Here is a 60,438-nt window from a genome sequence, read left to right as displayed (position 1 = left end):
CATACCCCTGAGCAGGAGCCTGCTGTGGCTCCCGGTTGCGTCCGCTCTGAGACCTTCTGTGTTCTGCCATCTGCCCACCTCTCCAGCCTATTCTCCCACTTTGCTCATTCCCTTTCCTTCCATCACAAGAACTCAGTTAGATGCTTCCCGCCTTTGGCTTACTCTGTGCTTTCCACCTGCATCACCTTCTCACCACTACTATCTCCCCCCTCCCCATTCTTCAAAACCCAAACCGAAGCCTTATGCTCCTCTATAAAGCCTTCCCTGATCCCCCCCGGCAGAAAGTTCTCTCCTTCTGCACTGCCATCATTTATGGATGTGGCTTAGGTCTCCTGCCAGCTGGGCCACCATGCACGGCTTTCAAGGTGGAGCACTGCACAACTCCGGGGCGGGGGGAGGGGGCGCCGTTCATACAGACTCGCAGGGAATGGAACTCTGTTGTCACACAGCACAGGTGACTTGTTCATCAGAAAGAGCAGAGGATGGTGTAGGGCGAGTCTCGTTCAGCTTGGGACCCCCAGGGTCGCGGCATGTTGCCTATTTATGGTATGTGTTATAGGTGGTCCCTCCACTCCTGAGACCTCAGAGAAGGGGAGATCTAAAGTGGAAAAGTGAGCCATTCAGCGTCTCAGTGCTTGCTGGAGTCAGGCTGCACAGCCTAGCTCCGGGATCTCGGGGGCCTGGGAAGCCTCCATCCACTTCCTGAGCAGCAGCCACTGAGGCACGGTCTGAAAAGGGATGGGTGTGACAGAAGGATGGCGGGGGTGGAGGCAGGCTCTGTTCCATGGAGCCTTCCTGGCAGCCGCTTGAGACCGAAAGTCCAAGGAGAAGCAAATTTACAGCTCCCCTGAGCTCCCCCAGACCTCAAGGCAGCACGAAGCCCCAGCTGCCTGGAGTTGTGTTGGGGACGAAGGAGGGGGGGACTCTGGGCCTCCCTTCAGTGGCTCTCAGCTTGGCTGCAGGGTTCAGCCAGCGGCTTGCAAGACCTTCTGTGCTGGGAAGTGAGGTGGTCAGGGACTGTGGAGTGTAGGGTGGGGGGAGGGCTTCCTGGCCCTTGGAGAGTTGGGAAAAGAACAAGAAGGCTGGAGAACAGATTCCTGCTGGAGAACCAAAGAAAGTCTTGTCCAAAGGCCGATTTGGAGAAACTGAGGCAAGGGCTGCTTGCTGGGCCATAAAGTAGCCGGGAGAACCAGACATCCGGGTGTCTTCTCTCAACAAGCATTGGCTGTGCGGCCCAGCAGTGTAATGGGGGTCCTGTAAGCAAGGGAGCCCAGATTAGTGGCCTGAGCTCTGTCACTTACGAGCAGCCGGCTTGGACTGGTGACTTTACTTTTGAGCCTACGGATGGTGGATGCTAGTAATTGCTTCCCCTGGCTGTCCTGGGTTATGTAACACCCGGAGGAGGGTGATCAATAAAGCCTGGCTGTTCTTACTGCATGAGCTCTGCTTCAGCATCCCTCCTAGTTGTCCTCCCTTTGGAGGGCTAGAGACCAAACCTCCAGCATCTTCTCCGGACTTCCTCCAGCACCCTCCCCTGTTCCCTCTGTGGAGCTGGGCACAGGCTAATGGCACCGTATCTCTGCTGTTGTAGCTGCCCCTCCCCCCAGCAACTCACCGGAAGGTGTCACGAGAACTATGGGGTGTGGATGGAGGTATCCAAGGGTCCAGGCGCTGACTGCACTTTGGAGAAACTTGCCCTTGATCACCACTGGGTGAAATGGTGACTACAATCACAGTGACTATGACCGCAGTGACTACTGTGGACGTTGCTGGTGGGTTAAAAGGCAGGTATCAAGCCTATAGGCTCTTCCTACTTAGAATATAGGTCAAGATCTCCTCAAGGCAAGTTTACAGAAGCCTTAGACCTACTCCTAAGCATCCAAATTTAGTGAATATTTTCCTGAATGGTTCATGGTTTACTAAGAACCAACAGATATCAAGAACCTATTTACTTGCCCCAGAGGCATCTCCTGATCTGTATATAAGGGAGCTTTTCTGCTCTTGTCTTAGTTCATGAACCAGCAAATGAGTTTAATACTTTCAGGAAACTATGTTTTTCTGGCAGTGAACAGAATTCACAGACTCTGAACTGGAAAGGATTGAGGAGGTCCCATGAAAGCGAAGGTCCACCTTTGGCTTGCTGTGGCAAGACATTTGGTGTTTCTCGAGGAAGCAGAGGCTTGTTAGAGAGTGGTCAGTGCATCTGTCCTCGTGGTGATATTTATTAGTTATTGGATTGGGCAGTGAAATCACTTCTCCTTGGGATTATCTCATCAGTTTGATAACTAACTCCCCTGATCACCCCACCTAGAGAACAAAGAAACAAAAACTTTTAAAAAACTTAATGTTTGTTTTTTCTTTTTAAAGATTTTATTTATTTGAGAGAGAGAGATCACAAATAGGCACAGAGGCAGGCAGAGAGAGAGGGGGAAGCAGGCTCCCCGCTGAGCAGAGAGCCCGATGCGGGGCTCGATCCCAGGACCCTGAGATCATGACCTGGGCCAAAGGCAGAGGCTTAACCCACTGAGCCACCCAGGCGTCCCGAAAAATTGTTTTCTTATTACAAAAATGATCAGTGATCATTGAAAACTGGAAAATATGGTTAATCCAAAACATATGAATAAAAAGCACTTATAATGCCATTAAGAAGGCGGAGGCTTTTCTGTTTTTTAAGGTTTTTATTTATTTGAGAGAATGAGAGAGAGAGAGCATGAGCAGGGTGAGGGGCAGAGGGAGAAGCAGACCTCCCCCCTGAGCAGGGAGCCCGAAGTGGGGCTTGATCCTGGGACCCCAGGATCACGACCCAAGCCAAAAGCAGATGCCTAACCGACTGAGCCACCCAGACGCCCCAGGAAGACAGAGTCTTAAATGGTCACGTCCAGACATCTGCTTGGTAGGATCACTTCACTTCATCCCAAACCTCCATGCAGTGGGACACCTGCTCCTTGAGGAACTACACTGAGCCCAGAATTTTAGTCCAACTTCTCCAGAGGTTCAAGCGTTTCCGGAACACACCATTCTTCCGCCAACTCCCAACCAGACACCAGGAACTCAACCTGAGACAGGACAAGGACCTCCCTAGGAGGATCATCACCCCATCCAAACCAGTTCCTGTATCCTGAGGGCCTGTTCTCTCCTGCTGGGCAAGCCATAAACATAAGAGCTAACAGAACTAGAAGCCCTGGCCTTATAAGCCAAACCCGCACCAATCACCTTTCTTCCCCTCTCCTTATTCCCACGAAGAGGCCCGAAATTTCTTTGCAAAATGGCTCATGTTAACCATAGTGGCTTTTATGGCTTATGGAGCCTATGCTAATGCCAGGGACAGTTCCAAGCACTACGCCAATTATTTGTCTTTTTAAAAATCTGTCTTACACCCTGTTGACTTTAGAGGACTGGTTTATACCTTTCTGGAAAGGCCAGGCACTTAACACGGATCCTTACGAGCCCGTGCTCAGTAATGCTACAGATTCTGAGCAGAGGTCTGTATCCTCCTCTGAAACAAAGCATTTTTTAAAAATTTTTTTAAAGATTTTTATTTATTTATTTGACAGACAGATCACAAGTAGGCAGAGAGGCAGCCAGAGAGAGAGAGAGGAGGAAGCAGGCTCCCTGCTGAGCAGAGAGTACTATGCGGGACTCGATCCCAGGACCCTGAGATCATGACCTGAGCCGAAGGCAGAGGCTTTAACCCACTGAGCCACCCAAGCACCCCGAAACAAAGCATTTCAATTCTGGCCTCTGCAGATCTGGTGTTGAAGCAGGGGGTCATTTCAGACTCACCATGCCCCCTACCTGCCCACACACGTGAAAGGGCGAGCTCCCTAACCCTCTCTTCCTTCAGCAGCGATGTCTAGGGGCTGTTTCCGCAGACCTGCCACTGAGGGAAGCCCCGCTGGCAAGCACTGAGAGAAAGGGAGTAGAAATAACAAATGGGTCGGGAGAGGTAGCTGCCAAAACAAACCAAATGCAAAAGGGCTGCTTGCCACCACCTCGGCTGGGCCCAGGCCAGGAGCACAGAGAGACAAGAACACATACGTGCAGGGAGACACATAGTTCCAGCAAGCTCCCTGCTGGATCTCCATGCTGCTACTGGGGGGCTCTGGGGCAAGGGAGCCTTGCAGTCGGTCAAGGCTGACAGGGGAATGAGGTGGGCGGTATGGAGGGTGGGGGGATCTGAGAGAAATGCCTCTCTTTTTGTCTCCATTAAGCCTCCCGGGTGCTTCCTGCTTTCTGGCCACCCTGAGTGACCCTTGAGTCCCACAACACACCCTATTCATGAATCCCCTTTGTGTATGCGGACCTCTCTGCTAGGTATGGCCTCTCTTCTCTTTGCCTGGCAAACTCCTATTCATCCTTCAATACCCAAGGTCAAAGGTGAAATCATTTTGGACCCCACCCATTAGCCATCTCACTCTCCACATTTCCAAATCACAGCCAGTCTTATTTCTTACGTAACTCACTTCACTCGCAAAAATGGGTTTATCTACCTCCCTAATGAAATGGGGGAGCTCCTTAAAGGCAGGGGCTTTTTAATTGGTTTTTTATCTCCAGGGCCCACCCTGGGCCTTGGCCCACAGTAGGCATTCAGCATGTTTGTTTGAATGAAGCACTAGTCCTCCTGTAAGGAGTCTTTCTGGAGTTGCTGGCAGTCATCACCCAGAATCTAAGTCCCACGACAGGAATAACCAAGCTGGAGGGAAGGATTTTGACAAATGAGAAGCCTGATACTCAGAATCCCAAAGCATGCAAGCAAACTAGAGTAAAATTCTGTTACTATTAGATCAGAGGCTTTCAAACTCTTGTGACTTGCATCCACAGTAAAAAACACAATTTATATGATAACTAGCCCGTGTGTAGTACACACAGATCTGTAACTGAAAAGCACTAACTTCAGGTCTGTTTCTGTAAAGAGAAAGAACTTTCCAAAAGGCTAGGACCGAGTAAATTGATTTCGAGACCTGCAAATGGATCACACACTTTTACAAACATTGCTTTCAATGACTTTAGCTTGATAAACATGAGAAATCAGATCCCCTCACAAATACCCAAGCAAGGGCGCTTGGGTGGCTCAGTGGGTTAAGCCTCTGCCTTCGGCCCAGGTCATGATCTCAGGGTCCTGGGATCGAGTCCCACATCGGGCTCTCTGCTTGGCGGGGAGCCTGCTTCCTCCTCTCTCTCTCTGCCTACTTGTGATCTCTCTCTGTCAAATAAATAAATAAAAATCTTTAAAAAAAAATACCCAAGCAAAAAATACTTATTACCTGTGTGCACAGTAATTCAGGCAGGGGGCTCTCCTCTCCCACTAGAGCAGCCCACCTAGGTGCGTCTGAAGGGCTCTGCACCACAGCTGCTTGAAACCACTTGGGCCCAGCAGGACCCGGAATCAAATGAAGCAGTGTTACTCCCTGTCACAGAGCCTGACACAAAGGAGGTCCCAGTCTTTGCTCCCTTCATCCTTAAACTCTCCCTTTCCTCATCTTGGGAACCGCCATCAAAAGCCAACTGCTGGCCTGGGTGGCTCAGTGGGTAAGCCTCTGCCTTCCACTCAGGTCATGATCTCAGGGTCCTGGGATCCAGCCCCGCATCTAGATCTCTGCTCAGCGGGGAGCCTGCTTCCCCCTCTCTCTCTCTGCCTCTCTGCCTATTTGTGATCTCTGTCAAATTAATTAATTAATTAAAAAAAAAAAAAGCCAGCCGCTTCCTGAGTGTACAACCATCCCAAGTGCGCTTTCAGCAGCCAAGAGTGTACACCTTATCCACTCGACCTGCCTCTGAGAGTACAAAAAAATTCAAAGCAAACACTGGGATTCTCAGGCTTTTTCTTGTACTAAAGCTTGTTTTGTTACACTGTCTAAAGTACTATTAATGCACTCTGCTGAGGCAGAAAACACTTGGGGTTCCCTCCTGTACATACACACTTGTAAAGGTTCCTACTCTTCTTGCCCCATACATACAGAATTTACACAGGGGAGAAACAATGGCAGTGGGGTGGCTGCATGCTAACAAAATTGGTAGTTTTTATTGCCTAGGACGATGGTTACAGACCACAAAGACTGGGAAGACCCACTGCTTGGGCCCAACAAGAGACAATACTCTCTCTCTCAATTCAGAGTCCTCTGTACAAGAAGAGCCATATCTGAGCCTAGTTAGGTGGGGGTGGGCGGGCAAGGTGGCCATCCTCATTTCCATTACTTGGGGGCAACCCTGAAGACCCGGATGTGGATGGCCGAGTTGTTGCGGATGCGGGTCAGAGGCTCTCGCGCATCAGTCTCTGGTTCCAGCTCATCGACCAGCTCCACGGTGGAGGTATTGGCAGCCACCTGCAAGGACCCGAAACTGCCCGCCTGCAGCTGTAAGGCAATGTTGATGGCACGGTTGATGGCCAGGCCCAGGCCATGAATGTAGATCTCACTGCACGAGTTCTGACCCCGAGCCCCTCCGTCCAGCAGCTTCTGGCAGCGGGCCAGCTGGGCCTTAAAGTCAGTCTTCATGTTGACATAAATGTCATTGGGTCTCCGGGGCAGGCGGTGGGGGAGCCGCTTCCGAAGGGTATACTCCACCGGGTCCAGCTCAGCCTCGACGGCCCCGCGGGGCTCTCGGTTTTCCGCCATGCTGTGCGCCCTGACGCGGATAAGGGAGGAGATCAGAGAGAGGTGACAAGCGACTTCGCTGCCTTCCCTACCCTGTTTCCAGCCCAAAGGGTGCAGACAGGAGGGGGCGCATTCAACTCCCCTCTCGCCTCCCAGCCTCGGTCCCCTCCCCCTCACCTCAAGCTCCCGGATCTCCCTCACCCTCAGTGTCTATTCATTCTGGGCATCGCCCCCCACCTCAGGCCCCCACCGCACCCACTTCCTCCGCGCCTACACTCTCCAGTCCACGGTGCTCTCCCCGAGCACGCGGCCCGCTCCCGGCCGAGCCACTCAAGTGCGGCGCCCACCCGCACGGACCGAGCGCGCAGCGTCGGACACACACGACCCGGGAAGAGAAGAAACGGCGGCGCTCTGCAGGATCGCGAGATCGCGGGCGCCTGGACGGCTCCGGGCTCCGGACGGGGCTGCGCAGTGCGCAAGCGCGCCTGTCCCCGCGAACCACGAATCGCCTTCCCGGCCTCCGTTCTCCCCGCCCCTCTGGGCGCTCGCGCGACCGTGCGCTGCGTCTAAGTCACGCGAGAGCGACGGGAGACCCGCTCCACCATGTGTGCGCCACGCAAGCGGGGCGCGGAGGCAGGAGGCGTGTACCAAGTCAAAGCTCGGGAGGGTAAGCTTTCCTAGGCCAGTCCCAGTTCTTGGCCCACGGAAGGGTCCTGAAGCGGGGAAAGGGAGAGAGGAGACTCTAATAGCGTGGAGGATTGGGGATAGGGGCTGACAGAGACAACCGGCGGGGCTGAGAGTTCAAGAGAAGGTGAAGGGGCCTGAAGGCAGATCTGGACTCCCGCGTCCATCGCAGTTCCTCCGGTCGGAGAAGGCGTAGCGGAGCTGGCAGAGCCGATCTCCCACCCAAGGTCCCTGCTGACGGAAGACGCTGCCTCCGGTCTCCCCTGTAGGACACGGGGACGCGTTCTTCTCCCATGTCTCTTGGAAGGGCTGAACCCCCAAGTCAGCCCTTGGGGACCCAAGCTATGAGCCCTAGGTCCAGCCTTCAAGGCTACCCTCAGAGCACGCAGACCGCCCCCCACCCCCCTACCCGCGCTTTACCCACCAGCTAGCTCTTCTGCCTCTGCCCACCCCAGCAGGGACCTGCGCCCCCTGGCGGGCAGGGAGGGACGGCGCCTCGGGATTCGTGGCTCCCAAGGGCCGGTAGGGTTTCTCCCCTGGCCAGATTGGTATAGCTTTTGGAGAGTTCCCTTCAAAAATGAGTTAGACCATTAAAAAAAAAACAAAAAAACAAAAAAAACCCAACGAGTTAGAACTGCATTGGGGATCTAGAACTGTTGTCTGCTTGAGTTGCCCCAGCACTCAAATGAGGATGGTAATTCGTTTTGCAACTGCGAAACTTAGTATAACCCTGTAAACTCAAGCCTACACATGTGAGTTGGCATTTTTATGACCCCATTTGACTAGAGGTTGGAAAGGGGTCAGGTTCCTGAAAACTTCTCTCCCAGCACCATTTAAATCCTGTAGTTCTCCTTTTAGCCCCAGATTCTTCCATAATCACAAGTTTGGGGGTTTTTGTGGGGGTGAGGAGGAAAGGCTGGCCACAGCCCTGTTCTGCCTCCAAAGTAACATTTGAGCTGATTTTTTTTTTTTTAAGATTTTATTTATTTGACAGGGAAAGACACAGCGAGAGAGGGAACACAAGCAGGGGGTAGTGGGAGAAGGAGAAGCAGGCTTCCTGCAGATTAGGAACCCTGATGTGGGGCTCGATCCCAGGACCCTGGGATCATGACCTGAGCCAAAGGCAGATACTTAATGCCTGAGCCACCGAGGCGCCCCTTGAGCTGATTTTTTGATGGATGAACAGGAGTTCTTCAGGGAACTAAGGAATATTCTGGAAACACTGAAGGGTATTTTAAAGATTTTATTTATTTATTTGAGAGAGAGAGAGAGAGCATGAGAAGGGAGAGCTTCAGAGGAAGAAGCAGACTCCCCGCTAAGAAGGGAGTCCATGGGAGTCAATCAGGCGGCTCCCTGATCCTGACCTGAGCTGAAGGTAGTCCTTTAACCAACTGAGCCACCCAGGAGCCCTGAAGGGTATTTGTAAAAGAATAGAAGTGCAATCTAAGCTTCCCTGTCAAGAAACTAGAAAATGAAGCACCAAATAAAGCCAAAGAAAGAGAAGTGAAGAAACAATAAACAAAACCCAATAAAACTGGACACAAAAACAATAGAGAAGCTCAATATAAAAGGTGGTTCTTTGGAAAAGATCAATAAAGTTGATAAGCCTCTAGCAAGGCTGACAAAAAAGCAAGAACAAGAGAAGGAAAACTGGAGGTGCCTGGCCGGCTCAGTTGGTAGAGCATGCAACTTATTTATTTATTTGACAGAGAGAGAGAGATCACAAGTAAGCAGAGCAGCAGGCAGAGAGCTAAGGGGAAGCAGGCTCCCCGCTGAGCAGAGACGCCCCATGCGGGGCTCGATTTCAGGACCCTGAGATCATGACCTGAGCCGAAGGCAGAGGCTTAACCCACTGAGCCACTCAGGCACCCCAAGCATGCAATCTTGTCAGGTTGTTAGTTTGAGTCCCATGTTGGGGGTAGAGATTACTTAAATATAAAATCCTAAAAAAGAAGGAAGACCCAATTTATGATTACCAGAAACGAAAGTAGGGATAGCACTAAAGATCCTCATATGCCAAAGATACTTAATTAGAGAATAAGACAGGCATACCTTAGGGATATTGTGGGTTGGGTTCCCAACCACTGCAAAAAAGTATCACGAGAAAGTGAGTTAATTTTTTTTGTTTCCCAGTACCTATAAAATTTATGTTTACATCATACTGTAGTCTGTTAAGTTTGCAATGGCATTAGGTCTAAAGAAGAGTATACATCTTGATTTGAAAATACTTTATTGCTGAAAAATGCTAATCATCCTCTGAGCTTTCAGTGAATTGTAATCCCTGATTACAGATCACTGTAGCAAATATGAAAAGTTTGAAATGTCAAGAGAATTACCAGAATGACACACAGACACAGAAGTAGGCAAATGCCGGGAGGCTGGGTGGCTCAGTCAGTTAAACGTCTGCCTTCAGCTCAGGTCATAATCTCAGGGTCCTGATATCCTTATGGGGCTTCCCTGCTCAGCAGAGAGCTGGCTTCTTCCTCTCCCTTTGCCCCTCCCCTTCTTGTGCAGGTGCACTTTCTCAAATACCAAAATTTTTTAATAGACTATTTTTTTTTAGAGATTTTACTTATTTATTTGACAGAGAAAGACACAGTAAGAGAGGGAACACAAGCAGAGGATGTGGGAAAGGGAAAAGCAGGCTTCCCACCAAGCAGGGAGCCCAATGTGGGACTCAATTCCAGAACCCTCGGATCATGACCTGAGCCGAAGGCAGACACTTAATGACTGAGTCACCCAGGCGCCCTATTTTTTTTTTTTTCCAAGATTTTATTCATTCCTTTGATAGCACGTGCAAGGGGAACAGCAGGGAGAGGGAGAAGGAGAACCAGGCTACTTAGCAGGGAGCCTGATGTTTGATTCCAGGATCCTGGGATCATGTTCTGAGCCCAAGGCAGAGGCTTAACCCACTGAGCCACCCAGGCGCCCACCAAGCAGAATTTAGTCCGAAGTTGCCAGACTGGTTCAATATTAAAAAAACCGATAGCTCTCATTTACCATATTAACAGGCTAAACAAAACAATGTATATGATCTTCCCAATCAATGCAGAAAGAAGCATTTAACATAATTTAGTATTCATTTATGAAAAAAACTCTCAGCAAAGAATAGAAGGAACTTCCTCAACCTGTTAAAGAATATCTACAGGGACGCCTGGGTGGCTCAGACTGTTAAGTGTCTGCCTTCAGCTCAGGTCATGATCCCGGGGTCCTGGGATCGAGTCCCGCATCGGGCTCCCTGCTCAGCCAGAGAGTCTGCTTCTCCCTCTCCCTCTCCCCTTCCTTGTGCTCTCTCTCTCTCTCAAATGAATAAATAAAATATCCAAAAAATAAAAAATTTAAAAGAAAAAAAAAAAAAGAATATCTACAGAGGTGGGCCTGGGTGGCTCAGTCAGCTGAGTGCCTTTGGCTTAGGTCATGATCTCAGGGCCCTGGGATCGAGCTTCAGCCCCACATCAGGCTCCCTGCTCAGTGGGGAACCTGCTGCTCTCTTTCCCTCTGATGTTCCCCCAATTGTGCTCTCTCTCTCCTGTCAAATAAATAAATAAAATCTTAAAAAAAAAAAAAATCTACAGAAGTCCTACAGCTACAATCATACTTAATGGTGTAAAACTAGACACTTTTCTCTTAAAATCAGGAACTCTCGTGGTTAAAGTCCCAGCCAGTTCAATAAGGCAAGGAAAGGATACAGTGTAATAAGGCAAAAAAAAGATTGGAAAGGAAGATATAAAACTCTCTATTTGCAGATGGCACGACTACATACATAAAAAGCCCCAAGGAATCTACAAAGAACTCATAATATTAATAAATGAGTTTAGCAAGTTTAACAGGATACAAGATTAACATATAAAAATCTACCGTATTTATATGTACTGTCAATAAACAACTGAAAACCAAAATTTAAAATACAATACGGGGCACCTGGGTGGCTCAGTGGGTTAAAACCTCTGCCTTCGGCTCAGGTCATGATCTCAGGGTCCTGGGATCAAGCCCCGCATCGGGCTCTCTGCTTGGCAGGGAGCCTGCTTCCTCCTCTCTCTGCCTGTCTCTCTGCCTACTTGTGATCTCTGTCAAATAAATAAAATTTTTAAAAAATACAATACAATTTACAATGGGGGGATATACAGGGGGTGAGGAGGGAAGTAGGAGGGAGAAGTATTTAGGTGTATGTCGGACAAAACATGTATAGGATCTGTATGCTAAAATCTACAAAACCCTGATGAAGAACTCAAGTACGATCTAAAGTAATGGCGAGATGTCCATATCCATGTACTGGAAGACTGAACTGAACATAGTAAAGATACCAGTTCTCTCCAAACTGAACTCTAAGTTTAAGGCAATTCCTATGAAATTCCCAGGAAAAATCTTTGTAGTTATAGACAACTTTATCATTGTAAAGTTAATATGGAAGGGCAAGGAAAGTTAAAGAAATGTTGAAAAAGTTGGATTTGCACTACCTGATTTTAAGACTTACTACTACATAAACACACTGTGGAGACAGTGTGGTATCTCCCAAGGGATAGACACACAAATCAATAAATTGGAATAAAGAACCCAGAAATAGAGTCACACAAATATAGCTAGACAAAGGTGCAAAAGCAGTTGAAAGGGGAAGGAATAAGTCTTTTCACCAAGGTCCTCAAACAATTTGATAAAAAGGCAAAGATTTGAACTTTAGCCCTATGCCAAAAAATTAGCACAAAATGGATCATAGGTCTAAAAAATGTAAGATTATGAAAATTTTAGAAGAAAATAAAGGAAAAAATCTTCATGAACATAGGGTTAGGTGAAGAGTTCTTAAGACAACATGAAAAGCACAATCTATTAGAAGAAAATTTATATTTTATCAATTGTATCTCAAGGTGGCAAAAAGGGGAAAAATAAAAAAGCTTTCACGCTGTGAAAGACGATATTCAGAGAATGAAGAGAAGCCATAGACTGGGAGAAAATATTTGCAAATTTATTATCAGACAAAGGACTTGTATCCAGAATAGAACTCTCTAAACTCAAGAGAGAAAGCAAAAAACCCGATTAGAAAATGGGCAAGTCTTGAACAAACACTTTGGCAAAAAGGGTGTAAGGATGGCACATAAGCATGTAAGAGAGTCAGCACTGTTTGCCATTAAGGAAATGCAAATTAAAACCGTGATGAGGTGCCACCACATGACTAGTAGAATGTCTGCAAGAAACAGTTTTGACTTAATGATACCAAGAGAATGCAGGGGAACTCAATGTTTCACACACTGCCTGTGGGTGATGTTAAATGGTCCAGCCACTCTGGAAAATACTTCGGCAGTTTCTTCTAAAATTAACCAGCATTACATACACTCAACATACAACCCAGTAAAAGCACTCAAAGGCATTTAAAACGTGTTCATAGGGCACCTGGGTGACTCATTCGTTAAGTGTCTGCCTTTGGCTCTGGTCATGGTCCTAGGGTCCTGGGATTGAGCCCTGGGTCGGGCTCCTCGGTCAGCGGGGAGTCTGCTTCTCCCTCTCTCTCTCCCTCTGTTGCTCCCCCTGCTTGTGTTCCCTCTCTGTCAAATAAATAAATAAAATCTTAAAAAACACACACACACACACACACACAAATGTTCATGAATGTCTGTAGCAGTTTTATTTGTACTAGCCCCGAACTGGAAACACCCCAGGTGTCTTTTGATGGGTAAATGGTTAAACAGAATGGCACATCCATACCAAGGAACAGTCCTCAGCAATAAAAGGTGCATCAAGAAGACTTGATAGGGGCGCCTGGATGGCTCAGTGGGTTAAGCCTTTGCCTTCGACTCAGGTCATGATCTCAGGGTCCTGGGATCAAGCCCCGCATCAGGCTCTCTGCTCAACAGGGATCCTGCTTCCCCCCTCTTTCTCTGCCTGCCTCTCTGCCTACTTGTGATCTCTCTTTCTGTTAAATAAATAAATAAAATCTTAAAAAAAAAAAAAAAAGAAGAAGAAGACGACCTGATAGGCTATTGGAGTACCAGTTATGTCACAGGATACCGAGCTGAGCAGCTCACAGTTCCGTGTGGACGGTCAACAAGATGAGCGAAATAGCGTGCCCAGAGCTAAACGGGCAGCATGTACCGGATTTGGTGGAGCCCCAAGGAGGAACAGTCAATATGACCTTGGGGAGATCTAAGGTTTCCCAAAGGAAGCAGTGGCTAAGCTGAGACAGGAATGTCTAGCAGTGGGGCTCAAGTCTGTGCAGTCCCTCCTGGTACAATCGAGAGGTCTGGAAGGACTGAGTCCTGTGAGCTGAGGAAGAAAGAAGGAACCAGCAAAGGACTCAGAAGGAGTCTTAGGTAGGTAAGGAGGTAGGAGGAAACCCAGGGAGTATGGTGTCCTGGAAACTCGGTGAAGAAAGCATTTCCTGGAGGAGGGAGTGACCAGCTGTGACAGACACCACAGGCAGGCCACATAAGATAACGGACCAGTGGATTCAGCAACATGCAGGTCATTGATGACTTGACAAGCTGTTAGGTTTGGTAGACCAAAAACTTGGCTCATGGCAGAAAGTAACTCTTGGAATAAATTCATGTTGAGGCCCATTTTGTCTAGTAATTAACAATAAACACAGTCTATGAGCTATTACTCCAGGGGCTTCTGGGTGGCTCAGTTGGTTGTCTGCCTTTGGCACAGGTCATGATCCTGGGGTGCTGGGTTGGAGTCCCATGTGGGGCTTCCTGCTCAGTGGGGAGTCTGCCTCTTCCTCTTCCTCTCCCTCTGCCCCTCTTCCCCTGCTTGTGTTCTCTCTCTGTTGCAAATAAATAATTTTTTAAAATTTTTTAAATTTTTTTTTTTAAAGAGAAAGAGATGGCAGGACCCAGGGGGAGAGGCAGAGGGAGAGGGAGAAGCAGATTCCTCACTGAGCAGGGACCCCAGTGGGGCTCAGATCCAGGAACCCTATGATGATGATCTGAGCTGAAGGCAGATGCTTAACTGAGCTACCCAGGCGCCCCAATAAACAAATTCTTTAAAAAAAATTTACAAAAGGGGTGCCTGGGTGGCTCAGTGGGTTAAAGCCTCTGCCTTTGGCTCAAGTCATGATCTCAGGGTCCTGGGATCCAGCCCCACATCAGGGCTCTCTGCTCTGCAGGGAGCCTGCTTCCTCCTCTTTCTCTGCCTGCCTCTCTGCCTACTTGTGATCTCTCTCTCTGTCAAATAAATAAAATCTTTAAAAAAAAATTTTTTTTTCAAAAAAAAAAAAAAACGAACTATCACTCCTTTACTCAGTATATGTGTCTCTTCATGAGATCTGAAATATGTTCTCTAAACTTTGACATCCAGATGAATATAAAGGTTCATGATTTAGGTGGGTGAAGTCAGGCACTATAATAAACTGATTTGACATTAAGAGGGCCCTAATCTTTTTGCATTTCATTGAAGACAAATACCACAGAGGACTCTGCCATTAGGAAAAAAAGGCAGAACTTGGCTATTTAGACTTGAGACCTCCCTTTCACCTCCATTAATCACCTAACCAGTTTCTTTTTGTAGTTCAAGAACGCGCCTATTTATTTATTAATTTATTTATATTTTACTTATTTAAGGGCGAGCAACAGAGATAGTGACAGAGATAGAGAGTGCGCCCAAGCAGGGGGAGCAGCATCCTGAGGGAAAAACAGACTCCCCGGCTGAGCAGGGAGCCATACACGGGACTCGATCCCAGGATCCCGGGGACCATGACCTGAGCTGAAGACAGATACTTAACTGACTGAGCCATCCAGGTGCCCCCAAAACATGCCAATTTAAAGCAACAAAGACCAAGACATTTTACAGCCTAACACCTGAATAAACAAAAATATTTTAGGTCTACATGATTTTTTGGTAATTCTCTTTTTCATTTTGTATGGGAGATGCACAGTTCTGATTTCAGTTTCCATTCTCAAAGAGGGCACTGAACAGATTTACCTTCCACAGTGTCTTCAGCAACAGGGGAGCTGCAACATGTTTCCCAGTTTTACAGTTGGGGGAGATTACCTGGCCAGGGTCACAAGTTGGAACATAAGGAACCCTCGGTGATCAGTCTTTTTTCTTTTATTATTATTATTTTATTTATTTGACAGGATGAGAGAAATCACAAGTAGTCAGGCAGGCAGAGGGAAAGGAGGAAGCAGGCTCCCCGTTGAGCAGAGAGCCCAATGGGGGACTCGCGATCCCAGGATCCCGAGATCATGACCTGAGTCAGAGGCAGAGGCTGATCAGACACCCCTGATCACTCCAATCTTGTACCCTGGAGTCCAGCATGTGCTCCTTGCCACCTACTAGTGGGTGCTATGGTGGCATTCAAAGCCCTCAGCTGAATTTCCACTTCCCTTCTTATCCAGCTAGCAATCCATGAACTCTTCTCCAATCAGTTGGATTGCGGCTACTGTAAAGCAGACCCATGCTTTTCCTACACCTACCCAAATGCCTTCCGTGTAGCTCAGCATAGGCCCCCATCATCTCCTACAGACAGCATTCCGCAGAGGTCTCCCCGCTTCTCCTATACCATTTCTCCACCAAAATTTGCAATCTGGCATTTGATAATTAACAATTGAAACATGCTAAAACCTTACTCATTCAGAGATTAGCTAGGCTGCTTGGGAACTTGAATCACCTAGGACACAATCTAGAAAAGTTAAAAAACAAAAAGCAGCAACAAGTTTTTGAGTAACAAAAAACTGTCCTACATTTATGAACTTTAGGTGAAGAATTCTCACTCAAGCCTGGGTTCTATTGATACATTTTTATTTATTTATTTATTTATAAAATATTAGGCATACTCATTTTTAAAAAAAAGATTTTATTTATTTGACACACACAGAAATCACAAGCAGGCAGAGAGGCAGGTAGAGAGAGAGGGGGGAAGCAGGCTCCCTGCCGAGCAGAGAGCCCAATGCAGGACTCAATCCCAGAACCCTGAGATCATGACCTGAGGGAAGGCAGAGGCTTAACCCACTGAGCCACCCAGGCACCCTATTGATACATTTTTATACAGTGTTAACAATCTATTACTGTCCACCCTGCTGGAACCAGAAGCCCTGTCAGCTAACATTTGTGGAGCCCTTGCCCTGTGCCAAGTACTATGTTAAATGTTTTACCATACATTCAAGAGACGGAAGAGATTATTTTCAAGGCCACAGGTAGTAATGAATGAAACCAGCACGGGAACCCTTGCTTTAAACAACTGCCATCTTCCAGCCGCCCAGCAAACAGTGAGACTGGTAGCATTAAGATAGAAATCCTGACTGCAGGAATGTGAAGGGAACTGGGGGAAAAAAAAAAACAGACACTAAAACTGCAAGTGCCTAGAAGCCTGGGGAACACTAGGTGCAGGAACAAAGGGCCTTCTGGAAGCTCCTGAGGTCTGTGCTCCAATATGGCACAACCCAAGGGACTCCAGTTCCCAGTCTGACTTTACCTTTCCCGGTCCTGAGAAGGATTACATTGTGTTTGCTAACAGCTGTTTTAGGAAGCTGGAAAGTGAGGTATACATTCTGGAATAACTATCCCCAACCCCCATCCCGCAAAAAAAAAAAAAGGTGGAAATACACAGAGGAAAAAAAAACCAACTTTGATCCTAAAAAGTTTAGGGATTTTAAAAAAGTCTTTCTTGAAACGCCCCTTTTTAAACAAAGAAGGTGCCAATCTACTTACATTTGCATAATAATTTATCTCTTTTAACAGCCTTTCATATTCACCTATTTTAATTCAGCACTTCGGGAAGGGAGAGGAGTGGAGATGGGGGGTGGGGTGGGGCGGAGAACAGCATTAACACCTGACTCTATCCCCCGTCGGGGTCTAGAAGTTAGTCGGTGGCGGAACCGGACGGAATGGGTCTCAGCAGCCAGGGCTGCCTCGGACAGTTTCCAAATCATTAGTTCCTCACTTATTTCACATATCCCAGGACGTCTGATGAATGCAGCTCTGATTATATGTTATCTCCTTCAACCCAGGCGGGCTTCCCGGAGGAAGCCGACTGGCAAGGAAAGCCCTGCGATGCCACCTGCGGCGGTCTCCGTCGCTACGGTCGCATGTCACGTGCCGCGAAAGAGACTGGGGGCAGCCGGGGAGCGCCCCGGGGGGGGGGGCCTCCTCCCGACCCCCCGGCCAGCTGCAGGCCCTGCGTCACGTGACGAGCCAGGCCTCAGGTCACCTGCCGGGGAGTGGGGGCGGTCGGGGGCGGCGGGCGTCCGGGCTCCCCACTGGGCCGGCGGGGCGGGCGCGAGGCCGTGCGGGTCGCTGGGGACCGGAGCGGCGGAGGGGGCGGCCGCGGCGGCGGCGGCGGCAGCAGCGGCGGCGGCGGAGGGGGCGGCCCCGCGGCCGCGTCACGTGGTGCGAGGCGGGCAGCCATCTTGCTACAAACACAAACAGAGAGGAGCGGCCGCCGCGGGAGCGCCAGCGCCCCCTCCCCCGCCGCCGCTGCCGCTGCCGTCGCCGCCGCCGCCCCCTGGCCCGCCGCGCGCGCCGCCAACGCCCCGGCACCGGAGCCTCGCGCCGCCCGCCGCGGTAAGCGCTCGGCGGCCCTGCGGACCCCGGCCCGCCGCCGGGCCCGGGACAGGCCCGCCCCCGACGCCGAGGCGGCCGCGCCGAGCCTGCGAGAGTCAGAGCGAGAGCGCGGGCCGCCGGCACGGACCCTCCCGCGTCTCTGCCCAGGCCGCCGCCGCCGCTGCCGCCGCCCGGTGCGTCCGCCCTCCCGCCGGCCCCTCCCCGGCGCGGCCCCGAGGGAGGCCGGCCCCCTCCGGGTGGGCGGCCGCCGTCGCCCCTAGCCCCGCGCACCTGGCGCCCCCTCCCTGAAGGGCACGCTGTCCTCCCGGGCGGCCCGCCTCCTTCCCACCCCCGCGCTCCTAACGGTCGCCCTCCGGCCCCTCGGCAGCCCTGCCCGGCCCCCTCCCGTCCACCCGCATCCTCCGGCGGGCCCGCCCGGGGGCCCCCCGACCCTAATGCCCGGCACTCCCGGGAGACTTCCCCAGTGTGTCTCTGGGCTCTTGTCGGAATTAGCTGGGCCCTGCGGGTCTTGAAGTCCAGGCGTTCCATGACTTTGGCCAACGTGGAAGCCTTGCCTCTTCACCGAAGCACCTCCGCTGGGTCTTCAGCTAAATTTCCTTTCGACGGGCGACATTAGTGCTTGGTCATTGGGGTCTCCTTCTTCCTTGTTGCCCGGCCGTTTCTAACACCTTAGTCTTTTCCTGTCTCCAGGCCAGCCTCTTCCCAGCCCAGCGCCTCTGATGCAGCAGCTCCCCGGCCACGGCCCCTCACACTTTGCCCCCCCCCCCAAGTTAACTTGAAAGAGACCCTCATCTTGCATTTCTTACCCAGTCATTACCACAATTCCCAGTAAGCTTCCTGGTCTGGTCTTTCGTAGGGCTCCAGCCCTGGGAGATGCTAAGTCTATTGCGGGCCTCTTATTTCCTCCACTCACCCCAGGCTCACTCCCCTCTTGCTTCTTACTGCTGCTTAGCCAGAACGCACCCTGCACACCTCTTCTCTCCACTGTCCCTCCCAGCTGACAATGCCAGTTGTACCTTGGCGCCCCCCAACCCCCGGTCTCTTCATCCCAAGCCCCATGGATACCAACAGGCTGGTTCCTTTGCCACTCCTGATGTGGGAGTTTGCCCTCAGGATCCCTCCCCTGTACTTTTTTCCCTGTGCAGTCCCAGACCACCAATCCCTCACCCAGCTCCAGTTTTATTTCCTAGTTGTAGGTCTCCTGTGTAATGGGGAAGGGCTGAAACAAATCTGGGCTTGGTGTTGCTGCCATGGCCCGAGGACCAGAAGCCGGAAGGGTCCCATATGGTGATTACAGTCAAGTGAGTTGTGTTCCTAGACCTCTGGCCTGCCTTTTTTTAGCCAGTGGACAAGTTAGTTTTGTGATCTGATGAATCCAGGGACCGCTGTGTGCCCTTGTCTGTGGTTGGAGTTAGGAATAGAAAAAGCAGCCCCACTTCGGAACAGAGAAAGGGAAGAGAGGTTGCTATGTGAAAGATTTAAAAAAAATTCTAAGGAGAAATTTAAAGTGGCTTAAAACTACCCCTTCTCCAGTCTCAAATAGTGTCTAGGAACACGGGGTCCCCTGTGGGGGCAGCTGCATCCTCCCTTGTTTTCCCTGGCTGGGTCCCAAGACTGGGCAAGTAGGCAGAAGGGATCAAGTGAGGTAAAGTGTGAAAGCGCTTTGAAAACTTAACCAGTAGACATGCCAACGGGTGTTACTTCTCGTGATGGCTCAGAGAAGTAGAGAGCTGTGCTAACTGACCAGGCGGGGGGGTACACGGTTGTACCCCTTCCTAAGCCTGGAGAATCTTTCTATCCTGAGAAAGGGCGGAGTCATCTCCCAACAGGCTCGGAACTGGGCGGTTTGCTGGTTGCTCAGATGTTGGGGAATTTGGGACTCCACTTCTGTTAATAGTGGTACCTCTTTGTGCCAAGGCACATTGCTCTAGAATGGGGCTAATTTTAGGGGTGATGGAATGAGGAAATAACGTTAACTTAGCATGTCCTAGGACTGCCTATTCTTTGCATCTTTTTCTTCTGAGAGTTCTGAACCCCAGAGAACAGGCTTCCCTCCTGTTCTGCCAGCCTGTTCTGAGCACCCTGGAGCAGTAGGTGTCCTCTCGTGTCAACTCCAGCAGGGGGCAGCCTTTTAATAGCAATAATTCCAATGCCAGGAGAAGGAGCTTTTACAGAGGCAATACTGAGGCCTGAGAAGGAAGACAGGGCAGGCAGGGACAGAGGGAGCTCGAGTTGGGAGGTGAGGCAGAGAGAAGGTAGGACCACGGGGTGGCGGGTAAGCTGGAAGGAGTCTGTGAGGAAATCCTTAGAAGAGGAAGCCCGGAAAGGGTGCTGTGCCCAGTGCTGTCTGCTCCCTGTCCCGGCCAGGGACCCAAACAGTTGGCTTTGAGAGAGAAACTTAGCAGAACGTTTTAAATCTCTTCTTGAGGATTTCCCTCCTGGCAGGATTTCAGCTGTCTCTCATGGGATCGTGTAATTAGGAAACGGTTTCCTTGCTTGGTCTTCAGCGGGGAGACCGACCTTGAATCGGTTGCTCTCTCGTCTTCGTTTTTCCCAAACAGCAAGGAGACTTTACCGGTGCTGGTGATGCGGAGGAAGGGCCCTCAACCTTGGCAGTGTGTTGCTGTGTTGGGCCAGCTGCCGCCCTCTGTGTTCTGGCCAGTGTAGCCGCGTGCCCACCCTTCGCCCGTTAGACGCCAGTAGCACCTTCCGGCCATGCCCACCAAAGCCACCTGCAGATACTGCCACGTGTCCCCTGGGGAGCACAGCCCCTCTCCCCCATTGAGAACCCCTGGCTTGGAGGAAACCTGGAGAAGACTCCCTCGGGTCTGCAGGGCTGGGCACCGTGGGGCGGCTCGGGAGCTGCTTGGCCCCGTTTTCCGCAGTTTGGGGAGCGGCCGGCGGCCATCAGCTGCCAGGACTTGGTGGCGAGGCTTACCTGGAGACGCGACTTTTTTTTCTCCAGCTGCCCCTCGGCTTCCTCTGCCCTGACTGCCTTTTCCTTGCTTCCGCAGTTGCCCTGCTTCTCACACCGGGAGCCACTCCTCGGTTTGCTCCTTCCAGCCGGGACGGAAAGGCGAAGGCCAGAAGCGGAAAGAGTCCAGGAGAGCTGCCGTGGCCACTCCCTGGAAGGGAGGGAGGGTGAGTGGTCCCCCGTCCCCGGAGCAGCCTTCCACACGCACAGGGCTCTTCTGTCCCCCATCTTCCCCTTGAAGAAGTGGCTCTTCTGGAATGAGCTGCAAGAAGCTCAGAACAGTCTTTCCTGAGGTTTGCTTGAAGGGATATGGGGTGTTTTCCTTCGGGTGAGGAAGACTTAGATATGCAGTAGCTATTCCCCCATTTTTTTTTTTTTCCTAAACCTTTTTTTAAATGGTGGTTAAATATACCACTTAATTGAGTTTTCAGCCGAGTTTTTGAGTGTCCGGCTCTGTGAGGTTAAGTTTGTTCGCGTTGTGCAGCTGTCACCACGGTCCGGCTCTGGAGCGGCTTCATTTGCCCCCTTCAGGCCAAAACTCAGTACCCATTTCTCTGAGCAGCTCCCGGCTCTCCTCACCCGCCCCAGCCCCGGCCCGGTCATTCTCTTTGTTTCTAAACTGGATTCTTAAGGAATCACTCATGAGAGGAGTCCTGTGGTATTTTTCTTTTGTGACTTCGTGGTTTCCTGTCGCATAATGTCTTCAAGGTTGATTCCTGGGTCGAATGAAGCAGGGGTGTTAGCATGGGAAGAATGAACCCCGCTCTGTCGTCCGGGAGGCCTGCCTCAGTCCAGTGAAAGGGAGATGCAGCAGATGAGTCTCCTGACGGCCACCTATGCTGTGGGGTTGTCCGTCACCAGCAGTGGCCACTTGGGACTGCTTTGAAGCAAAGTCCGCACTGGGGGAGGGCCCCCCGTTCCAGATGCTCTCCAGAGCCGCATTTCCTGCTGGGATTCTGGGACCGGGTCCTGCCTCTGTCGGGGCATTTTCCTTCATCTTTCCGTGTGCAGCTGGAAGTGAGAGTGGTAAGAATCCGCTCCTCCTTTCTTGCCAGAGTTGTGTGGAGTCGTGGACTTGATGGAAACCGTGGAGGCCCTGGGGTCCAGCCTCCCCACCAGCCAGTGAGGGAAGCCCCCGTGCAGCTCCCTGAGACCTTGCCCACCTGTCCTCGCTTGGAACCGCCAGGGATGAGCCGCCTCCTGAGAGCCGTTCCTTAGAGGGACAGATCACTGCCACTGCCACTGCTTCTATCGACCTCATTTCTACTTTATGGTAAGGGGAGCTCTTTCCTAGTTTATAGCATAAGAATCTTCCTTTCTTGGGGGCACCTGGGTGGCTCAGTGGGTTAAGCCTCTGCCTTTGGCCCAGGTTATGATCTCAGGGTCCTGGGACTGAGCCCCGCATCTGGCTCTCTATTCAGCTGGAAGCCTGATTCTCCCTCTCCCTCTGTGCCTGCCTCTCTGCCTACTTATGATCTCTTTCTCTGTCGAATAAATAAAATATTTAGAAAAAGAAAAAAGAAAGAGCCTTCCCATCTTGGTTCTTAGTAGTTGTGACGGGCTCTTCCTGATTCGTGGAAAGGGTCTGGGTGTTGATGTTGGGTAAACCAGCCCGAGGCGGTCACTGGCCAGACTTACCTGCCCTCAGCCTTCCGCGTGCCCTGTCTTTGGCCTTGGAATAGGGTCTCCCCGCCATCACTCCTCTTCTTCTGGCTTTCCTCCCGACATTAAATCCCTGGATTCTAGCCACCAAACAAGCAGCCCTGAGTTCTTTCAGAAGGGAAATAGGTTTGCTCCCAAACTTGATTTGTAAATTTTTTTTCATAACTGATGTTTTTTGTCTTTCAAATATCTGGTTTCTGATGGGTTTTTGGTTTGCTGGCTTGTTTGTGTTTTGCGTGCCCGCATGCCTCCACCAGCCCTTTCCCGAATGCGCGCCGTGCAGGGAGGGTGCTGAGTCCCGTGTCTTGCTCAGCTCTGCTGAGGGAGTTGACTACTCTTGAGGCGTAATGTGGGGGACAGAGGAGGAGCTGGGGCTGTAGTTCTCTGCGCTGGACAGCTTGAAGTTTCCAGCATCAGTAGATCTCCCTATTAAGCAGGACGGAGGGCCAGAAGTGGGGGACCCATCCGGCCCATTGGTTTAACGCCAGTTCTGTTTCCTCACCTTTCGGTAAGGATCTTTCCCGGATGTGAAGCTCCCTCCTCGGGCGCCACTGCAGTCAGATCATCATCCTGTAGCTTGGGGACCTTGGTTCATTCCAGCATTGGCCCCTGCCTGAGGAGAGCCCGGGCCCGGCCCTACCTGCTTCCTGTGGGCAAGGCTGCCAAGTGAGTCTGGGGCGGAGGGAGGCGACCTCTGAAGGCTGCCAAAGCCGGAAGGGGCTCTAGCCGCCCTCGCCCCTCCTCTCTGCCAGGTCTTCCCTCCTCGTGACAGTTCGTGTAACTCATGGTGTGTGGCACGTGGCTGGCTTAGGTGAGTCCTTTCAGAGTCCGTGTGGGAGTCTGTAGTTGATTCTGTCGTGGTGCTCCGCGTGTGCGGTCTCTCAGGCCTGGTGTCCATGTGCCTCCGCAGGTGTTTGGAGAGTGAACGTGCCAGGTCCCCGCTCCTCCCTTCAGCCCCTCTGACCTCGAGGACACGCCCACCTCCATAATGGCAGCAGAGACCCTCAATTTTGGGCCTGAGTGGTGAGTTCGGCACGCTGTGGATGGTCTGGAGAAGCCAGAAAAAATAGGGTTGCTCAGACTCCTGTCTCTTTCCTTCCCTGTGTTCCTTTCGTAGGTTGCGAGCGCTTTCCAGTGGTGGCAGCGTGGCCTCCCCGCCCCCCTCCCCCGCCATGCCCAAGTACAAGCTGGCCGACTACCGCTACGGGCGAGAGGAGATGCTGGCGCTCTACGTCAAGGAGAACAAGGTGCGGGGAGACGGGTCGGGGGCGTGTGGCCCAGCTGCCTGATTGGTCTGAGCGGGTGGAGAGGGCCTGGGAGTGGGTGGGATCCCAGCTCTCCTGCCCCCGCTGACAGGTGCCGGATGAGCTGCAGGACAGGGAGTTTGCTGCGGTGCTACAGGAGGAGCCGCTGCAGCCGCTGGCGCTGGAGCCGCTGACCGAGGAGGAGCAGGTGGGGCGGGGCCGGGGCGGGGGCGGGCGCTGGGTCTTCCCCTGCAGAGGGGCCTTGGAGCTGGGGAGGTAGGCGGTGGGGCTTGTTCTGGGCAGGGGTGAGGGGGGTGGGTGTCTGGGTCCTCACTCCCACCCCTGGCTCCCTCCTCAGAGAAACTTCTCCCTGTCAGTGAACAGTGTGGCTGTGCTGAGGCTGATGGGGAAAGGGGCTGGTCCCCCCCTAGGTGGCACCTCCCGTGGCAGGGGCAGCACTCGGAGCCGAGGTAGAGGGGGGTTCTGGGGGTGGGCCGGGGGGTGCTGCCTGTGGTTTGAGGGTGCAGAGAGGTGGTCCGGCAGGTTTCCCACATGTATCTCGTCTCTTCTCCAGGCCGAGGCCGTGGTGACAGTTGCTTTTACCAAAGAAGCATTGAAGAAGGCGATGGGGCCTTCGGCCGAAACCCCCGGGAGATCCAGCGTAGCCAGAGTTGGGATGACAGGTGCTGGCAGCATAGTGGCAGAGCCGAGGGAAGCCCTGTGGCTCTGGTCTCTGTTGTTAGAGGGCAGCAGGAGACCCTCCAAATAAGCCCTGGTCACAGAGTTTCCTCTTGGCCTCAGACTGGCTCCCTGCGGCCCTTTCGTCTTACTTCTGATTCTCTTAGTACCTGTTTATCTCGTGACCTTTTCCTGTGTGCCCTCCTACGCTCCCTCCCAAGCCTGACATTTCTCTAGGACACCCCCCCCCAACGCCCTCCCTCTTCCCACCCCTCTGGGGGCAGAACGGACAGAGGGTTCCGAGGTGCTGCACGTGGAAGGGCTGGGTGGAGTCTGTCCTGTCCTGACCAACACCTTTTCCTTCTGCAGAGGCGAGAGAAGGTTTGAGAAGTCGGCCAGGAGGGATGGAGGTATGGAGAGTGGCGATAGCCTGGTCCTAAAGGTCATTGAGAGGTGGGGGGGGAGGACTTAAGTGGGTGGTGTCAGTAGGGGGGTGTCTTCCTGAGGGAGGCGGAGGGGACAGGAGGGCCTGGAGCTGGGCTCCTCCCGGGACCGTGGCTGCCGTGGCGCTGACTGTGTCTTCCCCCACCCCCAAGCACGATCCGGGTTTGAGGAGGGAGGGGCTGGCCCGAGGAAGGAGCATGCCCGCTCGGATAGCGAGAACTGGCGTTCTCTTCGGGAGGAGCAAGAGGAGGAGGAGGAGGGCAGTTGGAGACTCGGGGCAGGACCCCGGCGAGACGGCGACCGCTGGCGCTCAGCCAGCCCTGGTGAGGTTGGGGCCGGATGTGTGTCATGGGGTCAGAGGGTGACAGAGCCTTCACGTGAGGGTGGGCTCCTGCGGCCGGGTGCAGGGGACAGAAAGGGCTGTGGAGTGGGGTGCTTGGGAGAGCGGACCTGGAGATGCCGCTTGTTCCCGGGCTGGAGGGGAGGTCCTGGTGGGCGGCTCGACCGGGATCCTGACCTTCCTTCTCTGTCTTTCCCTGCCCAGATGGCGGCCCCCGCTCTGCTGGCTGGCGGGAACACGGGGACCGGCGTCGCAAGTTTGAGTTTGATTTGCGAGGGGACCGAGGAGGGTGTGGTGAAGAGGAAGGGCGGGGTGGGGGAGGCAGCGCCCACCTGCGGAGGTGCCGGGGGCCTGACGGCTTCGAGGAAGACAAGGACGGGCTCCCAGAGTGGTGCCTGGATGACGAGGACGAAGAGATGGGCACCTTCGATGCCTCGGGGGCCTTCCTGCCTCTCAAGGTACTGGAGGAGACGCAGGGAAGGGCGCCACGGGAGGGCGGTGGGGCCTGCCCCGGCGCGGGCCTCTCACTCCCACCCGTTCATCCTCTGCCTCTTGCTCCCCCGCCGTGTCCCCTAACCCTGTGCAGAAGGGCCCTAAGGAGCCCATTCCTGAGGAGCAGGAGCTTGACTTCCAGGGCCTGGAGGAAGAGGAGGAAGAGCCTCCCGAAGGGCTAGACGAGGGGGGGCCTGAGGCAGGTGAGCCTGCGGGGTGGGGTGGGGAGGAGGGAGAGCGCCTTGAGCCAGGCCAGGTGGGCAGAGGGGCCCTGAGCAGGTGTGGCCGGCCGGGGGGGGGGACGGAGCAGGCCCGTGCCTGAAAGGCGGGGAGGCAGTTCACAGTCCGGCGTCATCAAGGTGATCCGTGCAAATCTTTTGGAGAATCTGAAGAACGCGGCTTTAGTAGGTCTGGGGGCCCTGGGCTGTGACGTGGACACGTGTACGGTGTGTCCAGTGTTGAGAGACGGAGTTTGTGGTACTGATTTCCTGGGTGTTAGAGGAGTTGAGCAAAGTTAGGTGGGTGCATTCGAGGTTTGGAGGTCTAGGTTTGGGCCACAAATGGGGGAGTTTGTGTCAGGTCATTTTTTAAGGCCTTTCGGCCCTTTGGTTTTGAATTCTGGTAATTACCTGTGTCTTTCAGGAGGAAAGGAGCTGACCCCACTACCTCCTCAGGAGGAGAAGTCCAGTTCCCCCTCCCCACTGCCCACCTTGGGCCCACTCTGGGGAGCTAATGGGGAAGGGGATGACGCCGCAGACAAGGACCTGCCAGCAGCTGAAGGTAGCGGAGTGGGGCATGGGGGGACACTCCTCTTCCTTGTGGTGGGATGGAGGTACCTGAGGCATCTTGGGAGGAAGGAGTAGAACTGGAGTCCCACTTTCCTGGAGTGAGGGTGCATAGGGAAGCCTCTCCTCTTCTCTGGACCCCGCCCCCCATTCCACTGTCTTTGCTTCTAGATGATGTGAGGGGACTGCCGCTGAGTCCTGGGGTAGGCTCACCATCTGGCCCACCTGGAGATCTGGAGGATGATGAAGGCCTGAAACACCTGCAGCAGGTGTGAGGGACCTCCAGGCTCTGGGCATCCCGCCGCACGGGGACGGAGAGCCATCGTTGCGTCTGTCCCTGGCCTGTCCCACGCTTTCCCCATCTGATCCTCTGCATTGTAACCTGACCTCCCGACCCCACCCCGATCTTGGCTGCAGCCCATCCTGATGCTGCGGGGATTGGGCTGTTGAGCCTTAACTCTCTCCTCTGTCTCCCAGGAGGCGGAGAAGCTGGTGGCCTCCCTGCAGGACAGCTCCCTGGAGGAGGAGCAGTTCACGGCCGCCATGCAGGCCCAGGGCCTGCGCCACTCAGCGGCTGCCACCGCCCTCCCCCTCAGCCATGGTGCCGCCCGGAAGTGGTTCTACAAGGACCCCCAGGGGGAGATCCAAGGTGCCCGTGGGGAGTAGGAGCCATGCAGGAGGGGCTGCTGGGGGCAGGGGACACTGACATTCTCGTTCAGGGCTTCTCTGGCACGGCTCTCTGGCCAATGTCGTCCTTCCCTTGGTCCAGGCCCCTTCACAACACAGGAGATGGCAGAGTGGTTCCAGGCGGGCTATTTTTCCATGGCGCTGCTTGTGAAGCGGGGCTGCGATGAGGGCTTCCAGCCCCTGGGTGAGGTGATCAAGATGTGGGGTCGCGTGCCCTTTGCCCCAGGACCCTCGCCACCCCCACTGCTGGTAAGCACGGCCCCCTTGGCGAGGAGTGGGGAGGGGAAGCAGGAGCGGGGCTGGCGCCGGACGGATGGCAACAGGGGTGTGGAGGGAGAGGAGGTCAGAGCCACAGGCGCGCTCTGGCCCTCACCCAGGGCAACATGGACCAGGAGCGGCTGAAGAAGCAGCAGGAGATGGCCGCCGCAGCCTTGTACCAGCAGCTGCAGCACCAGCAGTTCCTGCAGCTGGTTGGCAGGTACGGGGCACCCAGGAGGCCCTGGCGGCTGGGTCGGGCCGGGCCGGGCCGGGTGGCCTTCGCCCCTGACGCCCGTCCCCATGTTGGCAGCCGGCAGCTCCCGCAGTGCGCGCTCCGGGAGAAGGCGGCTCTGGGGGACCTGAGTCCACCACAGCAGCAGCAGCTCGCGGCGTTCCTGCAGCAGCTCCAAGCTCTCAAACCGCCCAGGTTCGTGGGCCGGGGTCTTGTCAGGGGGAGCAGGGCAGCCCCAAGAGGAACTCGGAGTTCTGAGAATGGTGGCTTTTCTCCTCAGAGGCGGGGACCAGAACCTGCTCCCGACCATGAACCGGTCCTTGTCGGTGCCGGATTCGGGCCCCCTCTGGGACATACATACCTCAGCCTCATCACAGTCAGGTGTGTGGCCTGCTTGTTCCTGCCCCAAGTCCCTGGGTGAGCGGGGGCTGGGGGAGGAGGTGACAGACATGGTGTCTGCTCGAGCCCTCCGGCCACTCCAGCCCAGCCGAGCCTGAGCTGCCTCCCGCCGCCGCCCTTGCCTCCTGCAGGCGGTGAGGCCAGTCTTTGGGACATACCAATTAACTCTTCGACTCAGGGTCCAATTCTAGAACAACTCCAGCTGCAACACAAAGTGAGTGGGTTTCCTGCGGCTGCGGTCCTCGCGTGGCGGGGGTCGGGCCGAGGCAGGGAAGGCCGGGGGGGCCCCCGGGTCTGCCGTCTGAGCTCGTTGGCTGTGCCAGTTCCAAGAGCGCAGAGAAGTGGAGCTCAGGGCGAAGCGGGAGGAGGAGGAGCGCAAGCGGCGGGAGGAGAAGCGGCGGCAGCAGCAGCAGCAGGAGGAGCAGAAGCGGCGGCAGGAGGAGGAGGAGCTGTTTCGCCGCAAGCAGGTGCGTGCCTGGCTGCGCCTGCCCGCGCCGGTGTTCGCCCGCCCGGGCCCAGGGCCAGGCCGCTGGCCCTCACCGCGCTACTCTGGTCCAGGTGCGGCAGCAGGAGCTCCTGCTGAAGCTGCTGCAGCAGCAGCAGGCGGTGGCCGCTGTCCCCGTGCCGCCGGCGCCCAGCTCCCCGCCCCCGCTGTGGGCCGGCCTGGCCAAGCAGGGGCTGTCCATGAAGACGCTGCTCGAGCTGCAGTTGGAGGGCGAGCGGCAGCTGCACAAGCAGCCGGCGCCCCGGGAGCCGTCGCGGGCCCAGGCCCCCAACCACCGCGTGGTGAGCAGGCCGGCCCTTCCCCCGCTGAGCAGTGGTTTGGGAGCCGTGGGGAACACCTTGCAGTCAGCTCCCAGGGTGACCCGGGGTGGGGGGAGTCGCTTAGCCCCGACTTTTGAGGCTGAGCCCTGGTCCGTATCTGACTCCGAAGCGTTTCTCTTCCGGGCGGCCCTCCCCTCGCCCCACTGGGCCACCTCAGTGAGCCTCCCCGCTTAGTTGTTCTAGAGTGTGTCCCCGATCGGGGCCGCTCTGATTCTTGCCATCTGTAGCAGCTTGGGGGCCTGAGTTCGGCCCCCCTGAACCAGTGGGTGTCTGAGGCCGGGCCGCTGTGGGGCGGACCCGACAAGAGCGGGGGCGGCAGCGGCGGCCCGGGGCTCTGGGAGGACACCCTCAAGAGCGGCGGGAGCCTGGCCCGCAGCCTGGGTTTGAAGAACAGCCGGAGCAGCCCCTCTCTCAGGTGGGTGCCCGGGCCCGCACGCCCTGTCCGGCCTCGGGCCAGGGTTGGAAGGACGGGGCAGGTGTCCGCTCATTTTCTGGCTCTCGTTCCTCCCCGGCCCACAGTGACTCGTACAGCCACCTGTCGGGTCGGCCCGTGCGCAAAAAGACGGAGGAGGAAGAGAAGCTGCTGAAGCTGCTGCAGGGCATCCCCAGGCCCCAGGACGGCTTCACCCAGTGGTGCGAGCAGATGCTGCACACGCTGAGCACCACGGGCAGCCTGGATGGTACAGGCCACAGCGCCGGGGCTGGGCGGGGCCGGGGCTTCCGGGCCTGCGCCGGGCGGACCCTGACAGCCCCCATCCTGCCCCTCAGTGCCCATGGCTGTAGCGATCCTCAAGGAGGTGGAATCCCCCTATGACGTCCACGATTATATCCGTTCCTGCTTGGGGGACACGCTGGAAGCCAAAGAATTTGCCAAACAGTTCCTAGAGCGGAGGGCCAAGCAGAAAGCCAGCCAGCAGCGGCAGCAGCAGCAGGTGAGGCCTGGCGGGCCCCTGGCGGGTCGGGGGAGGCTTCCTCTCCTCTCCCTGCTGACCCAGCCTCCCTCTCTGAGCCTCACAGGAGGCGTGGCTGAGCAGTGGCTCCCTACAGACCGCCTTTCAGACCAACCACAGCACCAAACTCGGCCCTGGGGAGGGCAGCAAGGCCAAGAGGCGGGCGCTGATGCTGCACTCAGATCCTAGCATCTTGGGTGAGTTCGGGGGTGTGGCCACGAAGGCGGCTTTTTACTCAGCAGGGGCCAGGAGCCTGGGGAGAGCTCAAACCCAGCTTCTCCCCGGCTTCAGGGTACTCCCTGCACGGACCTTCTGGTGAGATCGAGAGCGTGGATGACTACTGACCAGCCCGTCCCACCAGCCCCTGGGCTGTAGGCCAGGGGCGGCAGCAGCGGCTTGGACCCTTGGGTCCCCAGCCTGCAGGCTCCCCACAGGGAGCGTAGGAGGAAGCAGGGGCAGGGTCCCCAGCACTTGTTACAAACCACACGATGCACCTTAACTCACCCACCACGAGGCACTTTACAGAATGGGGGGGAAGGGTTTTTGTTTTTTTTGTTTTTGTTTTTGTTTTGTTTTTGTTTTCTCTTGGGAAAAAAAAAAAAACATTTTAAACAACCCTGAAGAACACGTTAGGAGAGACAAGAAAAAAAATTGTTCAAAACTAGACTCTAAGCACCCCTTCCCCCTCTAGGGACAGTGAGGGTGACAATGGAAGGTCCACAGAGGTTTTTTGGGATTTTTTTGTTCTTTTTGTTTTTTGGTTTTTTTTAAGAAAAAGAAAATGAAAAAAAAAAAAAAAAAGGTTAGGAGATTGAAAGAAAAAACCACACTGTTATTTTGGGGCAGTGGGGACACGGGCCCCACGGACCTGTCCTGCCTGGCCCCCAAGGCTGCACTTACCCTCCCTGCCCCGCACGGTGGGCCATTGGGGTAACTGGAAGCTGGGGTGCCAGCAGTTTGCACAGCGAGGCCCCCTCAGCCCCGCCAGCCGGACCCGCTGTGAACGGCTCCCTTTGTTGCTGTGACTGTGGCAGAGTCGTCCGGGGTTGGGGCCAAAGTAGCCCCTCGGCTTTGCTGCTTTGGGGGAAGAGTTGCACAAATGGGCCGGGCCGCCTCCGCTCTCCGGGCCTCTGTCCTGTGCTGGCTGATGAGGTAGAGGGGAAAGGGCCAGCCAGTGCCAACCTCATCTGGTTGTCGGGGTGGTGGAGGTTCCGCTCTGGCCCTGGTGAGGGGCTTCCCCTACTGCTGCCATTTGGTGGGGAGGGGGGCGGCCTGGGCATGAAGCTGAAAGCCTCAGCTCCCTGCCTTGCCACATGAATGTATTCTTCGGGCCACAAGCCCCCGCTGCGCCTTCTGCCTCTACTCTGCGCGAGGTGGGAGTGGAGCAGTGCCTCCAGGAGCTGGAGAGAGAGGCACCACTTCGGGACTGTTGGCTCCTGTGAAAGGGGCCGGAGGAGGGCCTAGGAAGCCGAGGGAGTGGGCAGCGCGGGGCTTCAGGTTGCGGCGTGGGGGCTGTTCGAAGGGAGTTCCCTGCCTGCAGCCAGCTACGTGGGCTGCGGACCACCCAGCTCTGCTCTGACCCCTCCATTGACCAAATGGGAGAGGAGCAAGCGGCCTCTCCCCTTCCCGCTCCCCCGATGCGTTTTTCATGTTGGGTAAGGTGCGGGGGTCCGGAATGGAAGTGTCGTCTCTCCTGGGTCAGGGGTAGGCTGCCCTTCTGTCGCTCACCAACTTTTATTCCCAATCACCTACCTGGGTTTGTCTCCGTTTGTGTTTTGTTTTCTTTTTTTTTTTTTTTACGTTTTTCTTTTGGGTTTTTCATTTAACTTCTCCCATTGACCTCATTGCTCAGAGCGCAGTATTAGGGCAGGAGTCTGCCACTGCCTCCCCTCCATGAATGTATTTATCCTTCCTGCCCTGGGGAAATGGGGAGTGGCCTGTTTTCTTTCCCCATCCATCCCCAGAGAGACCACATTTTTGTTTTTGTTTTTGTTTCGTTTTGCACCAAAGTGGCAACTGGGTCAGTGTTGGGGGATAAAGCTGGCCTCGGGGGTGGAGGGGCACCCTCCGCCCGCTTCTCCCTGGTTTCAACAGTGTTAGCGTCCGTGAAAAGACAATATTCTCTCTAAAGCAATAAGGGGGTGATGGGCCAGGGGGAAATGTCTTGCTGCTGCTGGCCCCCCGCTCCCCCCTTCCTCATGCCAGTATTTGGCGGCTAGAGGAGTCGGGGGGGATACTGTTGTGACTGAATGTAACCGCCCCCACCCCTGCCGCAGCCAATGCAGGGGAGGGGGGTGACACGCTTCCCTGTCTCTCCCTTCCCCTTCCCCCCAGCTAAAGAGACTTTGAACTTAGGGGGCCCTTGAGCCTGGAGAGGCCTTAACCCTGTGAGGAAGTGTAGGGGGAGCCCTCTCCCACCCCCATCCCCTTCTGAGAGTGGTCAATGTTTACAAGCCCCTGAGCCCCCCAGCCCAGGGGCTCCAACCCCACTGTCGTCCTTCCCCACCCGTCTTCCTGGGTCTTCCTGGGCCCCGGCTGCTCTCCCACCCGCCCTGGGTTGGGGTGGGTGCAGGGGCTGTTGTGTATCCCCTTGTCTGCCCCGGACCCCAAACCTCCCCTACCCCCACCCTGTGTGACTCCCCTCTCTTCTACCTGCCCCTGTAAATACTGCCCTTCCCCCAATAAAACTTGGTGTGTGTTCTCCCCTTCTGCCATGTGTCTTTTGTTGGGGAAGAGGGTCTTTGGGGAATGAGGCAAGGCTAAGTGCTGGGAACTGAAAGAGCCGTGGCTGGGGACAACTGGTCAGCCAGCTGGACTCAGGGCTGTGTGTCTTTGGGAGCATGCATGGCCTGTTGCGTAGAAGATTCTCCTGCCTGACTTTAGCTGAAAAATTCCTGTGGGAATTTCTCCCTGGTCCCGATTTCTAAGGACCCGTATCCACCCCACCACCCCCACCGCGCCCCTGATGCATACACCGGTCTGCCCTGGGAGCAGAGACCTGGAATGAGAAAGACACAAGGGCGGAGACCAGGTACAGAGTTGGAATTGGTTCCTTTATGGAAAAACTGAAAATATAATAAAAATTAAAATAAAACCAGTTTTAAAAAAGCCAGCCCCTGGAGTTTCTACCTCCTGCCTCTGGCCCTCCAGAGGGACGAGGCCCCAACCCCAGGGCAGCAAAAGGATGAGGGCTTTCTGCCCTTCCTCTTCCCCCATTCTATCCCCATCTTTATCTCCACAGTGGGGGCCCCCGGGAGGAACCAAACCTGGGTAGGGGAGCAGGGACCCAAGGCCCCGTGGCCCGAGGAGGGAGGCTTGGTGTGTACCCAGCCCCAAAGCTCCTGGTCTGTAGTGTGGGCATGGGCAGGGCCCCTCTTGGCCTGGGCCCAGTGGGGCGGTAGCTGTTAGTTCCAGATCTTGAGGAAGGAGTCCCAGGAGCCTGTGGCCACAGCCATGCCATCATCAGTGACCCCGAGGCAGCTCACACGGTTGTCGTGGCCGGCGAGGACACCTGTGAGGAAGGACCGTCAGAACCCAGGCTCCCTGGGCCCAACACCCACCCCACCTCCTGGCACCCGGCACGCACCTGCACGGTCGCCCTTCATGGCGTCCCAGATGTTGCAGTTGAAGTCGTCATAGCCGGCGAGCAGCAGCCGGCCGCTGCGGGAGAAGGCAACAGAGGTAATGCCGCAGATGATGTTGTCGTGGGAGTACATGAGCAGCTCCTGGTCAGCCCGCAGGTCGAAGAGGCGGCAGGTGGCGTCGTCGGAGCCGGTGGTGAAGGCGTAGCCGTTGGGGAAGAACTGCAGGGCACGGGACCGGAGCGGGATGAGGGTAGAGCAGAGCTGGGAGCCTGGCAGACGGGCCAGCCTGGCTCCACCCGGAACTTACCGCCACGGCATTGATGTCCGACTCGTGGCCGATGAAGGTCTGTCGGCACATGGAATCCCGCACGTCCCACAGCTTGATAGAGGCGTCACAGGCACCAGACACAAAGGTGCGGCCATCGGGGGCCAGTGACAGGGACATCACATCTCCACTGTGCCCAGCAAAACCCACTGTCTGCTGGCCTGTCTCAATGTCCCACAGGGCACTGGAGACATGACGGAAAGAAGGAAGCGATCAGAGAGGGATACAGGGCAACCCCCCACCACCCCAACCGTGCGAGCCCGGCCCTGAGAGAACGTGCGAGCAGGGGGCACACGGAGCCACCAGGTCACAGGAAAGGGAGGCCAAGTGTTCAGAAGACCCCCTGCTCGCTCCGGGCACACGCTACATACTAAACACCAAGGCAGGGGCACTCCAGGCAGGAAGTATTGGAGAGTCCCGACTACCTAGCTCTGGCAGGGCCTCACCAGGTGGTGTCCCCGGAGCTGGTGATAATTTGGTTGTCATCCAGGAAGCGGCAGCATGACAGGTACCCTGGGGGAAGGGGCTGGTCAGCCGAGGCTCTCAGGGCGGGCGGCACAGCCCCTTCCCCCGCAACAATGCCCCCGAGCCCTGCCAGGTCCCTCTCACCAGTATGGCCAGGCAGCTCCCGGCTGACCCGGACATTGCCCTCGCGGGTCTTGAGGCTGTAGATGGAGCAGATGTTGTCTAGCCCTCCGCAGGCCACAAAGTTCCCTGAGGGCGCATAGGCACAGGTCATGACCCAGGAGGAGCGCAGAGGGATGGCATGGACCTGGAGAGAAGGGGCAGTGCCTGGGGTTGGAGCCAGCCAGGGCCCGCGGCCCCCCGACATCTGGCCTCAGGCCCCACCTCTACCTTGTTGGTGGTATAGCTGTCCCAAATGATGAGCTTCCCGTCCTGGGAGGCGCTGACCAGCAGCCTATTGAAAAGTGACAGGGGAGAGGCAGAGGGGTCAGGGTGGGAAGCTCCCTCTGGAGACAGGACACCGAGGCCCTCTGCAGCAGCAGACCTGCTGACCCCAGCAGCGGCCAGGAAGTTCCTGCCAGTGTGCTCCTGCTTCCCACCCCCTGGGGCTGTCTGGGAGTCACTGTCTTCCCAAACACGCTCAACAACACACAGGCATCCCGGTCATCTCGCCAGATCCGCCAGGTTGCAACCCCTGCCCCAGTCGGCCTGCTACAAACTCAGCCCAGGGCAAACACACCCCTCAGCACACGGCCCCAACCACACACACACACACACACACACACACACCTCAGCACACGTCTCCAACCACCCCCCCACCCCCCACACACACCTTGAGTCTGTCCCCCAGTGCATGGCATAGATTTTTGCCAGGTGCCCACGGAGGGTCCTCCGTGTTCTCATCTGGATTCTTCCCACTGGGTCCAGCCCAGCTGTGATCTGGAGGTAGAGGCAGAAAGCGCTCAGAAGGGTTCAGGCAGCAGGGCCCACCAAGCAGGGTGCCTCCGACCCTCGCTCCTTCCCCAAACCCCAGGTTCAGCCCTGGATTCATCTCACCTGGGTCAGTGTTGAATCCCCACATGCTTTTCGGGCATCCTGAAAGAGACGGCAGAGCCCATCAGAGGCAGGAGAAGAGGGGGAGGAGGAGGCAGGGGAAGGGGTGACAGACGAGTGGAGGAGAGGAGACAGAGACTAGGGTAGCGGCAGACACAAGAATCCACCCCCCCCCCCCACCACCCCAGTCCATTTAGGCCACCTGGCCCTGGCGGCTCAGCCTCCCCAGCCCCGCGGTCAGGCCCTCACCCGGATCTGGTTCCGGAGCTGCTCAGCCTCCTGTCTCAGTTGCTCCAGCTCACTCATGGCGCCGGGCCCGTGGGGCGGGGTTGGGGGCGGCTGGGGGCCGCGGGACGGGGGCTGGGGGAGACAGCTCCTCGCCGCTGGCCCGAGGCCTGGGGGATGCAGGGCTGACGTCAGGCCCAAGGCCGCCGGGGAAGGGGGAAAAGGCGGGGTTGAAGAGCGGCCCGGAAGGGGTAAGTGCCGGTGGGGCTGGGGGGAGGGGACAGCAGCGGCGGCCGCGGTCGGCCAGGCAGAATCTGGGTCTTTGGCACAGGAGGGATGTTGCCCAGGAAGAGGTGACTTCCCCAATCTTCCTCCCGCCCCCCGGAAACGGAGCGGGAAGTGCAAGAGGAAGCGCAGGGGAAACCCCTCCCTCGGACAGCAGCCCGGGCGGGACACCCGCGGCAGGAACTGAAGGGGGGACGAAGGGGGGGAGGGGAGGGGGCGGGGAGAGTCCCTTGGAAAACAGACCTGGCGTCCGCCCGGGCCCGCACAGGCACCGCCCTCCTAGCACCTAATTTTAAAAGGGGCGGTGCCTCTTTAAATTCACCCCCACACGCCGCACACCCTCCACACACACCCCCAGCTTCGACTGGGGTGGGGGAGAGACCAGAGGGGGAAGCTGGGCTGTTCGTGGGGTTGCCTAGGCAACCGTCACCCGGACTGAGAGCACCTCATTGGTGAAGTGCCCCCACCCCAGCCCTGTTGCCAAGGCAACCGCATCCACGGCAGAGACCTGTAGGGTGGGTGACCCCACCCCCGGCCCCATCGCCCCCGCCCGACCCAGCCTCCCGCCCCAACCCAGAACCAGCCGGGGTGGCTGTTTACAGGATTTGGGAAAGCCGATTGGCACTAATAGGTTCGGGACGGCTCACCCCGGATAATCCCTGGGCCGGCTGCGCCCCATTAGCCGCCCCTGGCAGGCGGAGGGAAGGGTGGCGGGGAAGGCAGCCCCAAGCCGCTGCTCCCTCCAGCGCCGAGGCCGCCTGTCCCAGCGCGCCCGCAGAAAGCCCGTGGGAGCCGCTCTCGAGTAATTAGTGCTCCGAGGAGAGGTCCCCAGCCCCGAGGCGCGGAGCTGCTCTCTCCCAGACGCGAGCCGGCGGGCGGGCTGGCGGCCCCAAGAGGCCCGGCCCTGCGCCCTCGGCACCCCAGGAGCCCAACCTCCGGGCTCCGCGCCGGGGCTCCAGGGGCCCGGCCGACTCCGCTCCAGGGCCCGCAGTCCTGCCCCCTTCTCCGGACACCTGTGTGATCTAGCCGTGCACGCTGCACTCGGTCGACCCAGACGTCCCCCACCCAGCTCCCACTTCCCCCAGGCCTTGGGCGTTCCTCTTCCCCACTGACATTTCCCCTCTTGCCAGTTCAGCTTTCTACACTAGCGCCGGGGGATGCCCCTCCAAAAAAGCGGGGAGCCTGTTGCGGTGGGGGGCAAAGTCTCCCATTCCGCGTCCTCAGTTCCGGACAAAGCCCCTTCCTTCCAGCTGCCGGCAGCCCAGACCGAGCGGCAACGCCAGAGGCCAGGCGCAGAAGGAAACAGGCCGGGAGGAAGCCGCCGGGGGCGGGGGCGACGCTTCCAGCCCTCAGTCCCCATCACCCTCCAAGGACCCCTCGGCGGCCCCCGGAATCTGGGCATACAGCAGCCAGGGCCCCAAGGAAAAATGGGGGTGCCACCGCCTCCGCAGGTCTGGCTGGGCGAAGGGGAGGGGACATGGGAGGGTCCCCGATCTGGCAGCTGGAAGGCCGGTGCCTCGCTGCGAAGCGCAGTGGGCCTGGCCCTCCGGCCCCCACGACCTCCATTTTGCCCAAAAGAAAGCTAGACGTGGGATAAGGGCGTCCGGGAGCTGGGTTTGGGGTTAGGGCTAGTAGAGGGAACAGGGAGCCGAGGTCTCCGGTCTAGGGTAACGCGGCCAGAAAACACGTACAGAACCCAGATCGAGGGAAGGGTGGAGGCTAAGGGAAGGGTGGCCTCGCGGCCTTGCCTGCCTCTCTGAGGATTCTGGAGTTTTGCAAGGCGAACGCCGGCATGGGTGCAAAATGGGAGGACACGAGGGGTGCTACCCAGGGGCAAACGGGAGGGTGGTGATGGGGGAGAAGGGGGCGGGACGGGGCCTAGAGGAAGCCCGGAATTCGGCCCCCCAACTTCTCAAGGAGCAAGAGGCAGGAGAGGCTGGGATGGGGTCTGGGGTGAGGCAAAATGCCCCCGACGGTGCGGGGAGCGCGCGCATTGTTGGGGCTGAGGGTCCCCCCAGTTCCCCTTCCGGGTTTGGGAGCGACGGAGCCAGAGGAAGGGAGGGGAGGTCTGGGGCGCTACGTCCGCTCCCAAGAGGCTAGACCGGGGCGACACAAGGAAGAGAGGTTCCCCCACGGGAATTTGGGGCTGGGGGAGAGGAGGACTTCTTTTGTCAGCGGAAGTACCTGTGGCGGTGGGATTCTGCGAAGGGTCGCTCGAGGAGCGCGGGAGGTCCTGTCTTCCTCCGCGGCGGAGGCGGCAGCGGCGGCGACGCGGATGGATTTCCTCAGTCACCCCAACTCAACCGTCCAGCACTGCTCTCCCCAGAGCGGAGGGATCCCGCCCGCCAGTGACGCGGCCGTCGCCGCCGCGCCCAGGGCCCGGCTGGGCGAGACCAACTCCTTAGTTGGGGGGAGGCCGGAAGGCAAAAGACCCCTTAAGGGTCAAGGATTGACTCCGTCACAACAAAGATACTACACCAAATTACTTCGACGCAAAAAGGACCAAAACGAATGCTTTGCTTCCCGAAAAGGAGCAAGACACCCCCCCTCCGGGACTGACGGAAGTGGTACCGACATCGGGGTAGGGGGGGGAAGAAACCCGCTCGCTGGTCACGTGACCCACCCTCCCGGACTGGGCGGCTCCACACTGGGCCGGGGAGCTTGACGCCCCAGTTCTTGGTTCGCCACGCCCCTGCCCCGGTGAGACCACGCCCCTCTACGGGCGGGACCGAGAGGGTGAGATCCCGACCCGCACCGCCCTCGGCCCGCGGCCCTGACGCGGCGGAGGGAGAGAACTGCTCTTCTGAAAGTCCCCGAGGAGTGGTGCGGTCCCCTGAACTTGGGAATGGTGAGAAGAGTCGTGCCCGGGAAGTCCCCCAGCGTGGGCTTTTGTAGAACTCTACTGGAGCGCGTGACCCTGTAACAATACCTCATATTTACTGAGTTCCATATTTATTTAATCCTCACGATAGTGCTGTGAATGTCAGGACTAGCACTGTCCCCATTTTATAGTAGTGGAAACAGGTTCCTAGGACTGCGAAGTTGAGATAGGAACCAAGGCAGCTTTAGCGACTTAATTGTGCGGTAATTATCAATACTGGCCTCTGGAGGAACGCTCTCATGGACCCTCCCTGTAAAGGACTGAGAATGTAAGCATAGGCCTTAGTTTCCACATCTGTAAAATGAGTGTTGACCGCTGCCTGCCCTGCCAGTCACGTTCGATTGTTAGGAGACTGTGACATTGTGGAAATGCTTTGGAAGGTTCAAGTCAAATGACCGGCCTTCACTGAGCCCTCATCCGATTGAAAAGTGAAAGTACCAAAGCAGACAACTTCTTGTAGTCTCAACTCAGGCATTACAAAAGCTTAAAGGCATTACAAAAAGCTTTCAAAGTACAGTTTTCTCTTTTTTGTTTTTTGCTTTTAAAGTAAATAAGAGGGGCGCTGGGATGGCTCAGTGGGTTAAGCCTCTGCCTTTGGCTCAGGTCATGATCTTAGGGTCCTGGGATAGAGCCCCATATCGCCCTCTCTGCTCATTGGGGAACCTGCATCCCTTCCTCTCTCTCTGCCTGCCTCTCTGCCTACTTGTGATCTCTCTGTCCAAAAAAAAAAAAAACTTAAAAAAAAAGAAAAGAAACCAAAGTCACATTCTTTGTTATGCACAAATCCCTTTTATGTGCACGCACCAATTCAATGACATATTAGCAGTATGATAGATGTCAGTTAGGCATTAAAATTTGGAAGGGACCTTATAGATAATTCACTTCAATTTCCTGTCAATCTACAGATGGGCGAAGTGACTTTCCAAAAGTCACTTAGAAAACTGGCAGCCTAGGACCAGAACCCAATTTTATTAATCTCTGTAGTGCATCTGACATCGCTTCCTCTCACTTTTGGCTTCACTTTTCCTCTCACTTTTGGCTAATATGCTTCTTTGTTCTAACTCACGCAGCAAACGTTCGTTCGCTTAGTCTCAGTGATGTACAAGGCACCATCCTAGGCTTGGAGGATACAACCACGAGGTTACAGTTTACGGAGGAGACAGATGGTAGATGATCATTGAAATGACAATTAGCGCTGCTGGTTTGGAAGTGCCATTTGCTGAGAGGAGAACATTTGAGAGGGGACACATTTCGGGAGGAAGAGCAAAAGTTTTAAGTTGGGACATGTTAGGTTTGTAGTGCCTAGGAGATGTGCAGAGAAGAATATTTGGTGGCTGTCAATGGAGGTCTGGGGCTCAGCAGAATAATATGAGTTGGAATCGAGCCTTGAGAATGAGTGGCATTTTAGAACAGATGAAGTCATAAAGAGGTTCAGGGAAAAGACAAGATGGCCAAAGACCAAGCCCTGAGGAACTCCAACATTAGAGGTCAGGCAGAGGAGAACAGGCTGCCAAAGGAGAAGCCAGAGAGCTAACAGGAAAATCAGGAGAATGTGGAGTTCTGGAACCCTAAAGAAAAGAATGTTCCAAAAAGGGATGGCAAACTCTGTTCAACGCTGTGGAGGGATGAAGCAAGACTGGACTGAGAAGTGTTCATGAGATTAAGTAACGTGGAGGCCATCGGTGACTTTGCAAGAGCGCTTGCAGTGACTGCTTTGCTTGTGGTGGGCTGAGGGTAAGTAAAAAAGAAAAAGGTAAAAAAAAAAAAAAAAAAAAAAAAAAAAAAAAGGAGGCAGTGGAGATAACCAAAGTGGCCAAAGCTCTGGGAATCTTGACTTGGAAGGGGTGGGATGGAAAGGTGGAGCTACCTATGGTGAGAGGAAAATCTGAAGTCAAGGTATTTGCGTTGTGTTAGGAGCTACTGGAACTTCTGTAGATGATAACGGGAAGGAGGGGGACTGGGGGAGGTGAAGGATACAGAAGGGTTGGGGAATGGCCAATGGTGACCAGTTTCTCTGAGAAAGCGGGAGCCCTGGAGCACATGTGGAGAACCCGGCTCTCACGGGGCATGGGCCGCTTCCTCCGTCCTCTGTCTCTCCTTTTTCAGGCTTCTCCTCGGTCCTCCAGGCCTCCATGAACATTGTTTCTCTCAGGATCCCAGTCTCAGCCTCCTTTTCCCACTGGTGCCTTCCTCCATTACTGTGACTGTCCTTGAATTGCTTATACCTCTCAAATCTCCAGGTCAGGCCCAGAGTTCTTCCGCACCCTCCCCACCCCCGGTGTAGACTTGGTATGTGTCTAACTGCAACCTGAGTATCTTCACGTGGTTGCTCACAGACAGTGGTGTGCTGGAGTCAGCTGTGTCTGTTCACACCGGCTCACAAGAGCCCAGTGTGCACCTCTCTTCCCAACTCCTTGTTCAGTGAAGTCATATGGATAGAAGTAACTTTTCAGGGCTCCCCTTTCCAGAAGAGCTGATTTTTTTTTTTAAGATTTTATTTATTTATTTGGCAGACAGAGATCACAAGTAGGCAGAGAGGCAGGCAGAGAGGGGGGAAAGCAGGCTCCCCACTGAGCAGAGAGCCCGATGTGGGGCTTGCACCAGGACCCAAGGCAGAGGCTTTAATCCACTGAGCCACCCAGGTGCCCCCAGAAGAGCTGATTTTTAAACCATTTACTCTACACCACTGGTCACAGACATGTCGCCTTCAACACATTCAAAACTAAATTAATCCTCTTCTACCCCATCCCACCCCGCCCAACACTACTCTGTCTCTGAATCTCTTGGCCCAGTTAATGGCATCACTGCCCACTCAGGAGCTTCTCACACCCTCATTCCCCATATCCAGAGATGATCAGCTAGTTAAGATCTAGGCCAAGGGGCACCTAGGTGGCTCAGTGGGTTAAGCCTCTGCCTTCGGCTCAGGTCATGGTCTTGGGTCCTGGGATTGAGCCCCACATGGGGCTCTCTGCTCAGCGGGGAGCCTGCTTCCCCCTCCCTCTCTGCCTGCCTCTCTGCCTACTTGTGATCTCTCTCTCTGTCAAATAAATAAATAAAATCTTAAAAAAAAAAAAAAAGATCTAGGCCAAGCTGCTATAACAGAGTCCCCAAAATTCGACAGCTTAAGAGACTATTTATTTATTTATTTATTTATTTAATTTATTTATTTGAGAGACACCATAAGTGGTGGGAAGGGGCAGAGGGAGAAGCAGATTCCCGGCTGAGTAGGAAGCTGGACACAGGGCTGGATCCCAGGACGCTGGGATCATGACCTGAGCCAAAGGCAGATGGTTAACTAACTGAGCCACCCAGGCGCCCCGAGACAACTTTAAAATAGATCTCCAGGACTGTGGGGGCATGCCTGCCATCCTCAGCACCTAGCGTCCACCTCTGTGTCTAGTATGGCCCAAGCAGCATTCCACAATCATACCTGAATTTCATCCATTGGGAAGGGATGGGGTAGAAAACGTAAGTTCTTTCCTGTTTGAGGACAACACTAACTTCTGCTCAGATTGGCCAGTTGCAAGGAAGGCTGGGAAATGTAGTCTCTAGCCATATACCCACCTAAAACATTAATAAAGAAAGAAGGGAGACGGCCATTGATGTAAAGCTAGCAATCTGTGTCACTGGTGGATACATCTTGTCCATGCTACCTCTTGTATATTGCTTAAATCCATCCCTTCCGCCATATGCCAAATACTATTACCCTAGTCCTAGCCTGTCTCCTGGCCTCTAAGTTAGTTCCTCTCTATTCATCTGCCAAATAGCTTCCAGACATACCTTTCTAAAATGCAAATTAAATCATATAACTTCATTGTTCAAAACTGTGCAGTAGGGTGCCTGGATGGCTCAGTTGGTTAAACAACTGCCTTCGGCTCAGGTCATGATCCTAGAGTCCCAGGATCGAGTCCCTGCATCAGGCTCCCAGCTTCATGCGGAGTCTGCTTCTCCCTCTGACTTTCTCCCCTCTCATGCTCTCTCTCTCTCATTCATGTCAAATAAATAAATAAAATCTTAAAAAAAAAAAAAAAGACAAAACTATGCAGTAGTTGCCCACTGATTCCATGAGAAGGGCCAAACTTCATGACACACAGGCTGGGTCTTGTCCCCTCCCAGAACGCCTTCCACCCCTACTCCAAGACGACTTCTTTGTCAGCTGGGAAAATTCGGTTCCATTTTCACAGGCTTCATTTAAATATTGCCTCCCCGACTGCACTGTTTTTTGTGCTCCACTGCAATGCTGGCTCCACTCCTATTGCGGCCTTTTCTGGGCGCTCACCACTTTCACTAGGGAGGGGCTCCCTGTGAAGCCAAGACTCTTGATTTTTCTGGCAGAGCACTGGGGGAGAGCTCATTGAGCAAGGAATAGACCATCACAAGATGCCAAATCACTTCCAAGGTGTGGGGTCTGAGGGTGCGGGCCCCACCACCTTTCACCTCATTACCAGATGTCCATCTTTGGCCACCCCAAATGTGGGCTTGGAATGTGAGAACTTCCAGATGATTTTGTGGAATTAATTTTTTAACCCTCCATCTTCCAGCATAGACATTAAACCCTAGGAGAGTCACATCAACTTATGTCAGCCATGTTATTCCTGGTGTCTATCAGGCCCCTAGAGAACATTTATGAAATGAACAGAAGCAAGGTAACATTTTCCCCCAGGATCAGTACTTTTCACACACTACAGTTCAAACCTCAGCTCGGTCATGTACTAGCTGAGAGACCTTGGCCCAGTCACTTGATCTCTCCATGCCTGTTTCCCATGCAAAGTGGGGATGATAGTCGGATTATTACAAGAGCTAAATTACTTAACATTTGTAAAGCACTTATAATGCTTTACATCCAGGCACTGGATGTTTTGTGTTTGCCAAATCAGAATAGAGTTTAAGTATGAACGAGTTGGTCTCTGGCCACTTTTCCAGTCTCATTTTCCCCTGACTCTGGTCTCTGCCATCAGCTTATCTGCAACCCTCCTTCAAGCCTGAGCTCCTGACTCCATGTATGCCAGAAATGTTCATGTCTCTAGAACTTTGCACATGCTGTTCTCTGTGTGGAAGACCCACCTTGTTCACCAGTGAAACCCTATTCATTCTTCACAATTCAGCTCACACTTCACTTCTAGAAGCTTCCCTGGGCTCTGAGAGACAGGTAGCCCCCCCCTCCTCCAGGCCCTCACTTCCCCCCACTTTCATGCATGTCTGAGCTCCTCATTGCACCAAAACCCCTTGAGAGCAGGGATAGATCTTACGCATCTTGGTACTCCCATGCCTTGCACAAAGATGTTTGCTGAATCAGTGAGTGGATGGTGAAATATATTAGTAATCTTTTACCTGAACTATATACATAATGCAGCAGAATCATAATACAACAGAATGACCCATGGAAATTGGCCACAGTTGACTGGGAGGTAAATCAAGTCCAGGGGTGTAATCAGCCAGCTGTAGTTTCTCCACCAACCATGAGAGGAAAATTCAGTTCTTATTACAACACTACCAATTTCTAACTTACGAATAATGGTAGTAAAGCCTCAAAAACTCCCCAGTGTTTACTTAGGACTAGTGTTTACTGAACAGTCCTGCATGTCCAGCTCTTAGCCAGATACTTGATTCTGGCATCAGACTGTGTCCTCACTCCCAGCCATCCTTCAGCTAGGGATGGTGAAGCTTGGACTGGGACACAGAAGTATTATGAAATAAGGTCATGTCTCAACTGGCTGATCAGAGATGTGAGTTCTAGCTCAGGCTCTGCCCCGGTCGGGTGTGTGACCCAAGACAGGGCTGTGCCTCCGTCTGGGGAAATCCCTGTAAATCCAGGGGCTGGACCCATTATCAGTGAGGTTTCTCCTGACTTGGGGCAGTCTTTGAAACAGACCCGACTGGGTTAAGGGATGGGGTGACAGAGGAATGAAGCAATGTCATTAAATGTCAACAAAAGGAGAGGAGCAGGCTGCGAATAGAATCACTTTCCACTCCAGTGTCCCTGTAAGTCTCACCTCAGCAATAACAACAGCAACAATAATAATAATAACAATAATTGTGAACGATAAAGAAATGCAGGTGCCAAGAGGTCAAGGGGCTCATTCAGTCATCCAGGTCTCATTTATAGAGGCCAATAACTAGGTCACTCAGGAATATTTCAGTTTCCCAATAGAGTCAGCTTTCTCCCCTACAGCTCACCCCTCCCACTTAAGCCTGGACACCTCCAGTCTGAGGCGCCAGGCCTGGACTCCCAGCCAGCTTTGGGCATGTGAAATACCATTGTTGCCAATGGGTAATCAATGAGCCATCTTAAACCATCTGTCCCCTGTGGGGGAGGGGCGGGCGAAGCCTCTTCCAGAATGGGCATCTGGTGAGCAGAGAAACTGCTGGGGCATTGGCTGTCACAAGGTACCCTCTCCCTGTGCCATCTATGGTCTTTGGTGGGGGGGCTGAAACCCACCATCCATGGTCTTATTGCTACCCCCACCCTCAGCAAGTAGGTGGTAGTGCCCTCAGAGCAAACGTATTGGGGCACCTGGGTGGCTCAGTGGATTGAGCCTCTGCCTTCGGCTCAGATCATGATCTCAGGGTCCTGGGATTGAGCCCCACATCCGGCTCTCTGCTCAGCAGGGAGCCTGCTTCCTTCCTCTCTCTGCCTGTCTCTGTCTGCCTACTTGTCAAATAAATGAATAAAATCTTAAAAAAAAATAAATGAATAAAATCTTAAAAAAAAGTATTCACATGCATATACATACACACGCACACACATGCATATGAACACATACCCTGACACTCATAAACCCGTACATTCAGGCACACATCTACACACATGTTCACATAAGAGTCTCTCAGCTAAGCCAGGCTGTCGGAGCTGCGCCTTCCCCTTTGCTATTAAAACTGCTGTGGAGGTGGTGGCAGGCCAGGAAAAGAGCTGGAGAGAAATAATGAGGGAAGGAAACTAAAGATGGGTTAGCTGAGCACGGGTACACGTGTATGTATAGGGCCCACGCACCTGGGATGAGAATGGAAAAGAGGGGCCATTAGAAAGACAAGGGTGGGAAGAAACAGGGAGAAGATGGAGACACACCCCCTCCGGTGCCTCTCCTTCTTCCCTTCTTGCTTTCCCTCCTTTGCCCTGTGATTTCATTCAGGCTTGAGTATGGCAGAACCTTGCTCAGGAGCCCGAGAATGGACAACTCTCCAGGACTACGGTGCCCTCTCCTCCACCCCATTTACAAAAGTAATGGAGCAGGGATCCCATCAGTCATCCCGCGGCGTCCTGGTCCAGATGGACAAAGTTTCCATCTCTTTCGTACGCCTGCTCTCTACCTGGCTATCCCTTGGGGTCAGTCTCAAAGTCCTTGGCTATCCTCTCCCAAATCTTAAAGTTGCGGTGTCTGCCCCTTTAAATCAGCAGCCCCCGGTCAGGTTATTGTCTAGCCTTGTAGCCAATCGGCGGCGCCATTGGGGGCGGGGGATCCGGCCTCCTGATTGGCCACCGCGCGCCCCGCCCCGCCCGGGATCCCGGGAGCTGTCCGGCCGCCTCGGTGCTGATCCCGCCGCCGCCCACGGGCCGTGAGCAACGCTGAGAGGGCATTATGAGCGGGGGCGTCTACGGCGGAGGTGAGCTAACTTCGGGCTTCAGGCTCCCCAGCCTGTCGCGGCCTCACCGGCAGCCCTGCACCCCGAACCCGCGCGACCTAAGCTCTGGGCACCCCAGGGCCTGTCACCCGGCGCTCGAACGGGTTTGGGTCCTGCGCCACTCCTACCTTGGTCCTCCCGGGTCGGTAGCTTGCGCGCACTGGGCTCACTCTCCACCATCCAACTCACCTCCTCCCGCACCCCGCCTCCGGCCCCTTCTTTCTCGGCAAAGAGAGTGGCCTGAATAAGGCCACCGGGCAAGAAGGGACTCTGTAGGCTTGAGCCCACTCCCAGGACTCCAGGCGGGGAGCTCCCACCTGCCCTGCCCTGGCAAGCGTTGAAGGTGGCGAAACTGTGTCTCTGCCCTGACCTCCTGACCTCAGAGCTATCCAGGGCCGGGGGTGGGGGGGGGGGTGGATAGCGGGGAGAGTTTGGAATAAGTCCCCTCATACACCTGTCTCCCTGCACAGATGAGGTGGGAGCGCTGGTCTTTGACATTGGCTCCTTCTCAGTCCGCGCTGGGTACGCTGGGGAGGACTGCCCCAAGGTGAGCTTTTCAGCCCCATCCCCGAGTCCTAGGAGCTCCAGACTCCGCTCCATGCTTCCTAGTGACCCAGGGTTCTCACAACCCAGAGAGAAGCTCTGGAGACCAGGAATGTGGGAATAAACCCATGGGCGGGCTGAGGACCTTGCTATGGGCCTGGACAGGGGCAGGAGGTTGATCCCTCTTCCTGCCCATGTTCCCTCCAGGCTGACTTCCCCACCACGGTGGGGCTGCTGGCCGCGGAGGAGGGGGGCGGGCTGGAGTTGGAGGGGGAGAAAGAGAAGAAAGGGAAGATCTTCCACATCGACACCAACGCCCTGCATGTGCCTCGGGATGGAGCAGAGGTCATGTCGCCCCTCAAGAATGGCATGAGTAAGGAGCCCCCACCCACCGTCTCCCGCCACAGACCCGGAGCCCACACACCACAACCCGGGACACATCACCCCACACCCATGGAGTCTACCTTGCAGCTGCCCACAGCTGCCTGGTTCCCAGCCCAGGGGCCCGACAGATACCTAGGAAGGGGGGATTTCTGCCGGAACTGATCTCACTTCCCCTCCCCTGGACTTGGCCTCCCTCCTTGCTTTGCTTCCTGTCCCTGGACCCTTGCTGGCCCACCCTCATCTCTCCATGCTGGTCTCCTGGCCCCAGTTGAGGACTGGGAATGCTTCCGTGCCATTTTGGATCATACCTACAGTAAACACGTCAAGTCTGAGCCCAACCTGCACCCAGTGCTCATGTCCGAGGCCCCGGTAAGTGCCTTACCCAAACCCCAGTCCTGCCCCAGGGGCTCCCTGCCTCCTTTCTGCCTTTCACTCCTCTTCCCCACCCTTAAAGCGTCTGCCATCCATCATCACTCCACTTAACTTTTCGGACTTTTCTTCCAACTCCACCCCACCTTCAAGCACTTTTTTCCTCTCTGGTTTTAGTCTTTATCCCTCTCCCTCCTCCTGTTTTATCCATTCATATCTTTTATGTATTCTGGCTTATTTACTGCTGTTCCTCCCCTCCCCCCCCCACCAAAGTCCTTTTTGGATCTTTTAACTTAAAAATTTTGCCAATGTTGTATATGTACAGAATCAGTTTGCTTTATTAACTATGTTAAGGCAAGAACTACCATTCATATCCCCTTCTTTCCATTCCCCTTTTCCAGAGGCACCTGCTTTTCTTTTAGATAAGTTTTGTCATGTTCTTCCATATCTCTAAATATCACACTCAAAATGCTGCTTATGGATTTTACAGTTTCAGGCATTGATTTCCTACTATAGAAAATCGGTAGAATGTTGGGATGCTTGATTTTGGCTCAGGGCATGATCTCAGGGTCCTGAGATTGAGCCCCACCTGGGGCTTCATGCTGAGCGGGATCCTGCTTGGGATATTCATTCTCTCTCTCTCTCTCTCTCTCTGCGCCTATGCCCCTCCCCTGCCTTGGGTACGTGCACACTCTCTAAGAAAGGAAGGAAGGAAGGAAGGAAGGAAGGAAGGAAGGAAACCTTGAGCTCTCTTTCCTCCTTCAGCTCACACTACACACTTCCCTCATTCCCCACCTTTAAATATAGTTTTATTTTAAATTTTTTAAAAAATCATTTTCTGGGGCACCTGGGTGGCTCAGTTAAGTGGCTGCCTTTGGCTCAGGTCATGATTCCAGGGTCCTGGGATCGAGCCCCACATCAGGCTCCCTGCTTAGCAGAGAGCCTGCTTCTCTCTCTCCCTCTGCCTGCCGCTGTTTACTTGTGCTCTCTCTCTTTCTCTCTGTCAAATAAATAAATAAAATCTTTTTAAAAAGTTATAAAAAATATTTTCTGTATTTATACAGTGATGGTTATGTATGCTGATCAGGTCTGGGATGGGCAATAAGCTACTGTCACTTCTCTTTCCTTCACAGCTCTTTTTCCTAGAACTGAATATTATACTGGTTTTTATTTTGCTTAACCTTCTATTTATTTAATAATATGACCCTAAATTATTCATCTGCTTATTACTTATCTGTTTATATCTATATTCTTTCTCAAAACATTAACTCCATTACTTACTCTTTTTTTTTTTTTAAGAATTTATTTATTTGGGGCACATGGGTGGCTCAGTGGGTTAAGCCTCTGCCTTCAGCTCAGGTTGTGATCTCAGGGTCCTGGGATTGAGCCCCACATCAGGCTCTCTGCTCAGCAGGGAGCCTGCTTCCCCCTCTCTCTCTGCCTGCCTCTCTGCCTACTTGTGATCTCTCTCTCTCTGTCAAATAAATAAATAATATCTTTTAAAAAATGGAGGCACCCCTCCATTAGATATTCTAGCAATTTCATCTTCTTGAAGAAGTCTCTCCAAAGACCCACTGATTTGCTCCACCTTGGACTTGTTTCCTTCTACACAAAGGACATAGCTCTCATCCTGACATTTCTCTTCACCTTCTTCATAAAGCATCCCTTCACCTCTTTCCTATGCTAGAGGTCCTATTTCTTATATCTCATTACTCCTTTTCTTGATGTACTCCCTTGTTTTCCTGGAGCACATCCTCTAGTAACCGCCTTAGGAAGGTCATGAGAAGTAAAATTTTTAAGACCTTGCATGTCTGACCTTGATTGATAGCATAGCTAGGTATAACATTCCAGATTGGAAATAATTTTTCTTTAAAATCTTGAAGGTGCTTCTAGCACTTATTGTTGCCATCAAGAAGGCAGAGCCCTGGTAATTCACAGACCTATACCCCTGAGGATAAAAATACATTATTTGTTTATAAAAAAATTTTTAAAAATTTACAAACAAAACAAAACACACACACACACACACACACACACACACGGCAGAACTGTCTAATTCATGAACTTTTGGTGTAATGTTTTTCTTTGTGAAAGTTTGTAGAATTTTCACTTTGTCTTTCGTGTTGTGTAATTTCTCCATATTGTATTGTTTAATTTTCATCCATTGCTCTAAAAACTCAGTATGTCCCTTCAATCTGAAAACCTATGACTTTCAATTCTGTGAAAAAATACGTCAGTAATTATTTAATTAAGTAGTTTTAATTATTTATTTGATGATATATTTCTTTTTTTAAAAATATTTTATTTATTTATTTATTAGACAAAGAGAGACAGCGAGAGCAGAAACAGAAGAGGGAGAAGCAGACTTCCCACTGAGCAGGGAGCCCAATGTGGGGCTTGATCCCAGGAACCTGGGATCATGACCCCAGCCAAAGGCAGACACTTAACAACTGAGCCACCCAGGCACCCCTTGGTGATATATGTCTCTCAGTATTCTCTGTTCTGTCTTTTGGAAAATATCATTTGGATTTTGCACCTCCTGAACTGGTCCTCTCATTTCCTTGTCTTTTTTTCTTGTGTTTTCCTTCCTTTTCTCTTTTCCTCTAATTACCAAGATATTCCCTCAACTTTATTTTCAGCCCCTCTATTGATTTCTTCATCTCTCCTCCTGTATTTTCAATCTCCAAGAGCTCTTTTTGTTCCATGAATATTACTTTTTAGGACTTCCAGTCCTTCCTTTATGGGTGCAGTATCATGTGTTTTCTCAGAATAATATTAGTTTTGTTTCTGTTTGGGGAAGTTTTCATTTCCCTGCATGATCTCTGTTCTTCCAAATTGCTTTTCCCCCCTGCCCTTTTTGGGAGGTCTCTATCTCATTTGTGAGACTTTTCTCAGATTCTGAGAAATCCTTGGTTGTGTGCTTATGTTTGCAAGTGGTGGACTGAAACACTGGTTGGAGGCTCTGTGGGTTGGGGCACTCGTTGCCTGTCATGATAAAGGATGTTGCTACAGGATGACTTGCCTGGGATGATTGTTAAGCAGCCTCTGATAACTGGCATCTTTAGATCACTGATGTAACTCATGGGAAAGACTTGTACCCTACAGACAGGACTGGCCATCCCCTTTCTGGGAGCCAAGTGAGGGAATAGGGCTGAGGTTATCACCATTTAATATGCATGGAATCACTTACTTCTCCTGTTTTAAGTATAATGTCTTCACTCCTGACTGTGTCAAGTGTCTCACCAGGACAGAGGCGCTCAGTTTTACTCTAGGGAATAAATCTCCAGTCTTCTGCAGAGGTTGGGGTGGGTACTATCCCAGTGACATGGAACTGGGGAGAGAGTTTTGGGAGCTGTCACTTGAATGGCTTTAAACAATCTTATTTTAGCTTGCCCTTGACCTTAACTGCCACAGGTACCCGAAACTACCAATTCCTGAACCCTCTGAGGATTCTACAGTTTGACACAGGTTGTTCCTGGCTTTTTCCACTACCAACTTAGGAGTCCATGTTCTTGAATCTGTTAAGTCAGTTACCACTTAACTATCTGATTTCCAACCTTCAAAACTATGTTGCTCTTTTTTCCTTCCTAATTATTCACAAACCTTGAGGGTGTTTCTATATCTCTTCTTCTATCTCTTTTTTGAGGTAAAATTCACACAACAGAAAATTAACTTTTTTAATGTTAACAATTCAATGGCATGTAATACATTCACAATGTTGTGTAGCCATCATCTTTATCTAGTTCCCCAACATTTTCACCACCCCAAAAGAAAGTACATTTTCTTTTCTTTTTTTAAAGATTTTATTTATTTATTTGAAAGAGAGAGAGAGATCACAAGTAGGCAGAGAGGCAGGCAGAGAGAGAGAGGAAGGGAAGCAGGCTCCCTGCTGAGCAGAGAGACCAATGTGGGGCTTGATCCCAGGACCCTGAGACCATGGCCTGAGCCGAAGGCAGAGGCTTAACCCACTGAGCCACCCAAGTGCCCCAGAAAGTACATTTATATTAACCAGTTTCTCTCTACTCTCCCTCCTCTTGGCAGCCATCAGTCTGGTTTGTGTCTCAATGACTGTATCTATTCTGGATCTTTCTTATAAATGGAATCATACAACATGTGACTTCTCATGTCTGTATTCTTTCACTTAGCATAATATTTTCAAGGTTCATCCATGCTGTAGCATTTATTTGGCATTTTATTCTGTTTCATGGCTGAGTAGCATTCCACTGTATGGCTGTACCACAATTTGTTTTTCCAATTTATCCACTCATGGACTTTTGGGTTGTTTCCATCTGTGGCTATTGTGGATAGTGCTGTTTTGAATAGTTGTGTATGTGGATTTATTTCAGTACCTGTTTTCAGTTATTTTGGATATGGAACTAGGAGTGGAATTGCTGGGTCATATGGTAATTCTGTGTTTAACTTTTGGAGAAACTGATTGTTTTCCGTAGTGGCTGAGCAATTTCATCTTCCCACCGCAATGTACAAGGGTTTCAGTGTTTCTTTGTCCTTCTTTCTTCCTTAATTATTATCAACACTCTAGTGGGTATGAAGTGGTATCTCATTGTGCTTTCAAATTTCATATCCCTAATGGCTAACAATGTTGAGCATCTTCTCATGTGCTGGTTGGCTTTTGTGGCTTTGTGTCCTTTTTTTTTTTTAAGATTTCCTAATTTATTTTAGAGAGAGAGAGCACAAGCAGGAAGGGCAGAGGGAGAGGGAAAGAGAACCTCAAGCAGACTCTGCACTGAGTACAGAGCCCGATGAGGGGCTTGATCTCACAACCATGAGATCACGACCTGAGCTGAAACCAAGAGTCAGACACTTAACCAACTGCACAACCCTGGCACCCCACCCCCCTGTTTTAAAAAGTAACCTCTATGCCCAATGTAGGGCTCGAATTCATGACTCCAAGATCAAGAGTTGCATACTCTACCAACTAAGCCAGCCAGGTGCCATGGGTTTATATCTTTTTAAATTGTGCCCCCTTTTTAGTTTATTATGTTTTTAAGATTTTAATTATTTATTTGACAGAGATCACAAGTAGGCAGAGAGGCAGGCAGAGAGAAAGGAGGAAGCAGGCTCCCCACTGAGCAGAGAGCCCGATGCGGGGCTCGATCCCAGGACCCTGGAATCATGACCTGAGCCGAAGGCCGAGGCTTTAACCCACTGAGCCACCCAGGCACCACTGAGCCCCCTTTTTAAAATTTTATTTATTTATTTGAGAGAGAGACAGAGAGAGAGAAAGCACGAGTAGGGGGAAAGGCAGAGGGAAAGGCAGACTTCCCGCTGAGCAGGGAACCTGATGCAGGGCTTGAAACCAGTACTCTGAGATCATGACGTGAGCTGAAGGCAGACGCTTAACTGACTGAGCCACGCAGATGCCCCTAAATTACCCCTTTTGCTGGGATCTTGGAAGAGGATAACATTGGATGTTTTAATTCAACCCACAGTTCCTACCAGAATTCCTCTTCTCTGCTTTCTTGCCTCTGAGATGCTTAAAGTGAGGAAGAGAGGGATAAACTGGAGGCTCAAAGGAGTCAAAGTATATATTGTACAATAAAGTGGCCAGTGGCCCTCTTGATAGTGGCCAGAAGACAAGAGACTATGACTCTACCAAGCTCTACCAAGGGCTTTGTGTGTGAACTTGGTCAAGTCACTCTCCCTGAGTTTTGATTTCTTCAGCTGGGTTTGGATTGTAACCTTTGAAATTCTTCATAGTTCTCACACCCTAAAGGTCTGTGTGGATCAAGAGACTTGATCTCTGTCTTCAGTCCAAGTTCGTGTGTGTGTGTGTGTGTGTGTGTGTGTGTGTGTGAATGCGCACATGCGTGTGCATGCGTTTCTGTGCCTCTCCCTTTTTGAAGCCTCCCCTCCTGCACTTTCTCCCCAGTGGAACACACGGGCCAAGCGGGAGAAGCTGACAGAGCTGATGTTCGAGCAGTACAACATTCCTGCCTTCTTCTTATGCAAGACGGCTGTGCTCACCGCGTATCCTCTGGCATGGGCTGCTCTGGCTGGGTGGAGGGCCAGGGTGGGGATTGCGGTGTGTAGAGCAGGAGGCTGGACCTGATTCTGTGGGGAGAGTGTCCTGGAGGGGCAGACACCCATCTTGTACCCCATTAGTGCAGAAGGAATCCTGTGGGCTAAGTGCCTTGGACCCTGGGGTGGCCAGATCAGCAGCTCTTTCCTATTCCTTGGATCAGGCTGAACCAGGGTGGGGAGTGGGGGTGGGGGAGAGTGGGACCACATTGACAGCAGGGGCTGGGACTGGAGAGAACAGGGAGAAATATCTAACATTGAGGAGTTTCCTCCACAAACAGCCAATCAGCATTCATTTTTTAAAGTCTCTGCCTTGCACTGACCCCTGTGCTAAGCGCTGGGGCAATAGGGCCCCTCATCTCAAGGTGCCCACAAAGCACTGAACAAAGACTAAATAGAAACTAGGAGGGAAGAAGGAAGGAGAAAGAGGAAGAAGTCGTGATTCACACAGGGAAGAAGAGACAGGGGTCTCAGGAACCTTTCTCCAGTGATGGGTCATAAGCCAGAATGAGAGATTTGCAGACCGTGGATGGGCTGGACCAGGAAAGCAGGGAGTGACCAGGCCAGACCTGAACCCCAGTCCCTCACTTGCTGCTGCTATCTCTTTGACCTCCCCATCCCACACCAGCTTTGCAAACGGACGTTCCACGGGCCTGGTCCTGGACAGTGGGGCCACCCACACCACAGCCATCCCAGTACATGATGGCTACGTCCTGCAACAAGGTGGGGGCCTCGACAGGGGTCGGGGATGCTTTAGTTGGCGGGGGGGGGGGGAGATCCAGCCCCTAACACCCCCTCCCTTTCCAGGCATCGTCAAGTCACCCCTGGCAGGGGACTTCATCTCCATGCAGTGCCGGGAGCTCTTCCAGGAAATGGCCATTGACATTATCCCACCTTACATGATTGCAGCAAAGGTGGGGTCTCCCGGGAGTCTTGGGCACTCACCCTGTGCCTGTTGACCCACTGACCCGCTAGATATCAGAGCAGGGAGCAGCAGGGTCCCCAGAGGACCCTGGGTCCAGTTCCTTAATTTACAGCCGAGGCATCGGAGATCGGACAGGCTGGAGGATGTGGCCAAGGTCATATAGCCAGCCGGTAGCAGGATGTATGAGGGCAAGCGGGACAGACCCAGGTTCAAGGTCTGCCTTTGCCATGTAAGCGCTGTGCCACCCAGAGCAGATCAAAGCTCCCCGCACCTTGGTTTCTTCCCCCTGCAAAGTGGCATTAACAGCATACGGGGCTGCTGGGAGTGCTGAGACACTGCCTGCGGGGGGTCCACCCTGGACCCCCCCTCCCCCATGGAACACGGCTCAGGAAAAGCCTGCTTCTTTAAGGTTCTGGTCTCCCGCTGTATGCCCCGCGCCCTCAGCTCTCTCTGGCTGGGGGCCTTCAGATCAGCTGTCCCTGCTGCAAGAGTGGGGGACATGCGGACAGGCTCTCCCTGTTCTCTCTCCTTCGACAAGGGAAGGCGGAGAGACGCTTTTGTAGGCAACAGAGCAAAGAACCCGGTGCCTGTTGGTGGCAGCAGCACGGGGGGGCGGGTGGGGGGTGGGGAGTGGGGCGGGCTGGACAGGGGTGGAGTGGAGGAAGGGTGCTCAGAGGCCTTGCGCCCCCGCAGGAACCCGTCCGGGAGGGCGCCCCTCCGAACTGGAGGAAGAAGGAGAAGCTACCCCAGGTTTCCAAGTCCTGGCACAACTACATGTGCAACGTGAGCAGCGAGTCCCCCGAAACAGCCCCAGGCCCTCCCCAGCAGCTAGTCCCCTGCCCTGAGTACAGGGGAAGGGACAGGGAGGCCTGGCAGGTGGGCAGCTTGGGGGTGCTGCGGAGGGAGCCCGGGCCCTGACCAGCTCCCTGGGTCCTCAGGAGGTGATTCAGGACTTCCAGGCCTCTGTGCTGCAGGTCTCAGACTCTCCCTATGACGAGCAGTAAGTGGCACCCCCCGGCCCAGGGGTGGGCAAGAGGGCAGGTCTGGGAGTCTGGGGGTGCCCCTGGTCCTCTGTGAGCACCCCCCAGGCAGAGTCTCTCTGTTTCCTGGGCAGGGTGGCTGCACAGATGCCCACAGTGCACTACGAGATGCCCAACGGCTACAACACAGACTACGGTGCCGAGAGGCTCCGCATTCCAGAGGGCCTGTTTGATCCCTCCAACGTCAAGGTTGGCCCCCCGGGGGAGGTATTGGTTCGGGGCTGGTTGGATTCCCCAGAGGCCTGCGTGTTGCGGGGGCGGGGGGGGGGCGGTCGGTGCTGGGAAGGATCCCTGGGGTCTGGGGAGAGAGGGCAGAGGGCCCCAAACCCCAGGTTACCTTTCTCGGCAGGGCCTGTCGGGGAACACCATGCTGGGTGTGGGCCACGTGGTGACCACCAGCATCGGCATGTGTGACATCGACATCCGCCCGGTAAGGCCCGAGACTGTGTCTGGGCAGAGGGGCCCGGGTGGGGGGGGCGGCGCGGGGAGACTGGCAGGGGCTGGGCCCTGAAGGCGCGCTCCTCCCTGCTCCCAGGGCCTGTACGGCAGTGTCATTGTCACTGGTGGGAACACGCTGCTCCAGGGCTTCACGGACAGGCTCAATCGCGAGCTTTCCCAGAAGACCCCGCCGGTAGGGGCCCACCCCCACCAGGGTCCTGGCTTAGCTCTTCAGGACGCCGCCCTTCCTCCTTCCCCAATAGCAAGGTTTCTGGTCACCAGAGCAGACCCCTCCCCCTGTGGCTTCCCAGACTTCCCCACTTCCAGCCCTGTCCCTTCCCGGAACCCAGGTGTCTGCTTCCCCCAGCCCCTCTTTCCCCGCAGAGCATGCGGCTGAAACTCATCGCCAGCAACAGCACCATGGAGCGCAAGTTCAGTCCCTGGATCGGGGGCTCCATTTTGGCCTCACTGGTGAGAGGGAAGGGGCCCTGGCTGTGGGAAAGGGACAGACCCACACAGCTCCATCCCCTTGCCTCTTTATTCATTCATTCAACAAATTTTTATTTAAAGATTTTGTTTATTTGACAGAGATCACAAGTAGGCAGAGAGGCAGGCAGAAAGAGAGAGAGCCTGAGCAGAGAGCCTGACGCGGGGCTTGATCCCAGGACCCTGGGATCATGACCTGAGCTGAAGGCAGAGGCTTTAACCCACTGAGCCACCCAGGCGCCCCTTACTCTTATTTTTGAGAAAGGGTAGTTAGTGCTCCCAGAAGGGTGACTCTGCCATCAGGACAAATCAGGGAGGACAGGAAGCTGGAGAGACTGGTGGGGGTTGAGACTGTGGCTGAGGCTCCCACTGTGCTAAGCAGAGGGGAGACACTGAAGGTTTGGGGCGAGGAGGAAGTGTGACAGTCTCAGTCGTGTTTGGGAAGACTACGTCAGGCATGAGTCTCTGGAGATCAGGGTGTGAGCTGGACACGGGGGGACCTTGCGAGGAGGCTCCTTCCATTGGTCCGGAGTCACAGAGTGAGTAGCAGTGAGGACAGGGTGCTGGGTAAGAGGCAGATAGAAGGGGAGACAGGCAGGCTGGTTCTGGGGCAGTAGGTGGGGAGTTCTGTCTAGGCCTGCTGTTGGGCACAGGCAAGACGCTGAGTGGGGAGCTGGAGATGAAAACATCATCTCACGGTGTCAGTCCCACTGAGGGGACAGTGGGGCCATGACATAGCGGGAAGGACAACGCCTAGAGAGAGGGGCAGCCCCTAGGGAGACAGACAAGCGTCAGAAATACAGGAAGCTGGGGCGGGTGCCTGGGTGGCTCAGTGGGTTAAGCCTCTGCCTTCCGCTCAGGTCATGGTCTCAGGGTCCTGGGATCGAGCCCCACATTGGGCTCTCTGCTCAGCAGAGATAATATATAAATAAATAATAAAATCTTAAAAAAAAAAAAAAGAAAAATAGAAATACAGGAAGCTGACAGTGCAAAGTCAGCTGGGGTCCGGGAACCTATCAGCCATACAGTTCCTGTGGCCCCACCTGCGTGCCCGACCTAGTCCCCTGCTCCAGGGGCAGGCCCTTAGACAAAGTGTGGGGGTGTTCCTTCAAGGGAGGACCTGATCTAGTTCAAGGGTCACGAAGGGCCTCCGAAGGAGCATTCAGACTGAGATGGAAGACTAAGAAAACTCTCGAGGCAAAGAGGGAGAGATGGTGCCTGGGCTAAGGAAAGAGGCAGGCAAGACCTAGGCGATGGGCAGACGCGGTCGGACCGGAGGTCAGTAAGCTCACTGGGGCAGCCGAGTGGAGAGCAGCTTGAACAGGGCTGCTGTGGGCTCCACTGTGACGGGGTCTTGACAGAGCAGTGCGTGTCAGGCTGTGGAACCTGAAGCCCATCACAAGTCCAACGGACGGGATGTGGGCAGCATTTGGATCCAAGAAGACAGAAGGAAGGAGCCCAGGAGGACACCCAGGGTGCTAGCTCCTGGCAGCTGTGTCCAACAGGAATGTAATGCGAGTCACACATCCAACTTTAAATTTTCTAGTAGCCGTATTCTAAAAGAGCCCCAAGAATCAGGAGAAATTAAGTTTAAAGAATATACTTTATTTGGGACGCCTGCCTGGCTCAATTGGTAGAAATGCGACTCTTCTTCTAGGGCTTGTGAGATCGAGCCCCATATTGGGTGTAAAGATTACTTAAAAACGGAGTCAGCCAGATGTCCCTCCTTTAAAAAAAAAAAAAATCTTTAAAAAAATGTACCTTATTTATATCCAAAATGTTATCATTTCAATATGTGATCAATATAAAAATGAGATTAAAAAAAATATTTTATTTATTTGACAGAGATCACAAGTTGGCAGAGAAGCAGGCAGAGACAGAGGGGGAAGCAGGCTCCCCGCTGAGCAGAGAGCCCAATGCGGGGCTTGATCCCAGGACCCTGAGATCATGACCTGAGCCGAAGGCAGAGGCTTTAACACACTGAGCCACGCGGGCACCCCTAAAAATGAGATTTTTTTTACATTCTCTTTCCTGGACTTAGTCTTCAGTATCCGTTGTGTATTTTATAACTGTAGAGCAATCTCAATTCCGACCAGTCACCTTTCAGGTGCTCCGTGACCACTATATTGGCCAGCGCTAGTGTAGGAGGTGAGAGAGACCACCGGAGCAGGTCTGGCTCAGGCCTGGGGGAGCTCAGTGGTGCACATGCTGAGTTTGCAGTCCTGAGGGACTCAGAAGGAAGTGCCCAAAAGACAGCTGAGTATTTGGGTCTAGTATTCCGGTTCAGCAACGGGAGGTTGAGGGAGGGGTGGAGTTTTAGTGCCTGAGCAGAAGTCCTAGGAGTGGATGAGCAGGTTCAGGACTCTGAGCCCAGGAGAGAAAAAGGGACAGTACCAGGGACCCAGGCACCAGCTTTCAGGAAGAGATGAAGCAACCATCAAAGAAGGGACAGTCCGAGATGCCCAGCACAAGAGACCCTCAAGGGGGAAGGTTCAACGTGGGGGGTGGCATGTAGAATCAAGACAACTCCAGTGAGGGCAGAGCAAAGATTCTTCTTGGGAATGTGGGAGACTGGACAAGTTTGTAAGGCCTGATGGAGTGACCGGTACAGGAGGAACTGGGGGGCGGGGAGGCTGGTTGGCCTGAGGCTGTAAGCTCCACTACCCAGCTCTAGCCCAGCGCAGGGCCCCAGGGCAGAGAGACGTGCAATAAATACTTGTTGAATGAATGAACGAACGTCTTGACTGAACAACGTGAGCGGGGGTATTCACCCTCTGAATTGGAAGGAGGGCTGGGAGGCTTGGGGAGGTCCCTGAGGGTGGAAAGGCCGGGGTCCGAGGGCAGGAGAAGGGTTTCCAAGGGGCTGGGCCTGCACGGGTGGAAAGTGGGAGGGCGCGACCCCCCCACCCCCTTTCCTCCAGGGACGTCCTGATGGCCTCTGTCGCCCCCCCCTCCCCTCCCAGGGCACTTTCCAGCAGATGTGGATCTCCAAGCAGGAATATGAGGAGGGAGGGAAGCAGTGCGTGGAGCGGAAGTGCCCCTGAGGGCGCCCCCTCAACACCCACACGTCCGCCCGCCGCCCGCCGCCCGCCGAGGTGGGGTAGGGGACGCCACAGGCGGCGAGAGGGTTTCCCGGCTCGGCCTCCGCCGGCGCAGATCAAAACCCCCACCCGCCCATGCCCTCGTCTCTACCCCTCCCTTCTCGTCCGCTTAGATTGTGATGTTTCTGGGTTGAAAGGAGTAAAAATGTTTTAAGAAAACAAAGTTTGGCCTCATTGGGCCGGGGGTGGGGTGGCGGGAGTGGGGACAGGGGGGCTGTGGGGGAGGCGAGGAGAGGGTTACACCTATGTCCCTCGGTGATCCCGCGGTGGACGCCGGGGCAAAGTCTGCGGGCCGGGGCAGAGCCCCGGGAGCCACCGGAGCCTGGAAGCCTCAAGTTTCAAAGGGACCGCGACCCAGGGAGGATCACGCAGCGAGGATCCGGCAGAAGCCCGCGAGAACGGGTCCGAGCTAGGAGCGGGGTTGGGGCGGCAACAGGGTGCTGGAGACCCGACCCTGAGGCAGGGGTGGGCGGAGCCGGGGGCCAGTCCCGGGGCAGGATTTGGGCGGGGCCTGAGGCTGGGGCTGCGGTGGGCGGGACCTCAGGTGGGAGGCGGTGCCTAAGCCTCCGCGGACCTGCGCTCAGGTGAGCCCGGCTGCGCGGCGTCTTCCTTCGGGTCTTGGTGGCCAAGAATGGGGCAGGGACTGGGGCACTAGTGCGCCCCAGCAGCTCTGAGTTTCTCTCCTAATTTGGGTAGGAGCTGAGGTTTCCCAAGGGAGACCCCGACACGGGGCCCTTGAGATCTTCTATTCCAGAGCTATTTTTCTGGGGGTCCTCGCTAGGGCTTGGGGACCAGCACCCGTGTGTGAAATTCTGGGTAAAACTTAGCAGTTCATGCCTGTGATGTGTTTCTGAGGTGCCCAGACCCAAAAGAGGTAGAAATCAAGTCCTTCTGTCACCAAAGAGAGAGGTGCCCAGAGAAGGCCGTGAGTTGTTGA

General features: G+C 54.0%; 4 protein-coding genes across 12 annotated transcripts; 2 read left to right on the top strand and 2 right to left on the bottom strand.

Moving 5' to 3' along the window:
- Positions 1 to 5,805: 5,805 nt before the first annotated feature.
- POP7 (POP7 homolog, ribonuclease P/MRP subunit) lies at positions 5,806 to 7,100 on the bottom strand. Of its 3 annotated transcripts, none has more exons than XM_032328368.1 (2): positions 6,849 to 7,100; positions 5,806 to 6,624 (listed from the first exon to the last, which is right to left on the bottom strand). In XM_032328368.1, exon 2 carries the CDS (start codon positions 6,612 to 6,614, stop codon positions 6,192 to 6,194), a length of 423 nt encoding a protein of 140 aa, XP_032184259.1. In that variant the 5' UTR covers positions 6,615 to 6,624; positions 6,849 to 7,100; the 3' UTR covers positions 5,806 to 6,191. The 3 variants fall into 3 exon arrangements, with proteins under 3 accessions (XP_032184259.1, XP_032184260.1, XP_032184258.1); XM_032328369.1 differs by having other exon boundaries at positions 6,951 to 7,100; XM_032328367.1 differs by having other exon boundaries at positions 6,868 to 7,099.
- A 10,505-nt stretch (positions 7,101 to 17,605) lies between these two features.
- Positions 17,606 to 32,441, top strand: GIGYF1 (GRB10 interacting GYF protein 1). 4 transcript variants are annotated; one of them, XM_032328193.1, is made up of 29 exons: positions 17,607 to 17,768; positions 20,783 to 20,909; positions 21,798 to 22,015; positions 22,918 to 23,070; positions 23,157 to 23,215; positions 23,315 to 23,427; positions 23,522 to 23,651; positions 23,761 to 23,856; positions 24,007 to 24,118; positions 24,223 to 24,331; positions 24,696 to 24,736; positions 24,923 to 25,093; positions 25,315 to 25,568; positions 25,697 to 25,805; positions 26,245 to 26,382; positions 26,559 to 26,656; positions 26,865 to 27,036; positions 27,157 to 27,323; positions 27,452 to 27,552; positions 27,643 to 27,759; positions 27,845 to 27,945; positions 28,095 to 28,177; positions 28,287 to 28,430; positions 28,522 to 28,749; positions 29,016 to 29,203; positions 29,308 to 29,468; positions 29,557 to 29,720; positions 29,806 to 29,935; positions 30,030 to 32,441. In XM_032328193.1, the coding sequence occupies exons 6-29, from the start codon at positions 23,393 to 23,395 to the stop codon at positions 30,080 to 30,082; spliced, it is 3,102 nt and encodes a 1,033-aa protein (XP_032184084.1). In that variant the 5' UTR covers positions 17,607 to 17,768; positions 20,783 to 20,909; positions 21,798 to 22,015; positions 22,918 to 23,070; positions 23,157 to 23,215; positions 23,315 to 23,392; the 3' UTR covers positions 30,083 to 32,441. The 4 variants fall into 4 exon arrangements, with proteins under 4 accessions (XP_032184083.1, XP_032184082.1, XP_032184081.1 ...); XM_032328192.1 differs by having other exon boundaries at positions 17,606 to 17,768; positions 27,467 to 27,552; positions 29,806 to 32,441; XM_032328191.1 differs by having other exon boundaries at positions 17,606 to 17,768; positions 29,019 to 29,203; positions 29,806 to 32,441.
- Positions 32,442 to 32,770: 329 nt separating this feature from the next.
- Positions 32,771 to 37,986, bottom strand: GNB2 (G protein subunit beta 2). The gene is made up of 10 exons (XM_032328216.1): positions 37,860 to 37,986; positions 35,415 to 35,560; positions 35,169 to 35,207; positions 34,945 to 35,051; positions 34,503 to 34,566; positions 34,257 to 34,419; positions 34,094 to 34,160; positions 33,630 to 33,831; positions 33,325 to 33,541; positions 32,771 to 33,249 (listed from the first exon to the last, which is right to left on the bottom strand). Exons 2-10 carry the CDS (start codon positions 35,469 to 35,471, stop codon positions 33,143 to 33,145), a joined length of 1,023 nt encoding a protein of 340 aa, XP_032184107.1. The 5' UTR covers positions 35,472 to 35,560; positions 37,860 to 37,986; the 3' UTR covers positions 32,771 to 33,142.
- A 1,295-nt stretch (positions 37,987 to 39,281) lies between these two features.
- On the top strand, positions 39,282 to 59,658 carry ACTL6B (actin like 6B). 4 transcript variants are annotated; one of them, XM_032328214.1, is made up of 16 exons: positions 39,282 to 40,290; positions 40,663 to 40,796; positions 45,687 to 46,158; positions 46,647 to 46,723; positions 46,927 to 47,092; positions 47,372 to 47,472; positions 53,363 to 53,460; positions 54,140 to 54,234; positions 54,319 to 54,425; positions 55,130 to 55,219; positions 55,375 to 55,436; positions 55,551 to 55,665; positions 55,826 to 55,906; positions 56,012 to 56,107; positions 56,299 to 56,385; positions 59,364 to 59,658. In XM_032328214.1, exons 3-16 carry the CDS (start codon positions 46,134 to 46,136, stop codon positions 59,442 to 59,444), a joined length of 1,281 nt encoding a protein of 426 aa, XP_032184105.1. In that variant the 5' UTR covers positions 39,282 to 40,290; positions 40,663 to 40,796; positions 45,687 to 46,133; the 3' UTR covers positions 59,445 to 59,658. The 4 variants fall into 4 exon arrangements, 3 of the variants coding, with proteins under 3 accessions (XP_032184105.1, XP_032184106.1, XP_032184104.1); XR_004281931.1 differs by having other exon boundaries at positions 39,282 to 40,796; positions 56,282 to 56,385; XM_032328215.1 differs by lacking the exon at positions 40,663 to 40,796.
- The last annotated feature ends 780 nt before the right edge of the window (positions 59,659 to 60,438 follow it).

The sequence above is a fragment of the Mustela erminea genome, chromosome 20 (genome assembly GCF_009829155.1).
Source record: "Mustela erminea isolate mMusErm1 chromosome 20, mMusErm1.Pri, whole genome shotgun sequence".
NCBI classification, from domain to species: Eukaryota; Metazoa; Chordata; class Mammalia; order Carnivora; family Mustelidae; genus Mustela; species Mustela erminea.
Note: the sequence above shows the minus strand (reverse complement) of the source record. Positions and strands in the feature narration are given on the sequence as shown.

Coding starts and splice junctions, on each gene's coding strand:
- POP7 (XM_032328368.1), bottom strand. CDS start 6,614: ATGGCGGAAAACCGAGAGCCCCGCGGGGCCGTCGAGGCTGAGCTGGAC.
- GIGYF1 (XM_032328190.1), top strand. CDS start 23,393: ATGGCAGCAGAGACCCTCAATTTTGGGCCTGAGTG. Junction 25,094..25,314: donor CTGGCGCTCAGCCAGCCCTG/GTGAGGTTGGGG, acceptor TTCCCTGCCCAG/ATGGCGGCCCCCGCTCTGCT. Junction 27,037..27,156: donor CCCCCAGGGGGAGATCCAAG/GTGCCCGTGGGG, acceptor CCCTTGGTCCAG/GCCCCTTCACAACACAGGAG.
- GNB2 (XM_032328216.1), bottom strand. CDS start 35,471: ATGAGTGAGCTGGAGCAACTGAGACAGGAGGCTGAGCAGCTCCGGAAC. Junction 34,567..34,944: donor CACTGGGGGACAGACTCAAG/GTGTGTGTGGGG, acceptor ACTTTTCAATAG/GCTGCTGGTCAGCGCCTCCC. Junction 34,420..34,502: donor ACAGCTATACCACCAACAAG/GTAGAGGTGGGG, acceptor CCTTCTCTCCAG/GTCCATGCCATCCCTCTGCG.
- ACTL6B (XM_032328215.1), top strand. CDS start 46,134: ATGAGCGGGGGCGTCTACGGCGGAG. Junction 55,220..55,374: donor GGCACAACTACATGTGCAAC/GTGAGCAGCGAG, acceptor CTGGGTCCTCAG/GAGGTGATTCAGGACTTCCA. Junction 55,666..55,825: donor TTGATCCCTCCAACGTCAAG/GTTGGCCCCCCG, acceptor CTTTCTCGGCAG/GGCCTGTCGGGGAACACCAT.